We start from the raw sequence: 72,089 nt of genomic DNA, 5'->3' as shown, positions 1-72,089 counted from the left end.
TATAAAATGGAGTAACTGACAATGAATACTGAGCATATTGCCCAGGTGTGCAGAATGTCATTCTAGGTATGGTGCAAAAACTTTGCCACATAAAGATTTTATAGCAGTTTCTAAATGTAGCCAGGTTCTGCATTTGTCTAACCGCTGCAGGAAAGTCATTTCACAGCTGCTTCCCCTCCCACCCTTCAATGGGGAATGCTCTGTCCCCATTTACCGCATAATCTTGATTTTTTTCTTTCAGGCACTTGGCCATCCAGCCTACACCTGTGCTTACAGTGGCATCTCCAGGTCCATCATGAAGTGCATTAATGAAGAAGTCTGCCGTGATCTTTGCTAGGCCTGCCCTGTGGATAAATCAAACCTCACAGGCTAAGGAGTCTGCTTCATTCCCCCACAGGAAATTACCTAAATCAGACAACACAAATCACATTTTGTGAAATCTGCTAATTGAAAATGTCAGCTATTCATATCCCCTCTCTGTACCCTAACAAACCTTTCCTATCATTCACCAGTCCACTTTAATTGTTGGGATTTTGCCATTGCACTGGTGCTGCTTCCTAGCTCTGAACACTGATCAGTTTGCATTGGGCCACAGCTTTGCCCTGGAAGAAATAATCAGCAAAGATAAATGCAATTTATGTGGTGTGAAGCCAACAAACAGCTGCATGGTCAACATAATTTTGCTGTGTTGTTTTGGATGTAAAAGACTGAAACAGTCCTCACGTTATACACTGGATTTTCTTATTATGATTATTTCAGGACCATCAAAGAATGGGAAGTAAACTCCAGCAAGCAGCTATTCACAGACTTATGCTTTAATGACATCTGGTGGCCAGGTCAATACATCATTTTCTCTTGCAGTGAATCATCATTTTGCAGTATTTTCTTTTAAAATATAGGATGTGTTTTCTTTTTAAAACCTTTTATGGCTTCTTGGTGCTTTCTTTATCAATGTTCTCACTGAACTGAACACAAAAAATTGTTCATTTGATTTTCAGTGACAGCTTCATAAAGCAAATGATTCAGCATTTGGCTTCCCCCCCCATCACAGACATCTGTTGTGGAAACAGATGTCATCCCATAAACCTGCCAAGCCAATTCAGCTATTTCTCCAAAGGGACTGAGTGGGAATAGTTGCTGAGATGCTGCCCACTAGGATGACTGACTCACCCTACTGTACCCAGACAAAGCTTTAGAGAGCTATTATGTGGGTATGTACGGGGGGAGGGGTCCCAATAGTATCACCAAAAGTATCTAAAACTGACTGATGTTTAGATACCCTGATCTAGAATTTAGACCAACAAGCTAATTGTTACTGATCTTTTCCTGCAATTGAAAAAAGGACAATAAATCTACCGCTTTTTTGTTATTAATAAATTTAACCAATGAAAAAAATAAATCATGTATGTATGTGCTGGTATATGCACACATCCGATTCTGAAAACTGCAGCCCTGCCAAATGAATTGGTGCTGATAGCAGGAAGAGTAAACAAATAAAACAAACAACGGATACGCACAGATCGAAGCAACTAGGTATAAGGCATAGGATGAAATTGGGCTTGCTACTATAAAAGCAATATCAGTTACTAAAATTGAAGATATAATGGAGTCAAATGGGAAAGAAAAGTGAAATATACTAGCAAATACATAGCAATTTGTTGAGTCAAGCTGTGCATGAGAGAGAGGTATCTCCAAGGCAGCGAATGAAAATGGGGAAGGCTACAAAAGGGTTACAAGAGGACCTGGGACACCACTGCATTCAGAGCTCTCCTGAGGCATAACTGGGGATATTAATACCATGTAATTAATGGAGATTTGTAACAGACTGATGCAATGAGGAAATATGGAACCAGAAAAAGGAAAATGTAATACAACTCAGAGGAAATGCACAAGATCTCCAATGAAGAATAATGACTGCTACTGTCTTTACCAACTGTCCTTGTTCCTGAGGGGCAGGTCTTATTAGCAGCTTTAAATTTGTGCTGCAAGGTGTGGTTTACGTGACCTATGAAAAGGTTAAATGGCAAAGCCATCCGCTTTCCCCGGTTGCTAGGGAACCACATCCTACCCTCCACAACAATGAGTGTGCCTCCAATGATGTCATCTTCTACAATGGTTTGCATTTCATTGTTTGAATTCATTGTTTGAATTCATTCAGTATCCTGCCGAAAGAGTTGAATGTAGCTTTAAGAATAAACCATGACTTTCCTGCACCCTCTCGATTATGCAAGTAGTTTCAGTCCATCTTCAGCGGAATGAGTCACTTTTCCTCTGATTTGTCTCTGGACTCCTCAGTCCTTGGATCAATAGTCTGCGCCCTGAATTAACCCAGCACACACCTTTCCCCACCAAAGTAAGGCTTACAGGGGAACTAGGAGGTTTGTAAGAAAACTGGGGAACACCTACAGTTCTTAGCAATGCCTTCACTTTTCACTCTCATTCTCAGGCCTAAGCACTTTCCAAGGAGTCGTGGGGGCCTGATTTGCCTGCCTCAAACCTGAGGTTGAGCGTAGAATGCATGTAAATCCCCACTCTTCTGATTGACACATGTTCAACGTACCATCCAACTGTGCACACTGCTTTCACAATGCTTTTAACCACTGTAATTCCATTTACCACGGTGGAGTAGCTCTTGACTTACACTTTATAAGAGCAGGAGCAAGCTGTCAGGACCAGGCACCGGAAAATTAGGCCTAGAGGGTTCCTGTATTACGTGTTCTGCTTCATTCCTCCTTTTTCCTGCTTGCTAAATTCATTCCAGTTTTGAGAGGCCAAGAGGTCCCTGCAATGTTCTGTCTGACTAATTGACCACATAACTTGGTGTTCAGCTTCCTTAATTGTTTAGACACAGTCAGGAGTAGAGATTGATTCTTGTTAACTGGAACACAATGTCCAGAACAGCGAGGCTTCCAGCAGAGCTACTTTTAGAGCCACAAGCACCTGAGAACACTGCTCTACCAGTTTTCCAATAACAACATTGTTTATTGCTTTTTGATGTACCACACAAAGAAAACCTAGTTAATGCCCACGTGTCTTCCAAAGCGTCACCTTTTTTTTTTTTTTTTGGTGAAAACATTTAATTAATTTTATTAAACTGGAAGACAAAGCACCACACTCTGAGGGGTTGTGGCTCTTCTTTCAACTCTTCAGGTAGTGTTTTTCTTCAAGCCTCAGTTCCTAGCCATAGAATTTGGTGAGAATCTCAGCTTTCATTTTAAAAACAAAATAATCATCCAGCCTTTTTAACTCCAGAATGCCAACCTGTAAGTCTCAAAATGCAGAAGGCAAATGTATTTGCTTCCCATTTATTATCATTAAAATCACATTTTTTTTAGCCAGTCTCATGATCTTTGGCACTTGGGTTGTGATTTCTGAATGCTTAGCACGGGTAAAACTGCCTCTGCGTTTTCATGAAGGTGGCAGACATAATGATAGCTTCAGACAGCCTGAGAATAAACAGAGCAAATGTGTATTCAGAATGACCGGTGGCTCACTCTCTCTTCTCTTTCATATGACATCAGATATCAACTTCCAAATCTATGAGCCACTGTCTGGTATTATCATCGCTCAATGTGTGGATTCCATCTACGCTGTCTGGGCATTTGTAAAGATTGCAGCTTTTGATGAAGTGCTCTGCTGTTTGTTGGACACTGCATTCACAGTGGGGGCTGTCTGAGATGTTCATCTTATAAAAGTATTATTTTGAAGCATCTGTATCCAGATCTCAGTCTGTTCAGCTTGACCCATGCTTCTCTCTCAAGGTTGTGTCCAGTGGGGGACTCATTTGGGGTGCAGACTGAAGTGACAATTTATGCCTGATCTGGCCACAGAAAGCAGTTTATAGCTGTGACCAAACACAAGTGCATGGATGCAAACAACTTAAGTAATGGCCGATTGGGTGAAAATCTGACCCTTTATTGCAGGAAGTATCAGATAAAGATGTTTTAAAATGTAGTGTCATTTGTAACTTGTGTCTGTGGGGCTTCCAGCCTGTCACTTTTCAGAATGGAAGGGGGAAAGAAAGTGAAGGGAGTTCAGTCTGGGGAGTTTTCAGCATCTCCCCCACTGGAGGGTGGGGCAGGTGTATTGCAGCATCCCCAACCTCTTCCAGGAGCTTGTGGACTTCATGTACAAATGATTTGCGACTTCTGAGCCTCTTAAACTTCCATTTATTCAGGTCTTTGGTCAACAGTTGATAGAGCAAGTGATTTTTGAAATCTTTTGCTTCTATTGCCTGTAATGATGTTAGGGTCTGTCTTATTATGTCACTTGGTTTAATGCCCAAGGATACAGGGACATCTGTGTGTGTAAGTTGTGCAGGTTGTTGAGTCTCAGTGCACTGGTAAGTACACTGTTGAGCTTTTTAGCGTGACAACTTCTGGATCATACAGGAGCACAATATTCAGCTGGGGTCTATACCATCGCAACTGCAGTGGTTCTGAACACTGAATTTGGCACCCCATGTCATGTTGACTAAACAACTTAAGGAAGTTATCTGTGCAAATACTTTACTGATGACCTTCTGCATGTAATGTTTATAGGTGATGGAACAGTCTAATGTGACTCCTAAGTAGGTTGGGGTATGCTTATGGGAAAGGATGTGGTTGCCTACTCTGATTTCAGGGTGCTCTTGGCTCTATGATTGTCCAGGTGAAAGATTGATGATACTGATTTATTGTTGCTCAACTTTAAGCACCACTTGTGGAGATAGTCAGCAATGAGTTCCATGTCAGTACTCAGTGTCTTTTCCAGATCTGTCATGTCTATTCCTTGGACTACTATGGCGACATTGTCAACATACATGTATCACTTAGATACAAAGTAGTGAGATGAGTCAGTAGTGATTTGGATGAGTTTCAGCATAGCAATGATGTCAGCTTTTCTCCAGAATTTTGGAAGTCTGTTATTTTCCAGACATGTATACTTAGATTGACCATAAGGAAATCCCAGACATCCAGGACATCATTGGGGACATCTGGGACACTGCCCTCCAAACCTCCACTCCTCCCCCTGTGTGCTCGCAAGGTGAGCCATGCTACTCCACACTGCTCCGAATCCCCACCCCATGCCCCTGTGTTTCTGGGATGCCCATTATTCAAACATGAATTTCTGAAGCCATTTTTTCACTGTGGTTCCGAGCTTGGTAATGAATTCTGGAAATACCTTATTTGGTCCCAGCAGGCTTGCCAGTTTGTTTTAATAGCTGCGTCAAACTCATTGTCAGATATGGGGGTGGTTAATTTAAGGTTGGCCTAGGGTGATTTAAATTGGTTGTGAGTCAGGAGCCTAATTATTTCTGTGTGTTACTTGTTTGGCTTGCTGTACTTGCTGTTGTTGCACAGAATTTTTGTGTTGTTTGCTGATGCAGGGCAATGCTGTATTTTAATGCCTTTGCCTGTAAGGCAGTTAATGGTATGCCATGCTTGTCTGCTTGAGTGGGTCATATACACCTCTATGGTAGTTAGCCATTTCTCTTTTTTCACGTTGTTCAATGTGGTAGCCAGCTGTTCTGTAGTTCTTTCATGGTTGCAGGGTCATTGCATTGATTGATGAAGTTAAAAAGCTGTTTGCACTGCTCATCCCAAGCATGGCACATAATGGCTTCTATAGGCTCTTGGTACACAGAGTTTGGCTATTTAAATTAGGCAGTTTGTAAATATACTGTATGTTACCAGATTTGGTCATCACCTTGGGGTGTGCTCATTTATTAGGGGTATGTTTCTGAGGGTCTCTGTAATTCTGTCAATGAGCTGCTTGGGTTACTTGTGTTCCTATATGGAGCTGTATCTCTCCCTTCTGCAAGTCCTCACCCCCAATGGAGCTATGTTGCAGGACTCATTTTCAATGGGGCTGGGTTCCTCCAACCACCAAATCAGTCAAATGCGCGCGCACACATACACACGCACACACACACATTAATGTGACATGCCTGACCCAGCCGGGTTGATCAGCATAGACAGGCTGACACCTTCATATGCCAGGAATCAGTTCATTAAGGTAACTATAAAATGCAGTCAGACACAAGCACACAGGTGAACAGAATACCTCTGAATCCGGCTAGGTGTCCATATGACACCCTCATGGGCCAGCATTCAGTTCATTAGGACATGTCTGAGCCAAACTGGGTCAGTCAGCCTGTACAAGCTGATCCCTTTATGTGTCTCAAACTCAGCACGTCCCAATCTTTTGCCCTAAAGTCCTAGTAGTAACCCCTTTGATGAGCAGACCCCACTGTGGTTTTGGGCATTGCAGGGATCATTGGCATAGGTAAAAGAAGCGTTGCTGCAGAGCAAATGGGGAGGTCAAGGGGAAGAAAGAGTAGGTGAAGTTCATAGAAAAAGTATAGCAACCAGCTTGACCATAAAAGTTATTTATTGCCAGGTATATGAACTTATGATGATACCGGTAATAATAGCCATACAAGAGAGAGACAACTAAACAGTTACAATATTACATAGGTTCAGTTAGGGTTTGGGGGAAATTTAGCTTGAGTTTGATTAACGGAAGTCAGGTTTAGAAAGCTGTGCCTGGAGTAAGAGAATATAAGTCAGGTTCCTGGAGTCAGAGAGAGAGAGAGAGTTGGGTTCTTACCACTCAGCAAAGCTTGAACCAGTCGAGGTTCCCAGGTGCTGTTGGATCTGGCAGACAGGCAGAGTCCTCCGCACAGTCAGTGGAGAGATTCCAGGCAGAAAAGGAGTGAAACTGGTGCAGCTTTGGATCCAAGCACCGGGACAAAAACTTGAGCTTGGGTAGGTGTTTTTGTAATGAACTAGCAATGGCTCAAGGGAGAACACTAGGTTTGTTTAAGGGTAAACAGTGGTTCATATGCTGGATAATAGGAATTGATCACTGCTGGCTATAGGTGGCATTACTCTGAGGGAGCTCACAATACAGACAGGAATATTCGGTGTTTTGGATACCAATAGAGGGGTCATTACTAGAATTGGTCTGATAAATGCTGAGCTGGGTGTGGGTAGTTGTGGGTTGATTAGCATTTGGAGCAAGGATTCCCCATCATGCAGTGCTCCCCTGTTTTTCTGATCCCAGAATTCAGTGCAGTCCTTGCTTGGAATCTCTGTTCGCCATCCTGAATGCTAATGAAGATGCATGCCTGTCCCATATCCCATTTAAATGAGTTGTCATCTGGATCCATCTCGGATGCAAATGAGACCAGGGGAGTTGCTTCACTCTTATCACCCTTGTCTGGAGGGCTTTAGGTGTGTCTCCCACTTCATCTTTGTCTTCTGTAAGTCCTTCCTCTAATCAGTTCTTGTTCAGGCAGAGGTGGGGAGGGGGAGACTTCTTTGTGAGTCAGACAAGCTGTGTCCTGTGCCAGGGGTCCCCAAGAACAGAGTTGAGAGGTAAAAAGTAGCCTTGATCAATGTTGGTTTCTGATGGATCATTTAACTGATTTAGTCTCTTGTTGGTTGCCCTTTGATATTTCTGCCAATCCGCCTTCCAAAAGTTCCATCTTGGAACTGGCCTGGATGGTGTGGGCTGCAAAGTCATATTGTTAATGCTAATCAGCGAGGGTCTGTGCTGAGATAATGGAAATTTGTCAAGTACTTACTGATGTTTTACTCGAGTTGCCCTTTCACTGGGCAAGATCTAGGTTTAGTCTGAATGTGCTAACACCCAGAGTGGAAGGTACATGGCTCCCTCAGGTCATACATGAGGGTTATATCATTCAGGCTTACCCAGAGACAAAGATTGTCTCCATTTCTACTGTTAATGGGGTATCCCCAGTCTTGATGTTGGCAGCGAAAGTCACCTGTATATAAGGTCATCTGGTCAGAAATAGGCAGGGATGTGATTGACAACATGGCAGAGGGTGGCTTGTATATGTCGAGGATGATTATGTCATTGACCTGGACAGCCATGTCATTATATTATGTCAGTGACCTGGACCAGCTTCTAGAATGGTGCTACCAGTTTAGTCTATAGTAATAAGCGTTGCTGTTTACAAAAACCTGAATTCTGTTGTTGTTACTTGCATCCAACGCAAGGTAGTGAATTATAAAAAATGCTTTTATCATAAGAACTGAAGTCCATATCTTTTAAGTTTTCACCCATGTCAGGAGAAAATAAGCCTACTAGAAAATAGAAAACCTTCAGGTCTGAAACAAATTTAGGATCAGAAAACATGGGATTCCTTAGTAAACAAGTCCTGTTCCTTGACTGGCAAGTGTATCACACAATCTTGTTCATTAACTTATCAAGTTTATTCACTTAAAATTTTTAAGTTGTTTATCCCCCTCACTATTCCCAGTAGAAGGCTCTTCCAGGACCACACTCTTCTGATAATTAAAAGCCTTTCTCTAATTTCCAACCTCTGTTTACTCATGGCCAGTTTATGCCCATTTGATTTTGTGCCAGCATCGTCTCCTATGTTAAACAGATCTTTTCCCTGGATAGCATTTATCCCTTCATATATATATATATATACACACACACACAAAATTGTATTCCCTCAGTTGTGCTAAATAACGAACACATGAGAACAGGACAAGAAAGGAGCTCCTGGATCACTGAGTTCAATCCCCTGCTATTTCAGGCTCCATCCCTTTTGGAAACTTACTGAGTTTCATCTTAAAAGTAACTAGGCTTTTCCTCCTCCTATAGAGTTGTTCCAGGATCTCACTGCTCTAATGGTTAGAAACATTCTCATTTCCTCAGAACATTAATACAAAGGCAGGTTGTACCCATTTTTCTTGTGCCAGCATCACTGTTGATTTGAAATAGCCTTTTCTCTCTTCCCATTGTTTATACATTGAATTTATTTACAGAGCCAGATCATATTTCTTCTCAGCCCTCATTTTGCTAGATTAAACAAGCCAAGCCCTTCCTGTTTCTTCTCGTATGACAAGTTCTTCATTCTCCTGATCATTACAGTAGCCCTCAGCTGCCCCTGCTCTGTTTTAAATTCATCCTTCTTGAATATGGGTGACCAGAATTGCACACCATATTTGAGATGAGCTCTCAGTAGAGCATTGTACAGTGGCACTAATACTTTCCTGACTCTATGGGAAACATCTCTCTTTTAAACAACCTATAAATGCACTTGCTTTTTTCATGGTTGTATCATATTCATGGCTCATGGACACATCAAAACTGTAGACTCAAATCAGAACTGAGAAACATATTCCTTTCACTTGCTCCTGCACCATTTGCATCATCCTCAGAGATGAGACAGTAAAGCCACTTTGAGGGAACCCATCAATGCCAGAAACAGTGTTCTTGAGAGTGATAGTGCAGAACACCCCCAGGCTTGCTGCATTGCCTCCTTTCTCATTTTGGTGTGTGCAGACAGGAAGTGGGTGGGTGAAGCACACCTCTCAGTGGTGCTCTCAGGGGTATCATGGAGGCAGTGGGCATGTGAATAGTCAATGTGTGATTATACAGAACGCTGAGGTCCTTCTCCTTCTCAGTTGTTCCCAGTTTATGACATCCCAATGTACTGCTGCAATCTGTCATCAGGCCCGAGCTGCATGACCATGGGCACATCTACACATAAGCTTTAATGCTCATTAGCCTATTTTAATGCACATTGAAGAATCACAAAAAACTATGTGCTCTTAAGTTAATGCTTATTAAAATAGGCTAATGCACATTTGTCTAGTACCTCACAATGGAAGTACTAGATTTAATGGGCATTACCTAAAGTAGATTAATTGAATGGGTACATGTGCTTGTGTTTATACCATTGAATTTCATCCAATTTCTAATACTCCCAGTCTTCATCCTGTTCTTCCTGAAGGGTACCCAAATCTTCCTCCTCTCTAACGATACCTCCTAACACTGTTTCATCGACAGATTTAATCACCACTTTTCTACTTTTGTGCAAGTCATTAATAAAAACACCAAATAAAAAATCGGTCCTAAGAGTGATCCCTGAGGAGTACTCTAGGGGTGTGTGTAGATGAAATGGGGGCCCTAAATTGAAGTGGTGGGTTTTTAAAAATACCACTTCAATTTAGCACCCTTTAAATCGCTGTGTCGTGCACATACCCGAACTTACCTGCCTCTCCGGTAGCGGGGAGGGGAGGGCGAGCTGCTGGCAGGCAAAGCAGTGCCTGGGCTGCAGTGGGGGGGCTGGTGCTTCCCTCCACAGCAGCAGCGCCCCCCCCGCCCCGGTGGCACCCAGCTCGGGCAGTCCAGGCGGACACTGCAGTTACAGACAGAAGCACCGGGCCCCCGCACAGCTCAGGCAAGCAGGCAGGCTCCAGGGGAAGAAAAAAAAAATATATATATAACAGGCTTGCCACTTTTCGTGCTGCCAGGCTGCCTGCATGGCCTTCCTGCAGAGCTCCTGAGCTGCACAGAGCCCGGTGCTTTGTTCTGCAGCTATAGGGCAGCGCCCCAAGTCATTAAGGTGTGTTACACCATCAAATTTGCTACAGTGGCTGTAATTCCTGCGCAATACACCACTGACACATGCAAACACTGACACAATTAAAGTGGTGCAAAAGCATTTAACGCACTTTTAAGTGTCATGCACACATGCCCCTCTTTTTGTCTACACACAGCTTAAGTGACTTCCCTTCAGCCTTAGACTTCCCCTTTGAGCTTGACTCACTGCCATCTCCTCTTGAAACCATTCCTTTCCCACCTTTGAATTCCTTTACTAATCCACCATCCTCTCTAACTCAGTTCCGTTTTCCATATGGCTCTGTTGTTGGCTGTCCCCAGATGACAGAAAAGCCCCTTTGGGATTGTTTGATGGTCACCCTGAGAATGCAATGAGGATATGATGAATATCTTGGAAGGACTGGGAGATGTAGCTTCCTGAGTGACTTGTAAATTGACAGACAAGGAATGTGGAAAGTGAATTGAAATGGTAATGCACTAATGTGCAAGGAATAATACCTAGCTGTGTGCATCCGTGTGTTGAAAGAATAATATATGCATAAAGATACACATTCTCAGGAGAGCTTTGCATTTGTGTTCCTTGATATTTATCCATCAGTTGGACTGACCAGCCAACTGACAGTGAATAAAGGCTATTGTTTGTATTTGGTTTTTACTCACTGGTGAACTTACAGCAGTGGGACTATAAGAAGTACCCCTGGAAGGTAAAACAAGCATATAAAATGCTTTTTGGAAGTCCACGTAAGTGTGATCTACTACATTTCTTTTCTCTGGAGAATCAATTACCTTATCAGATTAGCCTGGCAAGATCTACTTTTGATAAGCCCACATTTCATTTCATCCTTTTTGCCACCTATCTTCATTTATTGGGAGCTATGGTAGCAGCATGGTTCAAGTATAGCTCCAAAGGACTAAGTTTAAGCATTCCTTCAGAACTGTGCCAAAGGCTGCTCCGATCACCCCAAGGATAGATAGGTACCTTCTTATTCAAGCTGGGGAGTCAAAAGGCAGCAGACTACCTCACTGTTGGAAGTGCCACTGGCTACACATAGTGGTGTCTCTTAATCACACTAGCCCATCAAGGCCCAAGCAAATGTTTCACATTTGGATCTGCCTTGTTGCCTTTCTTTGCTCTAATTCAAGATGAGTTTAAAGTGGAACAAATTTCAGAGGAGAACTCACCATGCCTCCCACAATGACATTAATATTTTTCTCTATGTACTCACCGAAGATTTTTGGTCCTTTAGGAGGAAAACAATAACACTGCATAACAGTTCGTTATGTTCTCCTTGGACATTTAAGATTAAAAGTAGGAAAACAAAGCTAGAGACATGAAGTTGTCTGCTTAAGATATCTAAGTATCCACCCACATGAAAGTCAGGATGATTTTTATATGTGACTTTGAGTACAGATCATGTAAAGTAGTACAGGCAGTCCTCAGACTTATGACACAATTGGTTCCTGAAAACTGGGTCTTAAGTCAAAATATTGTAACTTAGAACCAATTTTCTCATAAGAAACAATGTTATAAATGGGGGATTGGCTCCTGAACCAAGGCCCGATACCCTATATTCACCAAAAATACTCCAGAATTTTGTATTTGATCAATTATAGATGAGGAATATAGCTACATTAATATATTTATATTGTAAAAGCAATCATATTGATTTGGAAGGATTTCTTTGAGGGGACTGCTGGACTTTTTGAAGAGCTTTTGGTTGGACTTTTTGAAGGGTTCTTGGCTGGAGGCTTCTCAGGAGTCTTGGCTGCTTTCTTAAAGAAAGTGTCCAAGGAGGTTTGGACAGATGTTCCCCAGGGAGATGAGTGATGCAGCAAACTTGTTCGCTGGCATGGCATTGCATTGGTTCAAGCGTTGTAAGTTGAAACTGGCTTTGTAAAGTTGAAACGGCATCAATTTATAAACGTTGTAAGTGAGAAATGTTGTAATTCAAAAAATTGCAAGTAAAGGACTGCCTGTATTCTATTTTATATGGTACCTTTCAAACTCAGGGAGTCTTAAAGTGTTTTGTGGGGATGATGAGCTGCATTTAATGAATTATACCTCTATCCAGACAATAAATGTGCGGTGAGAGAGTAACTTGCACACAGACCACTATGATACATTAAGTACCTGAAGCCTACCAGGCTTATCTATTGTACATAACTTCTGTGAGAGTCAGCAAGTCATTTTCTTCCAGATCCACAATGCAATTCAGATGGAAATTAGGGAGCTAAGATCAAGAGCACCCTCTACAACACCCTTTCACCCACCTCTTTTTGTACTCCTGCACAAACACAACTCTGATTCCATGAATGTCCAGAACTACTTCAGTCTTCTCAGGGCCAAGCACCTTGATGCATACTTTCTGCCTCATCCTGATCAGGATCCTCAAATTAGGCAATTCCCCACCCATCTCACCAGAGGGTGCCTGAACCATCAGGCATGATAAGAGCAAGCCAAATGCACACCCACAGAAGTGGGGTACCTGCTGTTTTGCTCCCAAAACATGGTTCAAGGAAGAAGTACTGATGCTGCTGCTATATTTCCCCATCATACAACAGCCTAATCATTAGAGGACTTACCTAGAGTGTTAAGGTGTGGGAGAGACAGATTCAAGTCCCTCCACAGTCTGATGAAGGGTAAAACCCATGTCTTCCACTTCCCAGGAGAGTGCCTGTGACATAGGACCACCCTAATCCTGCCTGCACTCCCAGTTCTCCATATAACTCCCACCCCCACCTCTCCATTTATCTTGCCTACCGCACTTCAATGTTCCTTTGATATTAATTGGGAGGCCACCCCTGAGTCCTGGAGTGCTCTCACTGTCCTCTATCAATCTAACTGACCCCTCTGAGTCCTCAGCTTGCTACTTTTTTTCCTCTGTGGGTGTCTCTCTTCACCCCAGCAGCCTCTTCTGTTGAAATAACCATGACCGTCTTACCTCACAGGAAACTTGGCAAACCACTAAGATGCCACTCAGGTCGTTCAGCAATATAGCTTTGCCTCAAATGGCATTAATGGGAATTAGGCACATTCTTAGGCAGAGAACATGGTCTCATGTGTTTGCTGTCACCCCTCTTAATCAAAGTACTGATTCATCAGATATACTATACCTTACATGAATATACAGATATACTATACCTTACCTTGCATGATGTCCCAGTTTCCCTTTGGATATTTTATAGCTAATTAATATCAATGCATGACACACGTGTTCATGTTTCAAGCAGTTAGAGAAGCATTATACTGTATAATGCAAAACATGCTCTGGAGTTATGGATATATTTTGTTGTAGAGTAAGGAAATTATTTGTATTCCAGTTCCCAACTGCTTGCTTGACTGGGGTATTTGGGTCACAGGGAATTCAGTGGGTAAGTTTTTGCTCTTGTGTTTCAATTATTTTTTAAAACACCAAGGATTGACAGAAGTGAATGTGACTGCCGAGTCTCCAACACCCTCTCATGTGCAGCCTTAGACCGAGCGATGGGTGCCGTGCGTCTTCCCAGCTCCCGTGATAGGCAGAGTTGCTGGTCCCTCCAGGAGTTGTCTTCCCCTCTCTCACCTGCCATGACTTTAAGTGTTCCCAGTGGGGTGGTTGACTATCCTGGGGCCTTCTGCAGCCCCTGGATTGCCCGACGGTCTCTCACAGGGCTCCGTCTCCCCTACATCCCAGCCTCACACCACCTTGGTGAATCCTGCCATGTTCCCAGCCACGTCCTCTTGCTCCTATGATTACGGCACCTCTTGGGCTCCTTCCTATTGGCGTGGGATCCTTGGGGCCTGTTCGGTTTGCCCTTTTCACGGGTCCTCTTTAACCAGAGATTCAGCTTGTGGAGCCTGCCCTTGCTCCGAGCTCTCCAGCCCTCGGGTCCAAATGGTCCCCTGACGCCCTGTGGGCTATGCTCCCTAGCCATCTCACTCTCTCAAACCCTTCACCCCGGAGAAACGCCCCCCACCAAAACCTAACAGAAACCATAAGCCCCTGCCTCTGCCACTACCCTGAGTATCAGGAAAGCTCCCTTCCTTGTTTCCTCACAGCAGAGGCCACAGTAACTTTGTTCCCCTGTAATATCACTGGGGAACACTTTCTCCTTACTAGGCCAATCCTAGTTTATCTCTGTAAGGATTGTCAGCTTTGTCGTCCTTAGTTCCTTTCATGAGCCTTGTCCACCCCACTTCTCTTCCTCCTGAGGCATCCTCCCCTCCAATTGATCCGTTGTGCCCCACATAGGGTTGGTCACCCCTCTTATGGGTGATGTAGGTGCTCTGCTTGCCTAGAGCCCTCCCTGGGCTGTTGCTGAGGTCTCTCCACAGGGGTCACCTCCTCCTCCTCCCAACCGTGCCCAGCACTCCCACCTGCAGTTCTGTAGGTCCTGGCACGCCTTTCCCTGGGGCTCTTGTCGTCACTGGTGCTGCAGCCCGCAGGGGCTGTTTCCAGCCTGCTTTGCCCACTGGTGGCTTGTCCGCTGCCACTGCTGCCAAGCCTCAGCTCAGGATCTCCTCCTGGCTTCCTGTCACTCCTTTTCCCCTCCAAGAGGGTTCCTGGAGTGGGTCCAGAGTCTGTACTCTGCTCCGGTCTGTTCCCTCTCTCTCGCTTCTCCGGCCGACCGCCATTTTTATTTTTGCCGGCCGGCAATTGCAGGTGACATCACCAGCCAGCCCCAGCTGAATAAAGAAGGGGCTAATGAGTCACGCGGGCGTTTCTTCTTGTCCCCTCTGTGCTGTGGCTCCTGCTGTAGGTAAGTGATTTTTTCTTTCATTTTCCTGTTTGTCCCTTCTCTCTCCTGTTCTTTCCTGGGACAGTGAATATGGAATTCAGGAGTGTAATGAGGGGTAGGCAACTAGGGCACGAATCCCAGATATTTCATAGATTTCAGAGATTTCAGAGACATTTGGGGTGGGAGGGACCCCGGAGGATCATCAAGTCCAGCCCCCCGCCCCAGGGGGAGGAAGTCAGCAGGAATCATAGGATCCCAGCAACATAACCATCCAAATGTGTCTTGAAGGCGTTCAAAGTGGGTGCTTGAACCGCCTCTGGCGGCAGTCTGTTCCAAACCTTGGGGGCTCAGACAGTGAAGAACTTCTTTCTTATGTCCAGCCTGAACCAGTCACAGTGGAGGGATCTTGTCATCCCTTGTGGGGCTCTGGTGAACAGTCATTCCCCCAGATCCTCATAAGCACCCCTGATAAGCTTATAGGTGGCCACCAGATCACCCCGAGCCTGCGTTTTTCCAGGCTGAATAGCCCCATTGCTCTCAGCCTCTCATCATAAGATCTGTTTTCCTGACCTCTGATCATGTGTGTGGCTCACCTCTGTACCCTCTCAAGCTTCTCCACATCCTTGTTGAATTGCGGAGCCCAAAACTGGATGCAGTACTCCAGCTGCGGCCTCACCAAGGCCAAGTACAGTGGGAGAATGACGTCCCAGGATCTGCTTGGGAAGCATCTATCAATGCAAGCCAGCGTGTTGCTCACTTTACTAGCTGCAGCATCACACTGAAGGCTCATGTTAATCTTGTGGTCAACCATGACCCCCAAGTCCCTTTCATCTGTAGTGCTAACCAGTGTAGAACTACCGAGTCTATAAGCATGGTGCAGGTTTTTCCTCCCAAGGTGGAGAACCTTGCATTTTTCGGTGTTGAACACCATCAGGTTCTCGTCTACCCATTTCATGAGTCTGTCCAGATCCACCTGGATCACCCTCCTGTCCTCAGGTGTGGATGCTTTACCTCAGAGTTTGGTGTTGTTGGTGAACTTGACCAGTCCACTTCTGACACCAATGTCCACATCACTGATGAAGATGTTAAACAGTATAGGCCCTAGGACAGAGCTTTGTGGGACCCCACTGGTCACAGTGCACCAAGACGATTGGCTCCCATTGACCACCTCCCTCTGGGTCCTACTGCAGAGCCAGTTCCCCAGCCAGCGGATCATCATGACATCAAGGCCTCAGTTAGCCAGTTTAACCAAGAGGTGATTGTGGGATACCAGATTGAAGGCTTTTTTAAAGTTGAGGTATATGACATGGATCTCTTCCCCTTTGTCCAGGTGATAAGTCACCTGGTCATAAAAGGAAATGAGATTGGTCAAGCAAGACCTACCCACAACAAACCCATGCTGGGTATCCCTCAGGATATTACCTTCAACTAGTCTGTTAAGGATGGCCTCCTTGATAATCTTTTTCAAGACTTTCCCCAAGAGAGAGGTCAGGCTGATGGGCCTGTAGTTTGCCAGATCTACTTTCCTCCATTTCTTGAAGATGGGCATGACATTGGCCCTCTTCCAATCATCAGGCACTTTACCAGAGCACTGAGAACTCTCAAAGATCCGTGCCAGGGGCTGAGCTATGATGCTTACCAGCTTCCTGAATACCCCTGGGTATAACCCATGAGGGCTGGCTGACTTGAAGGTATCCAGCCTGTTGAGGTGTTTCTTCATGAGGTCAGCTTCAATGGAGGGCAAAGAATCTTCCTCGCGCAGGCCTCCCTGACCCATAGTGGGCAGGGCCATCCCATGGGGCTGATGGAAAACTGATGCAAAGTACCCATTTAACAAGTTTGCTTTTTCCTGTGCTTCAGTTGTCAGTTGCCCCATCTGGTTTAGCAGGGGTCCAATGTTGCCCTTGCTTTTCCTCCATCTCCCCACATATCTAAACAAGGACTTTTTATTTTCCTTGATATTTGTAGCTAGCTGGAGTTCCATCGCAGCTTTGGTTTTCCTGATTTGCTCTCTGCAAGTCCAGACTAAAGCAAAGTATTCCTCCTTGGTGGCAGTTCCAGTCCTCCATCCTTTATAGGTCTTCCTTTTAAGACACAGGAGGTCCGCCAGTTCCCTGGAGAGCCAAGGGGGCCACTTGAAGGACTGCTACTGGCCCTGGCACCATTGCCAGCCAGGGTGCAGACACTGGTAGTTATGTCTCTGTATGAATTATCACCTCTAGCACTGAAAACAACAAGGCAGAGATGCTGCCTAACAATATCTATTGCCCTGTCTTACTTTTTTCTTCCAATAAGGGAAATGGGGTCATGTTCTTCCCAAACATGCACCCAACACATCCACTTTATGGTTAATGAGGTTGGATGGAGGGCATGATTCTAGGCGAGATTACTTTCATTCTCATCTCAGAAAAATAGTTTCTTTGATGCCCTGCAAAAAAAAAACCCAAAACAAAAATATAATGCTATACAGGTAATTTCTGCCATGACCTTTGCAGCTAAATTTTCAATAGCTAAAACTACTGCCAAATCAAAGCAGCTGGGTACAGCCAATTTCTCACATGAATTTGCTGCATTGTAGTACAAGAGTGGGAAGTGCTATTTTATCTCCAAATGGAATAACACACTACCCACGTGTTTCCACAAGCCACCTTCTGAAGTTTCATGTGGATGATCATGCTATTTTTGCAGCTCCTAACATAACATCTGGCTTTCATTTTCTTTTGCCCTCTTCCAATGTGTATCTAAGATGTGTCTCTGGTAGGTAGCTATGTTTGTCATTTTAAATGCTTTCTGACAGTGAATAGTTTCACAGAAAATTCTTAAAGAAAGGGATAAGGTGATAAATGCCACAGTTTCTTTTGATAATTTGCTATGCCTGGTGTTTACTTACAGAGTCAGATGCTAAATGAGCAGGTATCCTGGTTCAAGATGACAAGTCAACCTAAGATGTTCTTTGTTATGTTCATTTTCTGTTAATCAAGCATTATACAAAGGTGTTCTGAAGAGATGGTTAAGAAAGCCCCTAAAATGAGGGCCAGACATAACACAGTTCAATATCTGGCTCAAAATAAAAAAAAGAAGATCTGCTTCTCCCAAAGAATAATAAATAGATGGAGTACATTATCAGCAAAGTTACTGAAGCAAGGAGTCTAACAAATACCTCAGATTTTCTTCTAATGGAAGGTGTTGGTGTTTGTAGAACAAAAATGCATCAGTACTGAGCAGAGAAAAAGCACAGGAAAAGTCAAAGGTGCCAAATGGCATTTTGTGTTCCTAAAATGCCATCATGTTAGACTTCCTGTGAATGCATCAAAGTGCATCTTGCTAGGAATAACCATCATTCCTATTCTTTGTAGTGGAAATGTAACATATAGAACAATTCTAAGTGTGAGTTTGAACCAAACCCTAGGTCACAAAATTACAGAGAAAGAGTTGGAAGGGACCAACCCCCTGCCAGAGGCAGGATCATCCCTATCCAAACCATCCTATACACATCCATAATTTAACCTCTTAGTAAAACTACCTTCAACTTCGACACAACACAAGACACAATACCCTAATGTGCCACAACTAAAGCAGGGTTACCTTGGCAGGCAATGTCCTGCCTCTGTGAAAGTTGTTAATATAAGCTCAAGAGATTCCAGATAGAGGCCATGCCCCCTGCTACAAACGAAGACAAAAAAACCCCACAGTCAGTATCAGTCTGATCATGGGGTAAAATTCCTTTCTGCCCCCAAATATGGTGATCGGTCTGACCCTGATCACAGAGCAGGAGCCTCTGGCTTTTAAGTGCCAGCTGGAGCTTTGGCACAGCCCAGTCAAAATCCCCAGTGTTAGCTGCAGCCAACACCCAGTGCCCCTGAGGAAGGCTTTATAAAATATAAGTCCTAATTCTACATCTGGATCTGAGGCCAGAATATGGCAAAGAGCTAGTTATTCAGATGCATTATTTAGAAATAGACTCAAGTTGTGAACTCAGCTCCAAAGTTTAGATCAAAATTTGGTGTCAAATCCTGCATTTGTGTAAAGTCCATTTCTAAAAAAATACTTATAATAAATATAAATTAAATCAATACTTTCAAGCTGGAACTAGAAAAAGAAGCACTGAACTCTGTATACCATTCTCTTCTATCACTTTGTGAGATTTCCTGTTGCAACTGTTAGTCCATAATATAACCGTGTAAACCTTTTCAAGCCTCTCCATGTCATATAAGTATCCCCAAAGTCTCAGCAACAGGACCTTCTGGAGCAGAACCGAGTCATCAGCAGAGCTGTGCAGAGGAAGCTGCTATTAAGCCTAGCACTTTGCTTAAAACAAATGCTGATATCCCATGAACATTAAAATCCACTGCATGTTAGGTAGTATCAAGGCCCATCCCATGTTTGATCTAACATGTTTAAATAAAGCACCAGTCCTTGGGGAATCTAAATGTGGCACAGAATTAGAGAGCCCAAGAACCCACAATAGGAAATGTTTTCTTATACTGAATAGTGATCTCTTTTCATAAACAGCTCCATTTATTTGAATGCTGGTGTAGGAAGTGTATTCACACTGTCCTACATCTTTATCCTTGGAACAGTGGGGCATATGTTTGTGCACGTGCAGATTTTTTTTTAAACACATGGGAAAAAGAAACTGAAAAAATGTAGGGTAGTAACAATGGATTAACTCTTGTGCTGAGGGACTGACTAGTTTACTTGTTCTCAAATCCGCAGCAAAATGCTGCATGCCTTAGTTTGAGTTTTGTTTGCTTCATCCCTCAGATATTTACAGGTTTCAAAGGTTTTAGTTGTTAGTGTCAATTTTACATCCATTTACCTACTGATTCTAATTCACCGAATCATCTCTGGAGCAGCATGTATTATCTGGAGATGACTTGCCAAGAGCCAACAATAATTACTCAGACTTACAAATTATATTATCTCCCTCAAGCAATGTTTCAAATATTAAATACTGCTGAGTTAAGACACCTCTAAGATCAGGTCTTGAAAGCAGCTACCTTCCTGTTGAACTCTCTCCCCTGCCCCTCCATCTTCCTCAGTAATGAGGGAATGAATGACAAGCGGGGTATGCTTCTCTTACATGCATGTTTTGGACTTTTTGGCACTCAACCTTTTCAATCAATCTTTCCAATCAACTTTTGTCAAAGGTTTATCAAGCTAACTTCAAAGACACCTTTTTAGTTTAAGGCTAGCACCTTTCAGTCTTAGGCATTAATGACTGGTACCTCCCATGACTGGGGGGCACCAGGGTGGCGAGTTGCAAGCGGGCACTGCCCATAACCAGTGTCAGCAGCAGCAAGTGGGAACTGCCAGCAAGTGGCAGTGGCTGCACTGGCAACAGGGAGAGGCAGCCACCTGCAGAAGCTGGCAACAGCTTCACTGGCAGTGAATCTCCGGGGCGGGGGGAAACATGTGCCCCCCCCATGTGTTGCCTATGGTCTTAGGCTTAGGGTATAGGACACCAATGCCTGTGCTGTAATTGCCCTACACCCCATCAATAAACACCAGGTATGGGAGGATCTGGGAATTTATGGGGCACAAGTTTGGTGGGACAGTAGTCCCCTCTGATAGTGACCCCACAGGTGAGTTAACGGTGACCCTGTCAGTGCTGCTCCTGCACCCCCTTTGCCAAATCCTGGATCTGGCCCTGGGGGCAGGGGCTCTTGTTTTGTTGGCACATTCTACAGAACCATGAATATGGACAGGGCTCAGCTTGTCTTAATAGTCACTGCAATATCTGGTGATTTTATAAGATGCAGAGACAGCTAAAAAGTAATCACATACAGAAGCTGTGGGGCCAAATTCAGCCCTAATTTACACCTTGCAGTGTTCAATTGGGCCTGAACTTAGTTCACTATGACTGTGCCAAAGAAACTAGCTTAGAGGGACTGAAAGTAATTCTTTGTATTTATAAAAAGAGGCAAAATCATTTGCACTCAGAATTCAATTAAGAAAACCCTTCCCATTAATTGTTTATTTTACAAATTGTATAGGCTTGTTGTGAGCTCAGTTCATGCATTTTTGTTCCTCAGGTAGATTTCTAGAAGTCTCTAATTAAAATGAGATGTGAAGGATTAATTAACTAGGGCTTTGGTAATCAGAGACAGAGGTCACTGGTTTGACTACTGTTTTCTGGTTGCTTCTATAAATCAATGTTCTTGCTTTGTGTAAATCCATTTCACTCACCGATTGCCTCTTCCTCACAGCAGAGGTCTTGCAGATAAAAGGCACCAAGGTTCTCTGCGGTGTAGTATAGATTAAACTTTCATCTTCTTGATTTTTTTCCCCCACCAGTCTGTTTAAGAAAAAATACTTGCAATCATTTAAAATGCTACCTTTGGAAGAAAATGTTTAAGATGAAACTTAATTAATTCTGTCTTTAATGCTAAATTATTAACACCAGTGCACATCCAGAGGGCCGGCATGGAAGAATGCTGGTTCAGTATTATTTCTATTACTTTTGACAGTTATACCTATTGGAATTTCTTTTTAAAAGTAGCCACAGACAAATTTGCCCCTGCTCTAGCTCAGTGGCTCTTGGGAATCAAACAAACCAAGAGATCTGCCTTGGACTATACAAAGAGGTCTATGAAGGTTAGTGAAAGTGCTTGAACTGGGAATTGGATGATACTCCCATGTTTAGCTTCACTCTCAGGCTCTTCCTCGTACCCATAAGAAGTGCTTAGAGGTTCTCTAGCTCCCTGCCTTGATGTTGCCCCATCACTATCATATGTGTTCTCAGTGCTGCTCCAACACTGTTAAAATGTCATGGGTATCTTTCAATGTAGCAGGCTACTCCATGTGCACCTTTCACATGCATATCAGAGGCCATTGCTCATTCAAGTCAGTGAGAACCTTGCCATTGAGTACAAGGGGGCTGGACCAGCTTCCCTGTGTGATGGCTTAGTAAGAAAAACAAAAATAGTAAGGGAGAGCCCGCACATCCAGTAATACAATGTAGTCTGAAAGTATCTGTGCCGAGTGAGTATTCCACTGGTGTCACTGACTGACTTGGGCACTAATGAAATACTGAGCTTTTCACTCCAAGTTTCTCCCAGCTGTCCTGCTGGTTGTCTCAAGAAACAGACCAAGGTTTGCTCTGGGATAACTTGTTATCCCCTCAAGCCTCAGCTCCACTGCCCTTAATCCCAACCGCACAGCTGCAGCAGAGGAATGTCTGCCAGCTCCAGGTAATTTTCTCTTTGGTTGTGAAAGAGTTGTAGCTTCCCTTTGATGTAGAATGGGCTACCCTGAAATATCAAATCATCCAAAGATCACACTTTACCATACACAATCAGTACAGAAACAAAACAACAACGTCATTTATCTGGACTTCAAGAAAGCCTTTGACCTAGTTCCTGATGATGTCCTCATGGTTAAGCTGAGGAACTGTGGCCTAGATCATCATACAGTCCGATGGCTAGACAACTAGCTACAAGGTTGGACCCAAAGAGTACTAGTTGAAGGGAGCAAATCAACATGGTGCAGGGTTACCAGTAGAGTCCCTCAGGGCTCAGTACTCAGGCCAATACTCTTTAACATTTTCAACGACGATCTAGATTTGGAAGTCAGATATGAACTAGCCAAGTTCACGAATGATACCAAATTATGGGGGAGGGCCGTCACACCGCAGAACAGGCTGGGGATACAGGCCGACTTGAAGACACACTGATGGTGGGACAAGAAAAACTGGATGGCCTTTAATACAGAGAAATGTAAGGTGCTGCACCTCAGTAGGAAGAACCCCCAGCACAATTACAGGCTCGGCAGTGCTACGCTTGGCAGCACCACAACTGAAAGAGACTTGAGGGTCTTAATTGACCACAAGATGACCAATGTGAAACTCTGGCATGCATCCACCAATGCATCTCAAGCAAAACCAGGGAAGTCATCCTCCCACTTTATTCGGCCCTGGTGAGACCGCAGCTGGAGTATTGCATCCAGTATTGGGCCCCCCCACTTCAGGAAGGATGTGAAGAAGCTTGCAAGTCTAGAGGACAGCCACTCATGTGATCCAAGGCCTAGACGGAAGGCCATATGAGGAGAGGCTGAGGGACTTGGGGCTATCATTCTGGAGAACAGAAGGCTCAGGGGGGCTTGGTGGCAGCCTACAACTTCATAAGAGGGGTACATCAGGACCTGGGAGAACATCTGTTTACCAGAGCTCCCCAAGGGATAACGAGGTCTAATGGCCATAAACTCCAGGAAGGCCATTTTAGACTGATGTTAGAAAAAGTTCTTTACGATGCGTGTGTCCAGGGTCTGGAACAAATTCCCCCCAGAGGTGGTGCAAGCACCTACTCTGGATTCCTTCAAAAAACAGCTGGATGTTTTTCTTGCTGGGATCACTTGATCCCAGCTGACTTCCCACCTATAGCGGGGAGGCTGGATCTGATGATCTCTTGAGGTCCCTTCCAGCCCCTAATGTCTACAAAATCTATGAAACAAATAGAAGCCCCTTCTAGCGAGACTCATGAGGTCCCTTCCAGTCCTACTTTCCTATGATCCCGCAGGAGAAAAGGATGCTACAAGAAAATTAACCATGTAGTTTGAAGACAGAACAAAAGACAAGTTAAGGTTCTTATCCTCTCATCTAGCTACAACATTGCCCCTCTGAGAGTCCTGCCAATGTTTGGGAGCCCTGACTCCTGGGGACTTGGACTCCTCAAAAGCCTGGAATAATCCAAAGGCCACAATAATCTCACAGGTAGTCCCTTAATGCTTCCAAGTCAGCCCCCACTTCTGATCAGCTACTGATAAATAACAATCCTCCAGAAAGTTATTTTCTTCCTGGGACATCTGGAATTCCTTTAGCTAATGGCCCATTTCTCTCAGATGACTTCACTACTGTGACATGAAAAAAATATACCTTGGGTGCCTGCCCATTCCAACAATAGCCCCTTCTACCTGTGTTTGGAAGTGGCAATCGTTCTTGCTCTAATAACACAAATAGCAAGGGATATTTAGCAGTTTTGCCTACTTCCTTTGCCTTAAGTATGTGTTCCTCAGTTCTTTTGACTAAACCATGTCCAAAATCATAAAGCTACATAAAGGGCACATCTGTGTGCATTAAATTTAGTACCTCCAATGTGAGGTACTAAAGAAATGAGCATTAGGCTGCCTTCATGCACAGTAATGAATGCACATGGTTTTTAGTGCTGCTTAATGAATGCACAGTAGCTGATTTTACTGTTCATTAGCATAATTGCATGGCTTTAAGTGACACTTTAATGTGCAGTAAAATAGGCTACTATGCATTGAAGTGCATGTGTAGATGTGCCCAGTGACAACATAATTTAATCTATAGTGATACAAGGAATGTAAATGAATACAACGTTGGCTTTTCAACATGACTACAACTGCCATATCAGAAAAACAAACTCGATAAAACATGCATGTCATCCCACAAACACCTCAGAATGTGGGGTTTCTGACAGATGGTTTATATGAAATGAGTTGTGGGGCTCTGGTTCTAACTGAAAAGATGTATAGTTATCTTAAATTACTTTCCGTATTGATTAACCTACCACTACTGTTGGCAGCCTCAGCAGTGACCAGGAAGAGAAGGAGCAGGGCAGATGAGTTACCATCTAACTCCACGAGGAGAGTTTCAGAACAAGCAAGGAAGACAATACAGAGTTTCACAATTCTTAGGAGTGTACTGGGACTGTCTATTATGAGATTTATTCGGATTTAGAATGATGCAAGAATGTTTCCCAATCTTACAAAACAGACAGGAAATACAGGACTGCTTTAGAGGAATGTGCTGTAAATCACTCTGACTCCCATGACTGTTTTGGGAAGGCCTATCATCACTAATAAAACTGCAAATCATAGGAAGCCTTTTGAAAGGTAATTGAACAGGACTAGATTCTGAGTAGCCCTTGTACATTGTGTACCCGTGAGTGGGAGAATACAGGGCTTCTCCCATACTGAGAAACACAGACAAGGCCTGCAGTGTTGCAGTCCTTATGGTCAAGTATCTTGCACCTCATAGTAACTGACATCTGTGCAAGGTGGGTATGAAATTTTCATCAGCATTTTCCCCAACAATAAAAAACCTCTTGGCTAAAGACGGACATTACACAAACTGGTATAAGTGGCTGGAAACTGGTTCAAACCTCTAACAGAGCAGAAGTTTAGTGCATATGGATTGGTTTCAAAATGGCCAAAACCAGTGTAGGACAGAGTTGGATGGATATAGTATCAGACTTAACTGATTTAGGTTACACTGCACCCCAGATCCCCACCCAACTCAAGTTAAGTCTCAGCGCCCAAGCACTCTGCTGCTCCTGACAATTGTTTGGCTCAGCCACCTAAGTGTAAAATTGTAGGGCATCTATACATGTGTGTGGAGGCTGCTCTGATGCACTAGAATTTCATCACGTTGGAGTAGACTCAGTTAATCAAGTCTACTGAAGCATGGCAATTACCACATTTGAGCAGCCTCCTATGCCTCGTGTATCAACATCCCTTAAAAATGGCTGCTCTTGGAGCCACCCTAATTAAAGCACAGACACAGGAGGACCACTAGTTCCTTGTTGTGCCAAGGGGGCTGTTGTGCCCTCTTGCTGCCTTTCCTCTGAGATGGAATAGCCTTAGCTTGTCCATCTAGGATCACTCCCTTGAGGAGCAACCACTCTTCCTGGACTCCCCTCCCTTTGGGGTCTGGAATGGCCTGCCGCCAGAGGTGGTTCAAGTACCTACTCTGAATGCCTTCAAGAGAAAACTTTTCTTGCTGGGATCCTATGACCCCTGCTGACTTCCTGCCTGGGGCAGGGGGCTGGACTCGATGATCTTCCAAGGTCCCTTCCAGCCTTAATGTCTATGAAATCTATGATCCCGGATAGGGCTCCTCAGCCATCTTCAGGCACACAGATAAGGCAGTCATAGAAGACTATCATCCTCGACTGCAAGGGTTTGCCAAAGAAGACAACTTTCCCAGGCAGCTTGTCCATTGTATTATTCTTACAGTTAAGTTTTTTTTCTTTGATTGAATCTGAATCTCCTTTGCTACAGTTTGAACTCATTGATTCATATCCGGCCTTCTGTAACAAGGCACAAGGCAAAGCAGACTGGCACCTTAGCAGAGTTGAAACTGGATGCATGAGTACCCTGGGCAGCAGCAGTGCATGGGACAGTGTCAGAAACTGCTCTGCCACTGGCATAGAGGCAGCCAGGCCAGCATCATAGCTGTTGTTATTTTTGCACCCCCTGCCAGGGTCAGTGCCTGGGGCTTGGTGCCTGAGCTCATCCCCTTTTTGTTAGGCTACTGTATTTTGGAGACTAACACATTCAGAAAGCATGAACTTTTGTAGGTGAGACCCTACTTTGTCAAATACTTTGCTAGGACTGGACTTGCAGAGTGTGGAAGTACTAAATAGACAGGAATAAAGTAATTTAAATACAAAGAAGAGCTCCCTGCCCTGTCTTCTGCCTGATTGCAGACTAACACAGCTCAGTACCTTTCTCTGTAGCAAAAGAGAATGGTTCTTCTGCCTTTTTGTTTTGGAAGCATTTCAGGTATTTGAAAAATGCCATCACAACCCCTCTTAGTCTCCTTTTTTATAATCTAAACATACCCAGCTCCTTCAGCTTTTCCTTATCTGGCCTGCATTCCAGCCCCTTAATCATCTGCCACTCATTTATCATTTCTTTCTGGTTTCTCCATATCCTTCTTAAAATGTGGAGCCCAGAACTGCATACGCTACTCCAGCTGAGACCTAACAACATTAAGTATAGTGGCACCACCATCTCCCATGTCTTACATACCCTGCTCCTATTAATGCAGTTCAAAATTGGATTTGCTCTTTCAGCAACTGCATCATATTACTGACTCGTGTTGAGTCTCTGATCCACCACATTGCCTAGCCACCTGGGCAAAGTGGGTGTAAAGTACAACTCAAATACTACTCACTGTGCCCAGGTGTACGTGACCACGCAAGGTACAAGATGGTATAGAATTGGAACTGCTAGCTCGTGACAGACATGCAATAACAGAAACATCAGGGAAGGGACACTGTCATAGTCACCTGCATACTTTTGATGCGGGTTCATATGAACTATTAATATGGCATTGAACAACTTTCCTGAACTCCTAAGATCTGACTGTTGTTCAGAAGTCTGTTGGTCACAAATGGGATCCGCTGCTTCTTTTCAGTAAGCAAAATTCATATCACACTAGCGAGGTGTTTTTGTTAGCAGTGCTAAGTCCTACTGATCTCATGTCATGCTGGATGCATCCAGGTGTGAAACTAGCTTTAATAAGTAACTGTGAAGCATGTACAAGAGCAGAGTGGCAAATGTGGGCAGGTGCTGCAACCAGGCAGCAATTTTTTAGATGGCAAAATGTTGATGGGCTGAAACATGTGACACCTAATGCATATAAAGAAGTGAATACAATGCACTTACACAAGAGAAACAGAATTTCTGCTGCTGTGAGAGCTACCAGCTGAAAGTAATGACTGACAAAACAAGCTGGAAATATGGTAACCCTAGATTAACTTTTCAGGAACAGAGCCCAGCCATGGCTAGCTTCCTTCTCCACTCCCTTCACCCTGATCCTGGGGCTAAGGGCACTTGTGTAAGAGGGTGGTCACCACCATATGCTGCAATCTGGCAACTCTCAGTCACTGCTCATCCCCTTCGGGGCCTTTACCACCTAAATATAGTTTAGAGAAACCCTTGGGCTACCCACACTACGTGCATGGCCCAACCCATCCCCAGATGGATCCTGGAACTGGGAGCTACAATGACTTCTCATCTCTCCCACGTCTGCAGCCAATGGGTACTGGGAACAGTCAAGGATCAAAGCAAATAAAACATAAATGGTTCTGTGGCCTGAAATGGAGGGGCCTCTGGCAGGTCTTTTACTTCTGTTTGGTTTGTTCAACTAATAGGCTAAAAGAAACAGGGACTCCAATAAAGTGTGTGTAGATGGTGAGGGCAAGGGGGGACACCTTAAAAAATAAAATTAAACAGAGGATTTGTTGTGTTTTAAGGGAAGCTTGGGCTCAGTTACAGTCATCTCAGGGGACAGACATTCTTGGCTGTGGGATGGAGACATTAATTAAACTGCTCTCTTCCCTCTCTAGTTGCTATCTTCCCATCCTGTGAGAGATTTTAGTTAGGAGTTTGCAGACTCCCTGTGGGAGAGCAGCAGCCAAGGAGTTTTGCTCAGATCTTGAGACTCACTTAATCTTAGCTAGACTGACAGAAAGAATAAAAGAGGTGTCAGAATTGATATACAACAGGCCTACTGGAGACATTCACCGCTCGGTACCAAATGAAGAGCCCCTCAACCTTATCAGATTTCACTGGTGAGGATTCTGTACATTCCTTAAGAGAGACTCATTACCAGGCAATTGGATAATCCAGACCTCTGGACAGGGAAATGGAATAGCTCTGTGTCACAGATCAATCAAAAATGCAGAGCCTAAGAGTGCTGTCTCAATAGGGGAAGAGGTGGTGAGTTTGGAGTTGGGCCATTGCAAAGAATATGAGTTTCTGATAAGACAATCTGCCTGCCTGCACCTTTAAAATGAAGTGCCAGGCTACAAATTATTTTTAAAAGTCTTCCTTTGCTTTATTATGAATAACAAGGCAAACTATGAAAGAGAAATGGATTTTAAACTTTTAATTTGCTCTACACCGCTGCTGGGTGTGCTGTGTTTAGCTCTTACATGAGCCTGTGTAGGGAGAAGTTCAGTTTTGTTTTGAACCAGCATTGCTTTTGTGACCTTATGCACTGGCTCAATGTGGCACCAGTTATCACAACAAACCCTACAGAAGAAGTTGCGTGTTGAACAGCTGCATCCGCTGAAATCAGGCTGACACTGTTTATGAGCCAAGTGTTATAGGCCTTCATATGAAAAGCCAAGAGTTCACTGTCTCGAAAGAGTCCATCTAGTTAGAAAAGTCTCATTCTCAAAGCAGGTTGTAAAACTTCCTGACTACCAGGAAGGAGGCAGGGGCAGAATATTTTTATTCTGCACTGGCCAGTATCAAAAAGTTTTAAAACCAAGCTGCACAAACAAGATTTTCCTCAAAAGCAGGGGTTTGTTTTGATTTGTTGGCAAATGAAATTCCACCTGCTTTTGGCTTGATTTGATAGGAAGCAACACTATGCCATCTAGTGGCTTCACTGGCTTGGAGAGTGATTCTTCACCGTGCATCCCCAGTGAATATACTCACTATGAAGCATAGCCACCCACTTATGTTTCACTCAAAGCATGCAGGGAAGTCACTGGGTTTGTATTCATTAAGTGACTTCTGCACTTTATTATAAAGGACAACACTAATGCAAGCTGATAAAAGTCTTCTGAGTGAAATTATTGTTGCTTCATAGGCTAAACTGGTGAATGAGTAACAGTTTCATATGGAGTTTTCAGTATCTAAGAAAGTAAAGTTCACTGGCTGACACTTAAGTGATTAACAGCTCTTCCCACTGCAAACGCAGTGAGAAGCGATCTTTTCCAGCACCCAAATCCTATTTTCCGCTTCCAGAGCACTATCTTCAAGCTGTTGCTTGAATTGACACTGTCTTGTATAAATCAACATGGAAAGGAATCTTAAGAATGTTCTTGTCATTTCGTTTGGATTTTTACTTTTATTTACGGCTTACGGCGGGCTCCAGAGTCTGCAGGTAAGTGGCACTCCCTTCTATAGTTACGGGGAGCTGATACTCTCTGTAGGAGCATCAAACCAGTCAATAGGTGTGAAACACAGGTCTTCTCTTATCCTTTGAAGATGATGTGATTTCTCTGATGTGTGTCCAGCTTGACAAATGCTGATATGTTATTTCCAAGTTTTGTAGCTTCTATTAAGTATTTTATCCCAAGGATACACCTCGAGGTCTAAGACGCTGAGCTTGTCAGAAAATTCATCTTGAAACTTTTTTTCCTCAGACACTGAAATTGATCATGAAAGAGTGCTGGTCTCAGTGGAAATTCCCATAGAAAAATATTTGAAAATGAAAAGCATGATATTTTAGGATGCCTGGTTTCTGAACACTTCTGAATTTCTTTACAGATGTTATTCTACTATTTTTATTGCTATGTTAATTTTACATCATTTAAGCAATGCTGCTGACCTAACATAAAATGATAGTCAGCATATTCTTGTATTTTTATTTTTTAAATCCTGGAGGGCAACTGACACACCTAGGGATTGGAAGATTGTATCTTGTTTTCTAAAACAAAGGATCCATTGGTCTTAATGAAGTGATCTGACATTTTGTCTAACTATGGACCAGCTCAAATCCGAGCAGCACAGCACTTGCAGAAAGTGTCCTAAAAATACCGTCACTTGTAAAAAAAAGCTTAACAAGTAGTACAAGAGAAGGAGAAATGCTCTGCTGTCTGTAGATCTCTGAAATGCTAGAAGCAGAAGGTAGCCAATCCATACGGTCTCAAGCTGTGACCTCAGCAGAACTCACTTTGGAATAAAATCCTGCTAGATTAACCCAGGATACTGTAGGAAGATATATTCCCACCTCCAAGTTGGGTCTCTTCTGCAGCCCACACTGTTCAATAGCTTCATCAGCGACTTGAACGAAGGGGTGAAAAGCACCTTGTTCAAATTCACAGATGACACTGAGATGTGGGGAGAAGTGGGCATGCTAGAAGAAAGGGACAGGCTATAACTAGTTCTGGACGGGTTACAGGGGTGGATGAGAATAGGATGGGTTTTCATACTGACAAATGCAAGGTGCTGCACCTGGGGAGGAAGAACCGGCACCATACCTACTGGGGAACTCCCTTCTCAACAGTGCAGAGGCAGAAAAGGATCTTGGAGTCACTATTGATGGAATGCAATCAGGAAGGCCAACCACACCTTGTGATGCATCCACAGATGCATCACACGCAGGTCCAAAGAGGTGATCCTCCCTCTCTATGTGGCACTGGTTAGGCCGCAGCTGGAGTACTGTGTCCAGTTCTGGGCGCTGCACTTCAGGAGGGATGTGGACAACATGGAGAGGGTCCAGAGGAGGGCCACCTGCATGATCAGGGGACAGCGGGGCAGGTCCTACGAGGACAGGCTACGGGACCTGAACCTGTTCAGCCTTCACAAGAGAAGTCTGAGAGGGAATCTGGTGGCCGTCTATAAACTTACCAGGGGGGACCAGCAGGGAACGAGAGAGTCCCTGTTCTCTCGAGCACTACCAGGAGTAACTAGGAATTACGGCCGTAAGTTGACTGAGAGTAGGTTCAGTCTAGACATCAGGAGACACTACTTCACAGTCAGGGCAGCTAGGGTCTGAAACCAACTTCCAAGGGAAGTGGTGCTCGCTCCTACCCTGGGGGTCTTCAAAAGGAGGCTAGATATACACCTGGCTGGGGTCGTTTGACTCCAGTACTCTTTCCTGCTCATGGCTGGGGTTTGGACTCGATGAGCTGCTTAGGTCCCTTCCTACCCTACCAACTATGAAACTATGAAACTGTCCGAGCCTCCAAGGCCTGGAATAGACTTGCCCCAGAGGTGGTGCAAGCAGCTACTCTGGACTCTTTTAAGAAATGTTTGGATGCTTATCTTCCTAGGATCCTATGACCCCAGCTGACTTCCTGTCCCTGAAGCAAGGGACTGGACTCAATGATCTCCCAAGGTCCCTTCCAGCCCTAATGTCTATGAAATCTATGAAATTTCAAAGTTTTGGCTTTTCCAAGTTAAAAGGAAAATGTTTCAAAATGTTTGGAATTTCCTCACGGAATTACAAGTCTTATTTCTTTCCAGTTCCAACCCTAAATCTTCTGCTTATAGAAGTAGCGCATATCATCTGGCTCCTAGTTATTTTTTATTTGTATTACTGTAGTAACTAGGAACATGGTCAAGGATTGGGTGAGGCAGAGGTAGCATAATGGCAGGCAGCAGGGCGGGGGGGGAAGGGCAGACAGGCAGCAAGGGACAGGAGTCAGGCTGCTTGACACCCCTGCTTTCTGCCCCTCGCTGCCTGCCCCACCACTTGCCTTGCTGCCACTTCAGAGGTGTGGAGGAAGAATTGAAGACAACCCTCCAATAATTAGATTCTATATATGGAAAATTATAACTTATTTTTTCCATGTATAGACTCTAATTATTTGGGAGGGCTCATCCTAAATCCAGAGTCATCGCGGATTTGTATAAATATGGGCATGTGTGTGTGTGTGACTAAGAATTGCTATTTTCAACCACTGAAAAGCATGAGTCTCTGGACTGGAGAGAATTAGATACCTGGAAAATTGCTTGAATTCTTGAATCTTTGATTCCAGAGTCTAAGGGCTAAATCCTATTTCAACTTGACATGCCAAAGTGGCACTTATGTAGATGCATCAGTGCAATTTCTGGCATTTACACATAGTTCAATTTCTATCTGCTTTGCTACAGAAGCTCCACTCCAGCTGCCTAGGCCCCCTGATAGAACAGACTTTCCCAGACACACAAGTGACACCATGAGATCTCCAAAATGTTAGGGTGGTGTCACACATTCAACTTAACACTTACTAATAACAGTTAAAAAGTGAGCAAATGCACATTCCAGCAGTTCAGCATGTGTTAAGTGCCATCTCATGGTGTTGCAAAGCTCTTCCCTTTCAGGTGCAGGTTATCTTCTAACAGGCACTAACTTTGTAGGTCACTACATTCCAATAATTTGAAAGCTCATGAGTAGGAGTTGTGATGGAAGAGGAAGGCCCTCCTAGCTCTGAACCAACATCTCTCACTTCCTAGCAAAGTGCTCAGACCAGCAGGCCACATGCTAGGCATTAGCCAGTGTTCTCCACCAATTCTTTGAAGCAGACCTTGTAAGCCCCCAGGAGGGGAAACTATGCTGAGCTCAGAGAAGCATAAGTTAGAGGGAATGTGGCTAAATAGGATGATCACTGCCCTGGAAGGGTGAGTCCTGGATTCTACTTCCCAATGAGGTAAATACTATTCCACCACTGATTCTCCAGTGAACATTAAATACAGGACATAGAGCAGGGGCATGGGCCAGAAAGCTGGGCATTTATACACATACATTTGTGTGCTCCAACACGCTGGAGATCTGAAGCATTGGAGCAGGCTTGATTAATCGAGCTGATGTGCTCGACACTGTGTCACATGCTTTTGTATAAATGGCGAAATGTGTGTCAGTGCTGAGAATATGGCGGCCATGTGATTTTGAACGAAAACACCTTCAGTGTGTTTTAGTTCAAAAGCATGCCATCACCATTTTCACAGTGCTGATGTGCATTTTGCCATTTATGCAAATGAATGTGGCACAAACGTGTACAAATGCCCCCCAGAGTGCCTCACTTCCAGGGCAGTAACCATCTCACTTTGCTGTGAAGTGGAGGATACAGCTTCAAAGCTCCTCTGTAGGAAAGGGGGCTGAAACTTTAGTTTCCAGTTCCCTTAGGCAAGTACCCTAACCGCTAAACTATAGGCCAAAAAGGGTGTATGGGGCCTCCTCCATGTTACTTCCAGCAGCTATATGCATACTGGAGCAATCCTGTTCCAATATGGGTGGGAACAGAGTCTTCAAGTTGCATATGTGCCAAAAATTGTATTTATACAATTATCACTCCAGCCCATAAAGGTAAAATAGGATTTAACCCTAAGCTTTCACCATGATGTTTATTGTAGCAAAGTATTTCCTGTAGTGGAAAGTCACTTAAGATTCAAGAAGGTTCCTGGGCCAAACCAAAAAGAAAGACATAGAGTGGATAGAATTTGCTTAAATCATATAACTCTGGAAATAAAAATCAAATCACTTTAATTAGGGCTATCCAACTGGTGGCCTGTGGGCCACATGCAGGTTTATTTCAAGAGGTTAATTTGCAGACCCTGAGTTCCTGTCCAGTCACTGTTGCATCCATCACTCCTATTGCAGCAGCAGCTGGGAGTCTCTGGGCTCCTTCTTCCTCATCCAGGTTCTACTTCCTGCTACCACCCAGTGCTCCCATGCATTATACAGCCCTGGGGGTCAGTGGCTCCCACTGGTGCAGCTCACACAGCAAGCAGCCCCTGCTTAGAAGCTGTACAGCCCTGACTTAAAAACATAAGCAGTAGCAGCTGGTCTCAGAATTAAAACCCTGGATCTGAGCCCCATTCTGCCTTCTCAACTTTAAGATTCTTTATAATCCAAACCTAAATCTTGATCAGAACTATGCAAAGGGTCCCTATACTTAAACCAGAACCTGGCAATGAGGTTGCTAGGGGTCTGAAGGGCCGGCATTGTTTAAATCCCAATCTAGTTTCTACAGCTTTTTCCCTATTTCTGCGTGATGGCTTTCATGTTCCCAGTCTCTGCCATCCTTCCCTCTGTGGTTTTGCAAACACTGATGTCTCAGCTCCCCTCTCACCGTATTTTACATGACATAAACTAAATTCCATGTTATCTGTTGTTTTTGCCTACATAGAGCAGCCTCAACTCAGAAGAAGGCCTGGGGGTTGCCTCATTGAGTGTTCTCTATGCTGCTCTTATCATCTCTTCGATGTTTCTACCTCCATTCCTAATTGAGAAGCTGGGCTGCAAATGGACCATAGCAAGCTCCATGTGCTGTTACATCGCATTCTTCTTGGGCAACTTCTATTCCAGCTGGTACTGATGATCTATTATACTATTCCAAAGGAGTTTAATTCATTGTTGGTATTCTTATTTAGACTTATATCCCCTACTCCCCATGCAAAAATGCTCAAAGTAGCTTATAATTTGCTACATTTGGATTAAATATCTACAGGGCAAATTGTCCATTTTCCCAGAGTTACCAGCATTTAGAAATGTCCTGCCTACAGTAGCATTAATAGGGTTGGAGCATTGTTGCAGTCATGATGGTCCAGAGAATATGTAGAAGGCAAAGGGTTTTTTGGTAATATCTTCTGTTGAACCAACTGTATCACTGGGCTTAAGTGAAGATGTTTGAGGAGGGTCAGGGAGAAGTAAGGTTGGGTAAAAAATGATCACCCCACCTAACTTAGTTCACCCAGGTGTGGACCTTACACTTAGACCTGGACTCAGCGATTGGAAATCAATCTAAACCCATAGCAGTACAGAAGTCATCTAGCCCCTCCCATCCCAATTTACCTTTGATCGGTTGGCTATTTTAAACACAATCTAACATCCCCCTAATCTCCCCAGATGTCTGTACTTGGCCTGGGAGAGACATTAGATAAGTTTTGAGGTTTAAAGTGCCCTTTCCCAAGTCTGGGTAGGAAGCTAAATACCAGGAAAAGCAATGCTTTTTGTTTAATTCTAAATAGTCACTTCAAGGAGGAAAAGAAGACTGTACATTATACATCATTTTAGTTATTTTTAAATGTTATATAACCATGTTACCTGTTTCAGCTGCCCTTTACTTGGTTTGTGCTACTTTTGATACTTTCTCTTTGCTCCACAGCTTTGCTGTCCTCTCCCACTTTTCCAAGTGACTATTTTCATCAGAGGCATAGCAATGTGGCTGGGTGCCTCGGGCTAAGGGGGCAGTGGTGACTTCACCCCGTAGTTGGCAACAAAGCCAGTTGCCCTGGCTGCCCCACCCTAGTTATGCCACTGACATAATGCAGTGTTTGGCAACCTTTTTGTAGTGGTGGGCCAGAATGGCCCGGGTTGGATCCAAGGTAGGCCAGCACTAGGACCTGGCCCCTGCCACCTATTATCCCTGTCCCCAGCTGCACAGCTACATCCCAGGTGAAACTTCTTGCCCTCCAGGTGCGGCATAATGCAGGCAAAATCCCTGCCACCAGAATGCCCCTGACGCCACCCACTACTAGAACATTACTGAAGCCCCCAGAGCCTCAGGACAGATCCAATGGCTCTATGGGCTGGATGTGCCCTGCAGGCCATAGGTCACAGACCCCTGAAATAAAAACTGTTATATTATTTGTTCTTTGGCTTAGGCTGTATCTACTTCTTTTCCAGATCAGAGGAAGGGCACTTTGTATTTGCAAGTTTATCAAACATCTCTCCAATTACTGCTATACAGTGGTATTGACAGAAAGAACTTTTAGATTCTACAATGGACAATTACTTGGGAGACGATGGTATCTTGAGTCATAAACAGAATCAGAAGCTTTTGTAAGAAGAGATTCTTGTTCATATGCAGAGGGATAGACTGGGGGTTGAGAGAGACTTTCTCCTCAGATCCTAATGGCAGGTTAGTGAGGTCAAGGGAGGCTTACCTCATTCTGAAGCACTATGCAGGAGTCAGGCTACAATGGTAGGTATGTGGTTCACAATGAATGTCCTTTCACAGAAGGCATGGGAGTGGCAAGGACTTGATGAACACTCGTCTAACCGGTCAGTGTTGCATTTATAGGTGGTATTTGGCTTCAGGTCAGGTTTCTGTGGGTTTAGGTTTTACTCATTCGAGAGAGACAAGAAGTCACAAAGTTCAAATCCAGCTCCAAATTAAGCTTCCCCAGATCTGCTTCCAGGTTATAAGCTCACAGCTATTTTTCAGTCAGTAGCTTCTTCTAAGAACAAAGCAGCTTAGCTCTTCAGCTTTTTGCAGTGCAACAGAGGAAAAAGGATAGAGCTGAGTAAAATAACAGCGTATGAAATGAGTTAAGCTGTGCTTGTACAGGTTTCCCTCACCAGCCACGGTTTTGAGAATCCACGCTTAATATTCTATATACCATTTTGGCTATCACGGTATACAGTTTTGAGTAGCCACTGTTTTCTGTGGCTGCGCATCAGCCCGCCACCTGCCATTTTCCCCCTAAGACTTTTGTTTTGCCAACCACGGTTTTACCAACCACAGGAACTTTCAGGAACCTAACTCCAGTGGCTGGTGAATGAGACCTGTATATATAAACTGCTCTTGTAGTCTAGGTGATCATAAGGCCCTCTTCATGCAGTAAATATTGCTCATTGCCGACTAAAATCAAACCAATGCGAGAAAATGAAGTGCCAAAGGATAGTAGTCTGGATAGACTTTTAATACAAAATTTGGGCCCAAAGTGTTTCATGAAGACCCTCCAGGTTTGATTAAACTTTCTGCATATTGCATGCAGGTTTTCCAGGGAAACTTGCCTGGTTTTCAGGGTTGATGGTCCTAGCACAGCTCTATTGTGTCAGAGTCTAAGTTAGGCTTAGCTCACAATTCTGGAATAGGGAGCTCGAAAGCTTTGATAATCCTGGCATAAGTTAGGGCTCTTAGAGGCTCCAGTTCCCTGCCAAACAGCTGAGTCTGTCTGTCCTGGAAGCCCTGGGAAACACTGTTTTGGTATCAATTTCCTTAGGGAGCCCAAGAACCTTGAAAATCCAAGACTGACACAGGGTTCACTGGTCTTCAACTGCCCCTAATGCAAAGCCAGGACCTAGAAACTCTGTAACAGACTTTCCAGAGCCTGTGACTTCAAGGCAACCCTGCCAAAAGGACTTACTGGGTCAGATACTCTCAGGGTTCCCACCTCTTAGACCAGCTGGCTCCCTGAACAGGAACAAAAACTAAATGTCAAAATACTGAATTTTCCCATGACACTGTACTTTCATCTTCAGCAGTTCATTTATTGTCTGCCTAAACCAACATTAGGTTCCTTATGAATGGATACAACTTAATTTGATGATTTTCTCTTGCACCTCATTTATAGATTAGAAAGCCCAACATGAACCTGAAAACAACTGAGTTCATGTTTTTCCTAGTTGGAGTGACCGTATGTCTCGGTTTGGCTAGGATACTCCTGGATTCTGTAGGTCGGTCCTGGTCAGTTGGTCAAAAGCCCTGGCCAGAGTCCAGCGGGGAGGAAGAGTGGCGTGGTATGCCAAGCAGGTGGGAGGGCAGGCATGGCTGCTGCTGTGTGGGAGCAAGGTGGGCAGAGTGGAGCAAGCACCAACCCACCCACATGTAGCACGTCCCTGCTCCCACACAGTAGCACTGGTGCCTGCCTGCCTCGCTGTCTGGTGCACCATGTCACTCTGGATCTCCACTGGACTCTGGCCAGGACTTTTGACCAACTGACTAGGACCAGCCTAGGGAATTCAGGAGTGTCCCGTGCAAACTGGGACGTATGGTCACCCTATTCCTAAAGCACACTGCTGAAGTGTTAAAAGTGAGAAGTGGAGCAAGGATAGGAAAGGTTTTAAAACAATTAAAGTAAAACGGGGATGTCAAATATTTGGCCCAACAAGTACTCCATCCAGCTCACCCAGCTACCAGTAAGCCAGGGAATTTGGGGATGTGACCACCAATGGACATGGCCATCAGTGGGCATGGGCTGCCAAAGAACCTAGAACCCTGATGAACATGACCCGATTGATGGGTGCAACACAACCTCCAGCTGCCCCATAGCCACCTGGCCTGCCACTGCTTGTGCACCTCTGCCACAGCAAGTGGCTGCCTTGCCCACAGCTACCTGCCCTACTGCTACGGTAATGGTCAACACCATGGTGACTGTTGTCACTGCACTGCCACCACCCCGTGCCCCATGCCAGATCTGGCTGGGAGAAGTCCTATGGTCCAGATCTGGCCCAAGGCCCTGTGTGAGTTTGACACCCCTGGAATAAGAACAAGGAGCAGAGAATATAACATTCTAACTTTAAAAAGCAAAACTCAATGTATACCACACATCTTAAGCAGTTTATGTACCCCAGATATATAACACCACCTTCCCTTTAGCTACAGAAATTTCATAGACATTAGGGCTGGAAGGGACCTCGGGAGATCATCGAGTCCAGCCCCCTGCCCAAAGGGCAAGAAGTCAGCTGGGGTCATAGGATCCCAGCAAGATAAGCATCCAATTTACTCTTGAAGGTGTTCAATGTAGGTGCTTGAACCACCTCCGCTGGCAGACTGTCCCAGACCTTGGGGGCTCGGACAGTAAAGAAATTCTTCCTTATGTTCCATTTTAAATTGACTTTCCCCTTAATATTTTAAAAATGTTTAGGAAAAGGCTGTATCTTTACTGCCTCTAGGAGTATTGAGGCATTTTTGGATCTGTATGGCTTTCAGTGCAGCTCCTTTTCAGACTGTAATGTTCCATACAACAACCCACATCTACCCTTCACTGAGTAGAGGAAATAAGGCTATAGGGAAAGGTAGTTGTATTTGCTTCGCTTAACTTGCTTTTGCACCCCTACTTAGTAGGTACAAGCCAGCCCTTAATTGAAGGGCGGGTGGGGCTGGGCAACAAGGCTCATGAATTCAAACTAGTAATATGACACTTATATCCCACCAGATAATGTTAGTTCCACCCATTCCTAGTGTCAATGCATTGGGGCATATTTGTATAAAGGAAGAATCTATTCCTTCCTGCTGTGGCATCAATAAATCCAAGTCTCTGGGAATGATATGGTTCCTTCCTTTGATTGATAGAAAGCAATTTTCAGAGGGCTGTCTGGGAGGGTAGGCTGCTTGGCAAACAGATTCAAATTTATGCTAAACATAGTATTCTTTGGCAGGTACACACTGATCCCTACTTCTGTGATCCTGGGCCTAGGGGGAGCCCCACTCTGGTCTGCCAAATGCACTTACCTGACAATTGCTGGCAATTCATATGCCCAGAAAGCAGGGAAAATTGGAAGAGATATCATCAACCAGTATTTCGGGGTCTTCTTTCTCGTGTTTCAGTCCTCTGGAGTCTGGGGAAATCTTATTTCCTCTCTGGTATTGGGGCAGTCTCCCCAACAAGGTAATACATGCACACATATATATTAAAATATGTAGTTAAAGGTCTGAAATATATCATCAGTGTCTTCCAACTTACCCTGTTTCTTCAAAAAAGGTACACTGCTGACATGGGGGGAGTCTTTTAGATTTTACCTGTTATAACTGAGTTAAGATAGCAGGCAGACTAATGGACTAGTAATTTCATAATAAAATGCAAAGTCTCATTTTAAATTTTAAAAGTTGTAAATCAAAGTTTAATCAATAAAACCTAGTGGAACTGATTTTGAAATACTGAAACAAATCACCAAGGAAGAGGCAGAATTACCTGCTGATTAAAGCATCAGACTAGAAACTGGGACTCTAGGACACCTATACATGTAATGGATCTCTGCTCTGACACGGAGTAGACTCAATTAATCGAGTCTGCTGAAGCATGCTAATTAGCACTCTCCAGCAGCCTCCACGTTGTATGTATTCAGCATCCTCATGTCTCAAAATGGCGGAGGGGTGACTTTAACTAAAGCTCGTTGAATAAGCTTCTGTTAAAGCACCCCCGGTGCCATTTTGACAAGCAGGACACTGAATACACATGATGCTGCAGGCACTTTAATTAGAGCATCTCTAATTAAATCACCACCTCCCCTCCACTCTAGAGCACCTTGTGTCCTAAATCATACTGTACCAGGGAACTGTGTGGCTTGAACAAATTATTTCATTTCTCTGCCTCAGTTTCCTAATTTTAAAAGTGGCATAACAAATCTTAATGAAGTTGAATTAGTTAACGTTTAAGACATTACCTAATAGTGTCATAAGGTATTATGAACTCGTATGTCTTGAATGCACATTCTGGCCTAGTGCTTCACCCAAAGGTCAGGTTATGATGGAAATTAGAGGTTGAGCTTGCTACATCTGTTCTGGTTATTGCATGCCAAGAAACCACCAGGTCATATAGGCAAAAATTACTTTTGTCTCAGAGTTTAAAATGCACATCCATAAATGTTCAGGGAATTGACAACATATTTTATCAGTATAAATTATTGGTGCAAAATCTATGGCACAGAGCAGAAAGTCACACCTGCTGGGGCTGAATTTCCACTTCTTTGTTCTTAAATGAACAAATGAATGTAAAGCAATACCAGATCCAAGTGATGAGCAATTATACCAAGTGCAAGGCACTAGGGAATCTAGACCCCTCTCCCTGTGATGGAGCTGTACTGTAGCCAGAAGTAGGACAGCAGTGCACGTGTGGTTTATAACTGTGTCTTGGAGGAGTTTCCCATAAGATTCTAAAGCCATCTCCAAAGGTCTCTATATTTATGGGTGCATGTAGATGAAATAAGGGCCCTAAACTGAAGTGGTGGGTTTTTAAGAACACCGCTTCAGTTTAGGGCCCTTTAAACCCCCATGTTGTACACACACCCCGCTGACTTACCTGCCTCTCTGGCAGCGGGGAGGGAGGGTGAGCTGCCAACCCCTCTGGGCTGGTGGGTGGGAGATGGGCTGGTGTTTTCCTCTGCAGCAGCAGCCCGCCCCCCCCCCCCCGTGGCACCCACCCACAGACACCCGGCTTGGGTTCCAGGGAGCACCACAGCTGCAGAGGGAAGCAGTGGGCCCTCATGCAGCTCAGGCAGCCAAGCAGGCTCCAGGGGAGAAAATAAATAAAAAAGATTATGCTCCCCACTTTTCTTGGATGGACCCTGCCTTCCCAGGCTGCTGCCAGGCTGACTGCAGGGCTTCCTGCACAGCCTCTGAGCTGCATGGAGACTGGTGCTTCACTCCACAGCTGTAGAGGAAACTCGGAGTTTTAGTTTGCTGGGCCCCAAGTCATTTAAGGTGCATTACACCATTGGATTTGCTACAGTGGCTGGAATTAATGTGCAATACACCACCAATGCATGCAAACACTGACACTATTAAAGTGGTGCAAAAGCATTTAGCCTGTATTAAAATGTCATGCATACATGCCCGCCATTTTGTCTACACACAGCCTGGCTTGTTAGAGTGCTCAAGAAAAGTGTTGAATTAGCAACTCTCAAATCAGAAGTCCAGATTTATCCACAATGCAATTATAGCCTGGAGAGTGGCCTCAACAGCTGGCCTCAACTGTGTATGTCTTTGTGGGTGAGACAGAAGTGCAGTCTCCTGGCCATTCAATTCTTAGCCCCTCTGAAGTTATGAGAAGGGGTAACCTCATGTGTTTTCCAACATAAGCAATTAGTTTTCTTGTAATACCTTTAAAAAGGTAAAATATGCTCATTTGGAATAAACCTTTAAAATGCAGATCTCCCCCAATTATTTGTACTTACAAACCAGGCAAAACCCCATCACAAGAGCCCACCATCCCAGTGCAGGCAGGACATTTCTGATTTTAATGGGAATCCTTGTGACACAGGGAAATATTGTACAAGGAAATACAAGGAAAGGTACTAAGGTTTGCTTAGTGTGGGTGGAAACCTGATCTAGATTTACTTCTTTGTTCCCAAGCTTCAGAAATGCTCTAACTTCTGATTTTCTTCTCCAGGGGCCTTTGGAACTGCTAAAAATAGTCAGAGTACAGTGTCTGGGAACTGATGAGGCAGATCAAATGCAGAGTTATTTCCTAATGGCCATTTACTTACACTTTTCATAAACTTCGAAAGTGGCCTAAAAGTCAGAGTGAGAATGACCCTCATCAATTTAACACTTCCTGAATACTGAATACTGGATTTCTGAAGGTCCATTTATCCAGAGCTATGTAACTGTGGCCAGTGACAACAGCAAACTTTTCTTTTTATCCACAGTTTTAAATGTTATAGTAGGGTAAACACAGAGCTGTTTATGTGGTTAATAAACAGTTCATGTAACTCTTTGTTTGTTTGCAAGTGGTGATGAAAGCAAACCAAATTAAATGAATACATTATTATATAGTTATACAATAGGGCTAATTAAAGAATGACCCTAGATAAGCTTTATTGCCATTTCTTGTTCTTGAACAAACTCTGCAATGAAGGCTGTTGAAACAATGTTGTACCTTCCTTTCCCTCACTAGTCCCTCCCCTTCCTGGCATTCATGACCTATTGAGGAACATTTGTGATAACTACTTTGCATTTATATAATGTGCACATGAGGAAATTGTCTGTGATCAGGACACAGAGTTGTGTGTGTGTGTGTGTGTGGGTGTGGGTGTGGGGGTGGGGGTGTGGGTGGGTGGGTGGGTGTGGCTTGTCATGTTCAGCCCAGTATTTAAAGGATTAAGCCAAACAAGGTTCTTGATCCAAACCTACTGGAGTTGCTTTAGTTTGCAGTATATTATCCAACAACAATAAAACCAATAAAACCAGGGGTGAATTATGGCCAAATGTCACACAGATCAATCAGAATAAGGGTCTCAAGGATGCCTTCCCAAACAGCATGCTGCTGGCACACATAATTTAATACAGGAGAAGAGAAAAAAGAGTAACCCTTAGAAAGATTTGGAGAGGGTTGTGTTCCTTCTTCTGTTCCGTCAGGAGCCTCCAAATGATTAGATCATCCTGCCTTACTGATAGGATAGTTCCCTAGTGCAAAAGTGCTTTAAATACTAATCTCATTTATTAATATATACTTTGCTCTTGTTAGAGTGTTTTGTTTCGCCCATTGTACTTGGTAAGGAATGGCAACCTTAACATCATTTTACAGACGGGAAAACCAAGATGCAGAGAAGTGAGATGACTGTTCTGGGGCAATACACTAAGGGGTGGCTCAATATCAGAGTAAAGTTCTCCTAGTTCTGAGTTTGGTACCCTGTCTAACTGGACTCTTCTGTTCCCCTTTACCACTGGTACTCTTCCCCACTCCAGCTGACCCCACCATGTAACAAATATGTAGGAAACCTAACTGGGGGTGGCAGCGAACCCCAGCTGATCTAGATGTTCCAAATGAGGAGTTCTGGTTTGAGGATTGTTACACAAAATGAAGTCGTTTGCAAAATCTGGGATCCAGATACAGACCTGAACTGTGAATTTCCAGCAATGGAGCTCCTGTTCAGAGCTGTAGCTATTGATTTAATTCCAGCTGTGTGTATAATTCCTTATTCCAGGGGTTCATAGCAAGTGACCCATTGGCCACATGCAGCCTGCAAGAACAATCCCAGAGCAATACAATAATTCGTTAGTTAATGACTTTATTAAAATCAAAATGGCAAGACTTGGGTCCTTGCTGCATAGCAATGCATTAATTTACATATGTGCTATCATATGTGATCCAGTTTCCTGCTCTGAGGGCTTACATTCTCTCAGAGCACATCCTAGTATTGGTGTCCCTCCACTGGAAAGTGTAAAGAGCAAGTGGCCTTGGTAAATATTGAGTTGCAAATGCCTGACTTACTCTGTGTTCTAGACCCTCTGCTAAGCCAAACTTTAATTTGTGAAATTAGACTTTGGGTGGAAGTCTAAATGAGTGATTTACCACTGTTAAGTGCGACCATTTCTTCTTTTTCCTTGAATATAGTCTGCACTTACCTGCATATGTTCTGCTTTTGCTTTGATTGTTACTAAACTAGTGGAAATCTCAGAAGAAGACCTGAAATGTTGTGGAGCATATGACTGCATAACAGCTGCAGCTAACACCACTGCATTTAAGAGGCCAGAAACAACCTTAGTCTACACCATGTTGGGTATCTACACTGGTATGTGTCTTGATTAAACATCATTTATTGGGAATTAGATGCAAGTGGAATCAGGGGATGACTTTGCAGAATAAATTCCAACTTCATACTATGAGGAGAGATGCTTCCACCTTTCTTCTGCTCAGATTAATCGGTCTATAGCTCCCTCTTGATAACCCTGAATGCCTCATGCAAACTCTGTATGTCTTCGGTCCTTAAAGCAGGCCTGTCCAATCAGCAGCATGCAGGCTACAGTCAGGTCCGAGGGGTAAGCCTTCAACCTGCCATACCACATACCACATGAGCCCTTCCCCATGGCCTGTACAGCATACAGCCCAGAGATGTGTAGCCTATACAGTATGTGCCTGGGGGCTTGCGGCTCCCAGTTATGTTGCACAGCCCTGCCTAAAAGCCTTGAAGCCTTTATATTTACTTTTTGACTTAGAAAAAAATCACAGTTAAACTGTTTAAACTCCACCCAGTGTTTTACTTTGGCAAAGTCTACAGCAGGGGTGGCCAGCATGCAGTATGGGTGCCACAAGTGGCATGGACAGCCTCTGTATGTAGCACATGGCAGACTGGGGAGGAGACAGGCAGCCTGGCTGTAGTTCAGGCACAGCTTCCAATCAGACGGGAGCTGTGTCGCTGCAGGGCATCCATGCTGCCACCCCTTCTCCCAATTACCCTTCCCTCCTGGCCTTCCAGTTGTGGTATGGGTGCAGTCTGTGGGGAGCTGTACCAGAACTGGGTAGCTTCCACCTGTGTCCACACTGCAGCTGAGGGGCAGGGGGTGGGAGGAGTGGTGAGAAGTGGGAGCAGAGCAGACACAGTTTGCAGCTGTCAGCCATGGCATAGCTCCCCACTGGCTGGAAGCTGCATGTGCACCACAGCTGGGGAATGGGGGCCTGCCTGGAACAAGTTGTAGCGGCAAGGCAGGATTGCAACTGCCTGTAAATTTACAGACAGCCTGTAAAGAAAAGAAAGCTAAAAACACTTGTTCATAAAGTCCATAAAAATGCAACCACCCCTAAAAAGCAAGCGGGAATTTGATTGAAACTCCATGGTCTGAATGAGCCTGGATGTAATGCTGAAAGATAAAAAGAGCAGAGCAGCTTCACCTGGTGACTGCAGGAGCACAGCACCCTGCAGGAAACATTCAGGGCTTTGTAGGCCAAAGGAGCCTTCCTCCTTCAGCTGTGAGCTGTTGCACTATCCCATGCCTGCCTGTAATGCTGCTGGGTCACAGGTAGGCAGACAGTAAGGGCTCCTATACACATACAGTGAGCCTGGTCTGATGCATGTAATTGGAAATGAATGCACTCCAGCAGCCTCCAGCATCACATGTATCAGTATCCCCATGCTGAAAAATGGAAGTGGGGCACTTTAAACTAAAACTTATTTGATGGGTTTTAGTTCAAAGTGCCCTGCCACCATTTTTCAGTGCAGTGACACTGATACATGTGACATTCCGGGCACTTTTGCTAATGAAAGCGTTAGTGTTACTGGGCTTGGGGGCTTTTTGCTGTGAACCCACTACTGTACTTTAAAATAAAAAGCACAAGCCACTAACTCTGGGTTCAGAGATGTGCAAATGCACATAGAAATGCAGTGGCAAGCTGAGCATGTGTAGAGGGTCTGATTCTTCTCTTGCTCTGTAATGGCATTTGCTTCAATGGTTTTATTTGCACTTACTATGAGCATGAGCAAAGCCAGAGGTAGACCCTGCATTTTTAATCAAGAAAACAATTGCAACTATTGTATTGACACTATAAAGGGGGAGGAAAATGGGACCTTATATGTATAAGACCACTTCTGTTTGTTATTATGCAACATATTCAGTTGTTGGCAATTTATGCTTCTGGGTGAACAGGTGCAAGGTAGTATAATTCATCTATCAAGTTCCACAGAATTGATGTCCTTCATAAATTATGGCTGGTTTAGGCAAATCAGGAAGGAGCAATCTAGAGCCGTCTCCAGCATACTAATACATTCTAGTTCCAGCAAGTTATTTTCCTTTTCACACATTCAAACGTAAATGGTCCTCTGTTGATCTAGAGATTGTTGACAGAAGAAGAGGAAGCTTTTTAATGCTAGCCTCCCTGTGACCTCTGACTTGACCTAAAGGGATGAGAGATCTCTCATGAATTAGTGCAGCTGGCCTTGTGGCTGTCATAACATGTGCACCACAACGAAGCAAAGGGAATTTGTGTGGTATACAACTGAACATAGAGGATTTTTATGTACATGGTAATGACCTTTACACTGGATTTAAATCAGGTTCTCCCCTCTGACAAAACATCTGACCCAGAACTTCGCACTAAATCAGAATTTTTTTTAAAATCGTCTGCTCGCCATTCCCCTGGCTACTTCACATTTTCTCATTTGTCTTGGTTTTTCAGGTAGTGGTGTCCTGGCTGTGTTGCTGATTGTTATATTTCTGGATCAGATTAAAGCCAATGAAGTGGAAAGTGAAAAGGAAACAATGAAGAAAAAGTCCCCTTTGTCCTTGGTCCTAGCAACTTTCAGGCTTCTTAAAGATAAGAGACAATGTCTCCTTATCCCATTAACAATGTGGAGTGGGTTTGAACAGGGATTTCTTGCTGGTGATTATACAAAGGTGAGAGTAAAAATTAAAGTCTATTGTTCCTGGTCTTTCTATAATCCTCCTTTTCTTAATACTATTTCATCAGTAAAAAAAATGCATATTCAATAGCAGGGATAACTTTTGGGGGGTAAAGCTAAATTACAGTCTCTTCCTACTTGAAATGACTCTGAGTGACATCATCAAATAGGAGAGGGTGGCAATGAGTGTGCCTCCTGGGACATCATTAAGAAAAAAAATACCTTAAATTAGCTTAACTCATACATCATTGGAAGCTACATCCAAGGAAATACAGAGTTAAGCTCTTTGTTTGTTTAAAAAAAACAAGGCAGGAGTAAAGCCAGAAGTCTGGAACCCTTCAGAGGCTAAGCTTTGTCATATCTTCCTTCCAGTTTCTCAAGAGCTTGTTCAACTGAAAGTTAGAAGACAAGCACAGAGTTCTGTTTTGGAAAACTTTATGCTGTGTGGCAGACCAAAAAAGTGGCCGGCAGTAAAACACTAGTTACTTGCATGGCCTATTCAAACCAGGCATCCTGAAGTGATCAGGAAGAGTCAGAACCAGCCTTCCTCACATGGGTTTTGAAACATTATAACATCCCACCCAAAAGGCTTATTCCCTAACTGTGCACTCAGGCTTCAAAGAATCAATAGCAGGGAGAGATATGAGCATAGTGGGCTGCTCATATGAAACTGCAGCTTTCAAGCTCTGTGAATATCCAGTGAAGGAAAGAGCTTCCTTGAAAGACTCAGAACTAGCTATCCGTGGCCATTTAAATGATTTAAATGGTACTTATATGTAAGATCTGCACACTTACTTGGTGTGAACCTGGAGGGATGTGGGTAGTGGAGTCCCCCAGGGCTTGGTCCTGGGGTCTGTACTGTTCAACATCTTTATCAGAGATCTGGATGTGGGTGTGGAAAGCATGCTGTCCAGATTCACCGACAACACCAAGTTGTGGGGCGAGGTGGGCACGCTGGAGGGGAGGGACAGAAGCCGGCTAGATCTAGACAGGTTACAGCGGTGGTCGGATGAGCATAGGATGGAATTCAACACAGACAAGTGCAGGGTGCTGCATCTAGGGAGAAGGAACCAGCAACACACCTATAGGCTGGGAAACACCCTTCTTGTCAACACGGTGGCAGAAATGGATCTTGGAGTCACTGTTGACTCCAGGATGAACATGAGCCACCAATGCAAGGAAGTGGTCAATAGGGCTGACCACACCTTGTCATGCATCTACAGATGCATCACAAGCAGGTCCAGGGAGGTGATCGTTCCCCTCTATGCAGCATTGGTCAGGCCACAGTTGGAGTACTGCATCCAGTTCTGGGTGCCACACTTCAAGAGGGATGTGGCTAGCATTGAGAGGGTCCAGAGGAGGCCACTCGCATGGTCAAGGGGCAGCGGGGCAGGCCCTACAAAGATAGGCTAAAGGGCCTGAACCTATTCAGCATCCACAAGAGAAGGCTGAGAGGGGATCTGGTGGCCGTTTACAAACTCACCAGGGGGGACCACCGGGAACTGGGGGAGCCTCTGTTTCCCCAGGCACCACCCAGGGTTACTAGGAATAACAGCCACAAATTGTTAGAGAGAAGGTTCAGGCTGGACATCAGGAGACACTACTTTATGGTTAGGGCTGCCAGGCTCTGGAATGGGCTGCCAAGTGAGGTGGTGCTCTCTCCTACTTTGGGGGTCTTCCAGAGGAGGCTGGACAGATATTTGACTGGGGTGTTATGACCCCGGCACCTGTTCTTGTCCGGGGCAGGGGGTCAGACCTGATAGTCTGTTTAGGTCCCTTCCAACCCTAAGTACTGTGATACTATGAATGATGCTGTTTTATGGAGACTAGAGTCCTGATCCTAGACTTTCATCTCTTAGGCTAGACAGAGAAAGGCAGAGAATTCTTTGTGCCATTAGTATCAAGGTTTATGTTGGATGAGAAGCAGCACTCCAGATGCAATGCCTGTTTCTTCACCAAATGCTATTGTCTTGGCACTAATCCAACTGGGAACTAGACAGAATTGTTGCTGCCGAAGGCTGAATAAGGCAGCACCCAGGAGACCTGACAGCAAAATGCATAACTGTTTTATTAACAGTACCTGCCCCATTGGAATAGTCACCTCTCAGAATTGGGCATACACAACCCTCAGCCTCAGAAATGCATGGAAGTCAGCGTGAATAATAATGCCCCCTGTGTCTCTTCCTTTTAGTCCTATGTGACCTGTTCCCTGGGAATACATTTTGTCGGTTATGTGATGATCTGTTTTGCGGCTACAAATTCGCTCTCTTCTATGTTCTTTGGGAAAATTTCCCAGTTCACTGGAAGAAAAGTCTTGTTTGCATTCGGTAGGTAAAGACTGATCTGAGGACTGCTTGTCTCACTGGGTATGTCAAATCCTGTGGCTCCCTTCTACTACATGTTGGATGCTGGACATCATGCTATATCCTACCCATTAGATTAACATCAAACTAGAAAAGTACCCTTTGTACACTGGAGGAAAGGTTGCTAGGTTAACTTGCATATTTAAGGGTATAGACGCAGGTACATTTGGAGCCATTGCAAAAGGGGAACATTTCAAAAGGGCAGCAGCTGGCATATTCTAATTGTTATGTGTGGCCAAGCTAGGAATATAGCAAACCTGATCCAAATTTAATACTGTATGAAGCAGTGAACTAGCATCTTTGAATTGCTGAGGGACTCAGTTCACCCCACCTTTGATGGCATGATATACACCCAAAGACTGGGCTGTTAGTTTCTTAGATCTAATATGACTGACGACAAATGATCTTTCATGATTGGGCCAAAACCTGATCTTGTTGAAGTCAACTGGTGTTTCGCTGTTTACATCGAAGAGAACAGTAGCTCCCTCAAGACATTCTCCTTGCTTTTTTGATCAAAAACCTTGAAAACCTTAGGAGATATATTGTTATGTTGCTGTTCCCAGGAAAAGTAAACCTGAGGCTGCAGCAGCCAGTCTGATAATTGCAGGACAAGTTTTGAACATTGGTCCTGGGTCTTAATTTCCAATTGTTTTGTACAGGGGAAGAAAGGTAAAATAAGAGTGAGTGAGAATGGGCTATACCACTGCCTCATTTTAGATAAGGAAGGGGCTGCACAAGGCCAAGAAACCTGTAGGATGCTGTGAGGACAAGCTATTTTTACTAAGCTATTTTTAAGGCACTTTCTTACCACAGAACAATGTAAAAACCAGGTAGTCCCAATAAATAATTTACCAGGACAGAAGGCTGTTAAGGATATTTCTTCCCTTCCATCTCCATTTCCATTTGAAGAAATAATATTACAATAAAAGCCCTTAACTCTGATGCTTAGAACTTTGCAGGTTCTATGTGCTCAATTTTCCTGTGTCTTTGCCTTTTGCACATTTCTCTACTCCAGGTGACTCATTTCACAAATAAAGAAAATACAGAATCTTATTCTCATCCAAAAGCTTGTCCAAAACCCCTGAGTCTTTCTACTGGTTTTAAGGGACTTTGAATCAAACCCACATGAAGTGATAGAAAAAAATCAGTAATGCATTTGCATTCTGCATCTAAACTGAAAAAACAAAATTATATCTGTCCTTTCAACAGACAGCCAAGGTGATCTCATTCATTGCTTCTTGCCTTTGGAAAGAAATCTATTATTTAATGATGGTTTGTGATAGAGACATATATCCCTTCAGTTACCTCTTTACATCCTTTATTGTTAATTCTTTATAGCAAGTTTACACAGTTTAAATTATACCTGAACAAAGTACTGTATTATCTTATATTTTATATAATTATAACCTGAGGAGTATAAATGTTAGTGAACCAGTGGGGCTCTAACCTTGTTTTGTGCTGTAGCTAGCTGAAGACTCTGAACCTGTCTCTCCCATAATAGCTCCGTTCATAATCACATCTGATTATTTTTCCTCTGCCTCCTTCCTGTACATGCAGGTACACTTATAAACCTTTCCTGTATAATAGCCCTATTGCTGTGGAAACCTCGCCCTTCACAGTTTGCTGTATTCTTCATTTTTCCTGCTCTTTGGGGCATGGCTGATGCCATCTGGCAGACGCAAACTAATGGTAAGTATCTGTGACAAGTAACTGACTCTCTCTGAGATATAATATTCCGTATATTCTTCTTTGTATAGTCTTATACCAGGCAGTTTCTCTTTTTAGAAGGAACAGGTAGAGAAAGGCACATTCTTGTCAAAAGTAATGGGCAATCAGGATAAGTCTTTGAAATGTTTCTAAAAATCCAGAAGAAAAAAAATATATATATATATACTCCCACAATACCACCTTTCCTTTAGAATATATTGTAAAGGAGAGGTGGTATTGTGGGAGTATTTTGCCAACTTAGATAAGGAGCTGATGCAAATATAATAAAATTAAGAAGTTAATAAATTCACTCTGCTAAGAGTTAAGAAACTTCTTTTATATAAAAATGGGCAGATGTGCAACCTAAATAAAAAAAGGTTGCAACAGGCAAAGGCAAGAAAGAATCATTGGCTTTAGTCACTTAAGAAAGTACTTTCTTGTCTGGTCTAACTGCTAACAGGCATAGCAGTCCTGCTGAAGGGGGCTTATACACTTTCTATGGAGAGAGAACAAAAGTAGGCCTGCCTTACCTAGAGGCACACATGAACTTACAAGAAGGATGAGAAAAGGATGCAATTGCCAACCATATAGGGGGAGGAAGACAGGAAGCAGAGAACCAGTTGTACCTCATACTGGTCAAGAGTGAGTGAGTGTGGTTACTGAGCCCTGTGGCATTCTGACCTAGTTAACCACTGATATAATACTATCATAGGTGCCACCTTCTTTCCTAAGCACCTGGAAGATAAATCATAGATTACATTGTTTGGCCAGGAAATACAAAACCTGCATTTCTTTCTCCTATGCATCTGTAGCTATTCTGTAGCTCCAAGTAGAAGCAAAATAACTCAAGGTGTGCATCTTCACAGTGTGGCATGTCACTACTGAGTGATGAGATTAGACCTTCATGGAGGAATGTGAGATTGTTGCTCAGGAATGCTGCATCATGCCAGCCATACGTGTGGCATGGGACTGATCCTCCTCTCACCTACATTCCTCTCACAAAGGGGTTACACCCCTGACTATACTGGAATTATTGTAGATTTAGAGCTGTGTGACTTGAGATTCAGGCCTTTACATTAGTAGTTGAAATCCTGTAGCCCTTGCTCTGACAGATTCTTATTAATGTCCATCAGATTCACAGCAGATCAAAAACTGAATAAAAACTAGGTAAAGCTATCAGGTTGCAGTATTAAGTCTAATGGAATAGTCAAAAGATTTAGTCTGAGTTAAGTATATTTTCTACTGATCAAGAGTTCCCCCTTGAGGATGTTAATTAGAATTGGACAAACCCTTTCACTCTTATCCGTTTCCCCAATGTGTGTATTCCTAGGTGTACGTGTGTGTGTTCTTTGTTATTTTCAGTGAACTCTGTTCCATTTTAGAACGTGCCATTACCCTCTCTTATCAAAACTGAACACTGCTCCGTAAGTCTTTCCTGGTAATAATTATGATTCCTAATAACAATTGCATGGCACAGGACAACCAGGTACAGGGCAACAACATAAAATTCTTTCCAGCCTGACGTGCTGCATTAGAAAGGATATGAATCAGTTTGGTAACTTTGTGGAACTGGAATTCAAGTTATTTACAGCAGTTCCACTTTGTACCCATTCCTCCTTGCAGTGCAGGGCAGGATGAGGATGGTTCTGAAGTGAAAAGGTAAAAAGAAAAAAGATGGAGGTGGGAATTGTGGATTTCACTTACAAAATGTAGGACTTTGTGCTGCCACCAGTATTCATCATGGAAGCACAGTGCACACTTCTCAGTGCACACTTCTGGTGTATCCCAAAGCCAGGGTGTATCAGTCTTGTGACAAACGCTTGTCAGTGATCCAAATGGAACACCAAAATTTTTTTCCTGTGTGACTCGTTCATCTCAAGCATAATAGTTTATACTGCTAATGCAGCCAATCCACTGACTTCAGCTGTGAGATCCTCTTGAATTTCCCACTACCCTGGGAAGGCCATTCCCCACCAAAGAAACAAAGGGGAAAAAAACCTCCTAAAATCCAACCCCTTTATCTAAGGGGTTATGAATGTTATCAAATCCTCTATTAATGCTCACTTCATTAATCCAGAAGCCTGATCTTTTTCACCCAGGCAGAAATATTAACTATGGGCATAATGACCTAGTTTCTTGCTACTAAGATGCCATTCCTGTTATAAAATGTACTATGGAACATTTGCTTGCATATTATGATGGATTAGCACATAATTGACCTTACACTATATTCATTCAATGACCTAAGTAGATCTTGTGAGACACTATTAGCCTAGATCTTTCATCATGGTTGTTTACTGAGTCACTAATTTGGAAAATTCAATAAATGCCCCTTTATAATTAGTAGGAATTAGTGATATTCTACATACAGATGGTACTGTTCCCCTTAGTGAAGCTGAAAGTCATACACAGTTCACTTGACTCTCAGGAAATTTGTTCTTCTGCAACTGTTCTGAATGACTGTGTACATTACTGTGTTGTTTAATATAGGAGCAGGACCACAGTTCATGCATGCTTTCCATTTCCAGCTGGCTGCATGGATATGCCTACTTAACTGTAATGACTGATGCTTGCTCCATCATCTAAAAAACAGCTCCCCACTTTGTCTGTTTTAAGTTCCCTGCCAGCGTGACCTCAGGAGTTGAGAATTCCAGTCTGTCACCTAGTGGAGCTGCTAGCCACCCACCATGAAAATGAAATTGGGCCCATTGTGATCACTTCAGCTCTGAGCATGTGAGCAAGTAGGCTATTTTGTTGAGCATCTAATTCAACTAATACCTAGGCATATTGTGTGCATTAAGGATAATAATTGCTATGCTTTTCTTGTGGCCCAATAGGGTAGATTTTTACCAACACACTCAAAGTACTGATTATTGTAGAGAAACACATCCCCTTTGTGATTTAATCTGAACTTTGTTGTGGCCACGTAAGTTGCAGCTGAATTTTTGCTCTTCCCTGATTCAAGGCATTGCTGATCTGTTTGTTTGTTTTTTAAACTATCATGGAAAGCTTGAATTGCTACCCCTGGGACAACCATGGCTGTGAAGCCTGCCCTGCATTTCCAAAGGACCAGGGCAGGTCCTCAGAAGCTAAGCTAATTTGTATTTCATGTAAATAGTATAATGCCAACAAAAAGCTGCTTGTGTTTCCTTGATTATCTTTCTCAGGCCTGACATGGGTTACAGTAGGTTGGCTGTTTTTCAACCTTGCCCTGCCACAGACTTCTTATTTGCCTCAGTTTCTCAGGTGTAAATGCATCTCCTGGATATTATGCTGCTGGGGAGAGCCAGAGCTTGCGCCTTAACAATGGAAAGGGATGATTTCAGCAGAACTGTGTGTCCAAGTCTACATGGAAAGCTGCTCTGCTTGTTCTTTGAAGGTCCATATGGACTTGGGTCAGCATCCCTCAGTCATCTTACATTGAGGTATTAGGGGATGAGAGCCAGATAAACATCTGCTGAGAATTTTGCACATTCTAGTCCTCATTCTGTCCCACTGATTCACTTAACTCTGACCTTCTCTCCTTTCTTTCATATATTCTCACAGCTCATTATGATAATCTTCTCCTCTGAAGCTCCTAGAGTCTAAAATAAACCCTTGCTATAGAAGTGTAAGGTGCTGCACCTCAGTAGAAAGAACTCCCAGCACAATTACAGGCTCAGCAGTGCTACACTCGCTAGCACCATGACCAAAAGAGACTTGGGGGTCCTGATTGACCACAAGATGAATATGAGTCACCAATGCGATGCTGTGGCTGGCAAAACAAACTAAACTCTGGTGTGCATTTACTGATGCATCTCAAGCAAAACCAGGGATGTCATCCTCCTGCTTTACTCAGCCTTACTGAGGCCACAGCTGGAGTACTGCATCCAGTTTTGGGCCCCCCACTTCAGGAGGGATATGGAAAAGCTTGAGAGAGTCCAGAGGAGAGCCATTCATATGATCCAAGACCTGGAGGGCAGGCTGCACAAGGAGAGGCTGAGGGATTTGGGACTCTTCAGCCTAGAAAAGAGAAGGCTCAGGGGGTACTTGGTAGCAGCCTACAATTCTATAAGGGGGTACATCAGGACCTGGGAGAACATCTGTTCACCAGATCTCCCCAAGGGATAGCAAGGTCTAATGGCCATAAACTCCAGGAAAGCCAATATAGATTAGACACAAGAAAAAATGTTCTTTACGGTGAATGTGTCCAGGGTCTGGAACAGACTCCTCCCAGAGGTGGTGCAAGCACTGACTCTGGACTCTTTCAAAAAACATCTGGATATTTTTCTCGCTAGGATCACTTGATCCCAACTGACTTCCTGCCTATGGGGGGGTGGGGCTGGACTCAGTGATCTCATGAGGTCCCTTCCAGCCCCTAATGTCTATGAAATCTACAAAGCATATGTATTATTTACCACTTTCACTGTATATTTAGTCTCGTATAAATTTGTATGACCCAAATACACATTTGTAAGTCTCCTGTGATTGACTGTTTACAGGAAGAGAGCTGAGTTCCTGTTGTAGTGAACACAGAATATGCCATCATTTCAAACTTGCCATCACAAACGTTGTTTCTCTTTCCTTGCAGCTCTCTATGGAGTTTTATTTGAGAAGAACAAGGAAGCTGCTTTTGCTAACTATCGTCTCTGGGAGTCACTGGGATTTGTCATAGCTTTTGGATACAGCACATTCTTACAGGTCTACATTAAACTGTATGTCATATTGTCTGTCCTGGTGGTGTCCATGGTGACGTATGGAATAGTTGAGTATATGGAATCAAAGGAGTCTCCTAGACCACCCACCCCAGTATCGAAAGAAGTAACAGGAGCCCCAGACCAAGAAACACCCCTGTAACCCAAAGGATCAGGGTAGTAAAGACAAAGCATACCAGTCACCTCACTGCAACAGGTTTTTAAAAGGAGATTCCAAGGTGCTCAATCAAATTTTAGGAAGAATTTAGAAGAACTGATTTTTTTCACGGTCACTGCAGTATAAATAAATAAGAACACAAGTTTATTCAATACATCTGTTTTTTTAAGGGTTATCCGACTTTACCATTACATGTAAAAGTTTACTAATAACCATTAAAAAAAAGTGTTGGATTTTTTTACCAAAAAAAATTAATAAATATGAAAAAGACTGTTGTACTCTGTGTTATATTTTATGTACCTTTGAATCAAACATGGTACAAAAAGTTTACGTCCAATAGTTCAAAGTATACCCTTCAGTTCCCACAAAAGTCAGTAGGAGTAAAGGGTCCTTGACTCTTCACAAGGGACTGGATCCTTATTAACAGCTATCCTGTAGCAACATAAATGTACAGCTTAATTAGCACTGGCTCACTTTCATGCAAGACTTCACTTGTTTGTTCTCTATGCACATGTAACTATGTGGTTACTCACTGGCCAAGTATCTCTGACAATATTGGTCTTATCCTACCTTTTAAAAACACTTGCTACAATATAAATGCAGTTAGTAGTAGCAATTGTAACAACAGCAGAACTGTAATCATCCTCTTTATGAGGTGGACAAATTGCCAAGAGAAATTGAAGATTTGCCAATCTCTACCATTAGTGTCTGTCTGAAAATAAACTACACTACAGCATTAGTTATATTGTGTTATGCCACAAAACTATTATACGAGATTACAGTGCCGTAGCAAGGAAGTTTGACACCTGGGGAAAGTCCACAGAGGCAGCCCGCCCTTGCCCCATGCACAGATCCAGGGGACACCCGCCCATGCTTGCCTGGGGATACATGCAGCAGTGAGAGCCACCTTCCCCTCATCCCAGGGCCCCCCAAGATGAGTGGCTTGCAGCTCTGTCCCGTGCCCCACCCTGGTTGGGCAGCGCCTATTGGCGCCACTCTGCTTTGGCACCCAGGGCAGTTGCCCTGCTCACCCCCCTTGCTACGGCACTGTGAGACTAAGAGGTCCAGTTATTAACCATGCCAAGAGAGCAAGGCATTGAGGAAGCAGAATAACTTGTAGATGTAACAATATCCTCAATAATCAAAGTCATAAGGAAGAAGTGTTTCTTCTGTACCGCTGCCATCCTCATATGAAACCTTTTTGCATCACAATTCCTATTCAGATTTCACCTGTGTTTCTGTACAGCCTTTTCTATTACAAGTCACTTTCCCACATAGTGAATGAAGGTCCCTGGGTTATAAGAAAAGATAGCCCCTGCCCAAAGAGCTTACAGCTTAACACCATGGGCAGAAGCCTTCAGTGTACCCACCATCATCAAGCAGCAATTAGGCAGCAATACTTGAGCCCTCACTCCTCAGCCAGTCATGAGACACTTGTGACCACTGCCCCTCACCACACCTTTGGCCATCCCAGTGCTAGTCATATAGGGCAAATGGAAAGGATCCTTTTTTTCCCCTCTTCTGGACAGCAAAGCTCATTTTTAAGTTTTCTTTTTCTTCTCCTCAGGTTGACTTCCCTTTCCCTCCCTTCTCACTTTATAAATTCTGCCCATTCATTTTCCTTATTCACCAAGGCTGCAAACCAGCATGAGTTTCCTGCATTCACTGTTCAAAAAATGGCGCCTGATGTAGGACACAAAATGTTGTGCATACAACACCCAGCATAGACTTTTCAAGCACTTAGGTGAAACACATACAAACCTCATTTTGCTGTGTTGTACCTGCATGCAACTTCAATATCTTTCAACGCAATTTTTATTGGCACATGAACACATTCATATCTGTTGATACAGCAATTTTTTGCCCTACAGTATCCAGCACCATGGATTCTAAACACTTTCTAGGTAATTAAATCCCTCTTTTTTCTTGACAAATCATTGTGGATACAGCTGGAGCAAAATTAAGTAATGAAATTAGAATGGGATATTAATGACAACATAAATCCCAGCTAAGATTTCAAGGGCCTGACCAAAGCAGTATGCAACTGGCATCAGGGGGATTTCAGCACCAATGAGACAGTCAGAATTGGAAGGATAGCATTCTGGCTGTAGCACTGGATTGGAGATTTGGTAACTGGCTCTACCCTAGATTGGAGCAAATTGCTTGATCTTACAGTGCCTCCGTTTCCCATATTTAAATGAAGACAACATCTTTGTTCCTGCAGAGGTATTGTGTAGCCAGGTTCAGCCAGGTCATGGGAGCCATATAGCCACCTGGATAGACAGTGTGTTTGAGAATTCTTAGGACAAAATGAGGTGAAATGTATGACTTCCTCAGGGTTAAGCTACAGTAAGAAGCTGTTAGAGGAAGCTACCAAACCTGTATAAGGAAACCTGAAGTTTTTGGTTAGAAATAAATGTAGAGATTCAAGAAGTGATCTGACACTGCAGTAGTTTAATATAAAATAGCAAACTGAGATTGTGTTGCATTCTCAGAGCATCAGAACAGAAGGTGAAGAGCTAAGGCAGAGAAATCCCTGTTTTACACCAAGAGAAAAAAAGTTCTGGTTGATGCTCCTGTAGTCAAGGCTTCTTTATTGGACGAACATCCTTTGATCCTTGGCTTGGCTGACTGCATCTGCACATCCCAATTACCAAACACTTGACTAACCACCCAGCTATTACCCGGTGGGTAGCAGCAACCATTTGCACTCCACTGCAGTATTAGTCTCACTATGCTCATGTGACTCTAATGAAAAACCATTCTGGTGGTATGCTGTGCACTCCCACTGGGTACATGGCTCAGGGACTTAAGTTACTAGAAAGAGAACCTCAGAGGGAGGGGAGAGGGAAAGGGACAAAGTATGTAGAAACACATATTCAATGTAGCAACAACTAAATTTTAAGACATAGTTGATACTGAGTGGAATCCTCCACCCCAAGGTGGGAGCCTATACCAAGCACAAAGAGAGTTAAGCACCTAAAATGGGATTCATAGAAGCCAGCAAGACGATAGCAAATAGGAAAGGTGTTAGGGTCCACCCTTAATGGGACTTACAAACCTAACTCACCCACAGGTGAGATGGCTGGGGGATTCCTCCAGCATACTGCCATGTTCCCTCTGATCCCAGGCCACTCTCAGGCTGTAGGCCAGACGAGGACTACTTAGGGAGTGAGGTTGCAGAACTGAACTGGCAAGGGAGGGGAACAAAGAAGAGAAGATTTGGGGCAGTGAGGAGGGGGGTTGGGGCAGGAATTTTTGTCTGAGCAAGGACTGTTGGATTTGGTTCATGCAGAAAGAGGAACCTAGAATCTAGTGATGTGAAATTGAAATAATGCAAGAAAGTACTTCTCTGTGTGTGTTGTCACTCTTTGCCTTTGTATACAGGATCCATGTTTTGTATTGCTAGGCAACCAGGCTTTAACCCTCTTGGCCCACACTTTGAAACATGCAGTCAAGGAAAACAATCAGGCAGACAGAGCTGCTGAGCAAGTCAACCGGCAAATTCCTCTTTGGAATTTATGAGCATGCAGGAGGCGTTTCCTTATGTCCATATTTGAAAATTCAAGCGCATGGTGAAGCTGGAGCGTGCCAGCAGCTTGCATTGTGTATGGAGGCAATTACCATTCAAAGAATGCATCAGTCTGGGAATGTAAAAGCTCCAGAGGAAGAGGTATGTGCTCACTTTGAAGGGGTATGGAAACAAATAGGGCCCTGTGTTAAGCACTTGCTTGTAAAAACAGGGAATTCATATAGAAAGAAATCCTCTTGAAAAGGATTCCTTTCCCAGGGGAACACAGAACTAATAATGTGACTTTTGGGAACAAAGTATAACAGAATTGTTCTTTGTTTCACACTATACTCACAGAGACGAGACGATCTGCAATAGGCTGAAGTCAATAGCATTTCCATTGCAAGAGAAAGGGGTGGAGGGTGTAGCAGGGGGCTCTCAGTCCTCAGTGTTAGCATTTTAAATGACAACATGAGATTTCATATTAATGTTTAGCATGCAATTTGTTCACTGTACCATGGGTTATATATTAATTATAGTGTAATCTAACTAGTGTTAGATTTGATACCACAAAAGCAAAACCATTATCACTAAATTGGACCAAATGTTATTCTGGGAGGGATGCTTTAGTTGAACATAATGTATTGGGCTCAACCCTGCGGTAACTGGCTGAAATTCCATGCTCTCCGATTAAAAAAAAAAAAGTTAAATTAGATGATGTAAGGATCCCTTCTGACCATAAAACACACAAACTCTCACCACACATAAATCATGGCATAGGTTTTTTTTGTTTTTCTTTTAAGTAATAGGTATAAATACAATGAGTCTATTTAAAATTAAATCTCAAAGTAGACAACTTTATTAAATCATGACAAGAGGGGATATGTAGTAGCATACTGCAAGATAATGCAAACCTCTAAGGTGGGTTTAATCATTATAGAAAGGCTTTCAGTTAATTAGGAAAACAAACTTAAATTTTAACTGCTAAGAACTGTCTGTTCAAAACTGTGCCTGGCTCAGGTAGGTGTGAAAAAGCACATGAGTACATGAGCACGTGCATTTGCCACAAAGAACTGGATTTATACATCTCCTATACTTGTCATTACAACGAAAGAATTAATGTACAGTTGCCTGAAATGGAAATACTTACTGGAGCACAGTTATTTTCTATTCAATGTACTTGAAAATACAGCAGCATATACCACTTCATAGGAACTTTGGGCAGTGTTAACTTCTGATTGGCATGACTAAAGTGCAATTTTCTCTGCATTGTGAAACAACAGTAAGTACCTACCTCAGGCAAGTTTGTGGGACTTTAAATTATATGGGCAACTCAGGCAAATTCACCTGAATGAAAAGATATTTGTACATTTAGTCACATGTATAGAGGCAATAAAGGGGGCAACATTTGTATTCGCTCAATTAGACGGATGCCTAGCCCTGATAATAGTTTTCCTCCAATTGTACTTTGAAGGGCTTCTTTTTACATATGAGACCAATTTGTTTAAAAGCAGGGAAATGTTCTTTATTAGTAACACTCTTCACAACAAGAGAATCAACTTGTTCCATTGATTCCATTTGGGTTTTTTTATCTTCCGGCAAGATAAGAACAGATTTGTTTAATCATTTTTTTACCTTTGCACACTGTATACAGTACTTACTGAAAGAGCGGGATGTTGCTATTTGTAATATCTAGGCTTGCCAAGCACTTTCCAGCAAACTTCCCCATGAGTGTCAACGTCACAGGTTTTCAAAAAGCAAACTGCCATTAAAAGCTGTATTGTTTAGGTACAGTCATTACTAAGTAATTTGCGTTCCTTCAGTTAAGATGTTGTAGTGGTGGAGTTTACCATGCTCTGTATTTGTGCAATATAGTGTTTTTCAAAGATGTGTTGCTAGTAGCGCTATTGATTAGTGCATAATATACAAACCTAACTGCAATCTTTAAACCATGACTCAGCAAAACATGGCCACTACAGTTAATTTTTTTTTTTTATTTAACCTTCCTTGTCGACAAGCTGGAATCAGGCTTGACAAAACTAGCAGCACAACCTTTTTTAATTCACTTGCATGTTTTTATGCTTAATAAACATATCAGGAAAAAGGGACATATAGGAGTAGTAGAACTATAGAGAAAAACAGAAGTAAAGGAAGTAACTGATCATCATGAAATTATGATACTGAACACTGCACCAGAAATGGAGGTACCATTTCAGCAACATCCCCTACCCTTCTGAGAACTTGAAAGAACAGGAAGACATCACTGCCTGGAAGATATTCACAAAGCTACTTTGTAATACTCAAGTAAATCCATTTCCATCACCACGGTACTTAAGTATCCACTCATTGTCCCTCTAACCATTCCCTCATAGGAGTGCTAAATCTACTAGGGGCTCTGCTGTGGGTGTAAGGGATGTGAGGAGATGCATACATGGGCCACATGAAGGGACACACTGGGGTGTGGGAAGAACTGCCTCAGTTCAAGCCTGAGTTTAGCTCCTTTCCTTTTCTGGTTCAGCTGCCAAGGAACAGAGGAATGGATCAGTCTACTGATTCATATTTTTAACTATACATTTTTAATAAATTTCAACCCAGTCCTAAGGCTCCAATTGTTCCTGCCACCTCAGGACAGTGGTTTTCCTGGTCTCCTTTCAGAAGGGGCCATGTCATTCCTCATGCTCCCTGGACTATAACTGGTCTCTAACCTGTTTTACTAGTACCTCTTTCCCTTTGCTCTCCAGGCCCTTGAGTCCCTGCCCTGAAGTCCTACCATGAAGCAATTGTGTGACTTAGGGTACAGAAACATGATGCATTTACTCCAGATCAGTTTATTCTGGATTTTGCTCTACTGTAAATTTACTCTGCACTAAGGAGTAGACACTCAATCAGCTCTCCAAAGCTAGCTGCACAGAGATATTAGGCAGCCAGAAAACTGGTTTGCATTTAGAAAACAGCTTCTTTGGAGTGACATTTCACTTATTCATAAGTAACTTTACACTGGAAAACAGCATCCCTGTGGAGTAAATGTTGTTCATCATGCATTTGCTAGACTTTTCCTCCTGAGTACACGTGGTGTGTGTCCACACCCACAGAACATTCATATACATACTCTTTTTCTTGTGATGTGCCGGAGATTCGCCACTTCAGAGCAGACTCAGTTAATCAAGTCTGCTCTGCACACAAGCTGAGGCGAACTGTGCTGCGCTCCATGCAATTGTATAAGGGGCAAAATGCACGTCAGTGCATAGAAAACGGTGGCAGTGCACTTTTGAACTAAAGCACCTCTGAGGTGGTTCAGTTCAAAAGTACGCCACCACCATTTTCTCAGCACTGATGCACATTTTGCTGCTTATACAACTGTAAGCGTTGCCGCGCCAGGCACTTTTCCAAGCTCCTGGTGCTGCAGAACTTACATGTGTAATAATGCCCTCAGATTCTACCAGCCCTAATTTATTGCTTCCATCAAGCCACTTCCTAGGCTGCCCATTATCAGGTTATTCCCTATGCCTTCATCTCATGACTCCTCTCCTAAATCCTGTGTGTTTTCTCCCCGTTCCTTTTCCACTGAGATCCAGGTTGGTATTTGGTGACTGGATAGCATTGCTGCTATTACTATTCCCAAGATCTCTCACACTGCTGATTCTGTCAGCTTTCTCTCCTCACTGAACCTTTTAAATGGGTTCCCCCTTCCCAGCAGGCCTAGCTCCATTCTGATGGTCTGGGGGAAAAAAAATCCAGGCTTCTGTGAGACCTGGATCTGAGCTTTTATTAAGAAAGACTGTTTTGCATTCAAAAGCTGGTCTAACTTTATTCCAACTGCATATTGGTCCAATAAAAGATATCACCTTAAGAAATCCTTGGTTAGGGACAGAAGTTACACGTAAACTGGTTTAAGTGATCAAAACTGTAACAGAAGATAAGTTCAGTGCACATAAACCAGTTTCAAAATGGCTAAAACTGGTTTGAAATAAATTTGGTTGAATGTAGTATCAGATGTAACTGATTGAGGTCTGTCCCAGGAGGACAGCCACCGGGAGATGAGGGACCCCCTCCCCCCCGTGGCAGAACAGGGAACGGGACAACCCACCATTACACAAAAAGCCCTGAAACCAAGGCAAACTTACCTCTTACAGGAGGAGAGGAGGCGGATGTGCTGTGCCAGCACCAAACGGGCATGCAGTTTGTGAGCACCTTGAGCCAGCACGTCATCCCTGGATGCTTCCCAGCCAGGATAAAAGCTGGCACTGAGAGGCATGCTGGGGAGGCACTGCAGGAGGCGCACGCGAGGCTGCTTCCCACATCAGGCATTGCCAATGCTGGCATGAAGCGTGGGACCTGGACCCAGAGCTGGAGCACCAGAGGGGGTCCCCAGCGGGGAAGAGGACCTTGGATGACATCGAGAGATGATGAAGACCATAAAACACAGAGTCAGTGAGTGGGAAGGGGATGGGTCAGGACTACCCCGAATTATTGTTGAAATCCATTTTTTGTGTGTAGTTATTTCTGTGTTTCTCCATTTTCTAATGGGGATCAGCCCCAAAAGGCCCTGAGGCAAGGGCAGGGCCAGAGTCAGCACTCCAAAAGTAGGAGTGGCTGAAGGACCATGGCCAATAAGCAGACTTAGCCTGAGGTCCATCTGGAGGCCAGGAACAACTCAAGACATCCAGGAACACAGAAGCTGAGAAAACCATTGTCTCCTTCCCCACGAGAGGGAGGAGAAGAGATAACATCGGAGGGTGAGACTTATGAACACTGAGGGCCATCCTAGAGGCTGGCACATGGATGGGGTGTAGGGGAGGCAGAGCCCCATGGATACCTGCCAAAGGTTGCAGCCAATCTGAGCGAGCCCACAGAAGGGGAGCCCACCACTGAAGAAATCATCAAAGTCATGGCAGAAGAGTCTCTCGGCTTTCCCCAGGGTGATCATGGGCTCATTCAGAGGTTGCTGAGATCCACACAGCGGCCAGCACCTGGCGCACATGCCAGGGCATCTTGCAAGCATATTCTTGAGACCAGGCAGGCACAAGATCAAACTGGTTTATGGAACTTGTGTCCTAAACCCTTTCCTGGTTGAAGTTAAATCAGTCCCCTAGCATCCCAGCATGCTCTGCAGCCCTGTTCCAGCCTAGCAGGGTTGGTCCTACCTCTCTCCTCCCTAGCTGGAGCACTATCACTGCTCTGACTGGCTAAGAAAGGGGTGGGGGTGGGAAACCCTGCTCTGGAGTGCAGCCAAGTCTGCCTGATAGCAGGGCAGCAGCCCTTGCAGGCATCCCCAGCCCCCTACCCCCTGACTGCTCCAGCAGCAGGAGGGGAAGCAGGGGTTTAATCCTCCTATTGCAGGGGGTGGCACAGGCATTGATAGGCTCCACTCGTGCACCCAGGGATGTGCACCCAGCACCTCGGAAGCCAGACCACAGTAACCTGAGGGAAAGTGGGGGTTTAATCCCCTCACTGCAGGCAGCAATGGCAGGGGCACCAACAGGGTGCCCTGGGCCATCCCTCTGAGGAATGCCCAGATGGCTATGGGGAAGGGACAAGGAGCAGGGAAGTGACCTGGTTGGGTGGGGAAGGAAAGGAGCTGAGGCTAGTTACGGAGCCCGACTCAACCCTGTCTCCCACTGTGGCAGCACAGCCCAGGCTGGGGCAGCCCCAGATGGCAGCAGTCAGTGCCCACTGCCTCCCACCTCTAGCCCCACATAGGAGGACATGGTTTGCAGGCAGATTGCTGCTACAGTGAGGTTCCCCACCCTCGTGCCTCTCCCAGTGCTGACGGCAGAGCAAATTATTGTGGCAGGTGGAAGTGAAGCACCCATCACTCACCGCCTGCTCACAGCGGTGTCAGGCACTCAGGGTGGGCTGCTGCAGGCCAGGGGCATAGGCCTCGGCTGAGGGAGGCAATAGATCACTGCAGCCTAATATGGCCCATCCCCACAACCCAAAGGCATAGGCAGCAACTGGTATGTGCCCTGCATTTTTGGAGTCAAACATGAATGTCTACTTACTTGCAAATTGGTTCAATCTAGACTTAGATTGAATCTTAGATTAATTTAGCAAAGATTGAATCAATTCAGGCTTTTTGAATGTCTGTCCCTAGCCCTTGTGTCTAGCATACCTTCTGTATCATCATGGCTACAATATCACCTGTACACTAGAGATTATGATAGCAAGATAGGAAATACATTTTAAAAATCACATCCAAAGAAGGATAAATATTTGAAATATTGAAAAATGCAGTGAACGGAAACATTTTTTTAAAATTGGATCTAGTCAAGTGAAACTTTTAACTTGGATCATTTAGAAAAAATTCATTTCAATCATTGACTTTTCTATTTTTTCCTTTTTAAAGTACATTTTAGCTTATGTTTCAAAACCAATGTCTTTTGAACTGAAAAATTGAGTTTTGCATTCTACAAATATATAAAAAGAGAAATATACATAATTTCAGAATTTTAAAATATGTAACAAAGCAGGAAATTAATCAATACTGCCAGTTTTCGACAAAATACTGTAGCTGTATGATGATACAGTGAAAAGATATTTTGCCAAAATTTCAAGACATCTCTAACTTCCATCATTCCAGAAAGGAAGGAAGGAAGGTATGAAGAAAGGGAACCCTAGGACCTGCAACATGCATCCTGGGTTTCTATGGTGATTTAGAATACATGGAATATACATTCTGGGCTTTTCTTCTATCACTGAGAATTTATAGCCCCAAAGGAAGGATTCTTAATCTGATGAGCAATATCAAGACTTTTCTCTGAAAACAGTACGAGTAGGAAGTTGACCACTGTATAGAGATATTTACCCTTGGATCATGTCAGACCCTTGCCACAAGTAAGAGTATGATTAGGAAAAATACATTTTTATTTTTATTTTCAGTATTTCCAGGGTTCAAACTTAACATTTTTCTTTAGGACATTGCAGAGTGTAGGGCAGTAAAAGAAAGTTAATCCTGATGTGGGTAGAGTAGATAAATTAATCCTGACATGGCATTGCTTCAGATTTGCTCTTTGCCTCGATGAAGTGTCTAATCATCAGGGATCCTGGTTTTCTCTGATTTAAAAAAAATCCCCAATTTTTGGTTAAAAAAAAAATTAACCGCAAATCCACATTTTTTCCGTGATTAAAATGAAACACCACATATATATGTGTGTGCGCATGTGTGGTGTTTCATTTTAATCACAGAAAAATGTGGATTTGGGGTTACTTTTTTTTAACTGAAAATTGGGGATTTTTTAAGATCAGAGAAAACCAGGTTCCCTGCTAATCATCATGAGGGGTGTTAGCAGAAGAAAGAACACTGCCATAGAAATAGCAATATCCCTAAGACAGAGAGTTTCGTTGGGATTTCTATACCAAGTTCTTTACATAAGTGTGCCAGCTACTTTTCAGGAAAAAAAAACATTGAGAAAAATGTACATAACACCCCACAAAGTGGGGAAAACTTTACTGATGAAGGAAAAGTATGAGGCAAACTACTCAGCAGATACCACAACTCTAGACCACAAGTCAATAAGTGCCTTTCTGTTGACTTAAATGAGTTTTGGATGAGGTCCTAAAATTTCATCTGCACTGGGGTTATTGTCAGAGTAGGATTAGCCAGCATAGTGGCAAAAAGTCTCGCTGCAGCTGTGGGGAATTATGGGTTCAAAATACGTAGCAGAATGAAGGCCTTATGGTAGAAACTATGACCACTGAACTGAATTACAAAACCTTCAGACTGTTGGGCAAGCCAAACATTATTAAAGTAGGCCCTCTTTGAAAAACAGAAGCAAATACAAACAAATGGACATTGAATTGGATAGAGATGGCAATACTTGGCAGGGGGTCGGACTTGATGATCTGCTCAGGCCCCTTCTGACCCTACCAACTATGAAACTATGAAATCAAGACTCTTGTATACGTGGGGCCCACACGGTTGCTCTTCCAACAATAAATTCAGTTTTTCACTCTAGATTGTATTTGCAATTTGCAAATTAATGGCACAAAGAAGCAGTGATAATTAAGGAGCAGTGAGATGTATGTAATGGCTTCCAGCACAATGTATTTTTATCTGATTGTTAATCCTCCTGATGATTTCTTTTCAGAAAGTAAGGGCTGTACAATGGCAGAGGACCACAATGCAAAAGACACCTTGAAACCCCTGGTGTTCCGTCTCCACGAGAGTGTTCCTAAAGTGGTCCGTGAAGTCTTGATGGAACGTGGCTGGAGTGAATTTGATGAACAAGAGCAGGACAAATCAGACTGGAATCTGTACTGGCGGAACACCCCTTTCCATGTGACAGACCACCATAACATTAAACCCTGGCAGAGGCTCAATCACTATCCAGAAACAGTCAAGATCACAAGGAAAGACTATCTGGCAAGAAACCTTAAACGTATGAAAGGAATTTATGGATCAGCGCTATATAAATTTAGTCCAGTGGCATTCATTATGCCAAACGACTATGTCAAGTTTATAGCAGAATATAGCAAGGAGAGACAATCCCAAGGCAGAAAGTCAAGCTACTGGATTTGCAAACCTGTGAATCTGTCTCGAGGAAGGGGGATACTCATTTTCCAGGACATTAAGGATCTTATATATGATTGTGTGGTCATTGTGCAGAAGTATATTAGTAACCCTTTGCTTATTTCTGGGTACAAATGGGATCTCCGCTTGTATGTTTGTGTCACTAGTTTTTGCCCCCTCACCATTTACACTTATGAAGAAGGACTGGTGAGGTTTGCCACAGAAAAGTTTGACCTCAGTTCTCTAGACAATGTATACGCACATCTGACAAACACCAGCATCAATAAATTTGGGCCCTCGTATAAAAAAGATAAAGTAGGGATTGGCCGTGGTTGCAAGTGGACATTCAGCAAATGCCGTTCTTACTTATGCAGCCGTGGCGTAGACGACCTACTTTTGTGGCAAAGAATCAACAACATTGTGACACTGACCCTTCTTGCTATCACCCCTTCTGTACCATTGACTCACAATTGCTTCGAGCTCTTTGGGTTTGATATTCTGATAGATGACAAATTCAAACCATGGCTTTTAGAAGTGAACTGCAGCCCAGCCTTACGTTTAGACTGCTCCATTGATGCAACAGTGAAAAAAGGACTTCTCCATGATGTCATTGAATTACTAAACTACAAACAAATTGACACCCTGAGACAAAATAAAATGGCCAGGACTAAATCATCCTGTGCTAGTAAGTCACAGGTCTCCATGAGTATTCACAGTAAAAGTGTGACTGATTCTGCCCCACATTTCCTTGCTTCTAGGCAACAACAGACTGAATGCACTGCCGCTTCTCCTGTACAATCTCTCTTGGAAGTTGCAGGAAGATCATTTAGCAAAGAGGCCATAGTGACTAGGAAAGCAGCCAGAGCACATCCAAGGAAAACACTGACCTCACAGCTCCGGGAGAGGATGAACATGCCAAAACCATGTTTCCCCTCCAGAGCTGCATCCAATAGCAAACCAATACTAGGAACTTTACATCATGTCCCTGTGCCTGGCCAAGCCACCCAATGGCTGCCCATTGAGTTATGTAAAAACAAATTAAGCATCCCTCCTTATTTTCTCACAGATCAAGACAAGAGGCCCTTTCCTCGAATAGGTGATTTTGTCCTTATCTTCCCTTTCAATGATGCTGCGCTTCAAGCTTCCAGAAATGGAATAGATGTAAAAGGCATCATACAAGAAATACACAAATTAATGAATGAACAGTTGTCTCAGGGAATACAAAAAGTAAAGGAGAAAAAAGATTATTTAACTATTCAAAAATGTCTATAAGCTACAACACGATGAAAGAGTCAGATTATAAACAGTACCAAGGGGTGCTGAGATACTAACCTGGTTGTTTAGCTTTAAAAGGACAGGTATGCTCTATACTTATCTCAGAAATATGGATATCACAAGACTTTAAACTGTAACTAGTACTATTGCTTATTTAACAATACCCCTATGAAATTATTTTTAAATAAAGGAATTACTAAATACTTTTAAAAGGTATTCTTCTGACATGAAAATAACACAAAGAGGAAAATATAAAGTTGCATTAATTTTCTTTTAAACATCAATCCTTGTCTCTGTTTAATATTTGTTTATGACTTTCTCCCCTGCAATTCAGGGTCCTTTGTTTATGCTGTTTTTCTCCCCTGGAAGGCTTTATAACTTTAAAAAGCTCATCAGTTTACATGCTGAAGCATACGGCGTTTAATGTCCATGCCTCTTAATTTACAAAGCTGCCAGTATTATAAGGATGCTTGCTTTTTTTGTTTGCTTGTTGTTGGGTTTTTTTACTAATCCAGGTCTGGCTCCGCTCAATTGAGCTTTCATAGAAACATAGAAAAGTAGGGCTGAAAGGGGCCTCCAGAGATCAGAACCTAACTCCCTGCTATACAAACCACCCTGGAGAACGCCTTGTCTAACCTTTTACTAAAACTACACAACCACAAGCCATAGCATCCTAACCTGCCACAGGTAAAGCCAGAAGACAACAGTGGTCAGTACCGTGCTGCTACCAGGGATGTTAAAATACTCTCAAGAGATCTGCAGATGCTTCCTCAGCCTGACAAAGGGTGCTTGTGCCCGAAAGCTTGCTAAGAAGAATTTTTCCAAGTATTTGAGTTGCTCTAATAAAAGATACCGGATTTACCCAAAGAACCTTGTTTGCCCTCAAGAAATCTGGCATGCAGTACATGCTGTGTCAAAGAAATATAATTCCAGTATAACTATTTTCATTTCCTTGAAACAGATATCTTCAAAAATTCTTATGAAATCTAATTACAAAAAAATCCTCTATGCCAGTGGTTCTCAACCTTTTTAGATTCAAGGCACTCCTTGCTACACTCAAGGCACAGAAAATATCAGCTCCTAGCTTTCTCGTGTTTCTTGTCTATGGAAAAATGACACAGCAATACTTCTGTTGCAAAGAACTCAGAAAGATCACAACAGGTCAAAACGCTTTTGCCGCTATGGACTCCTATTTGGGATCTCTGGGTTTATCTTTTGAATCAAGTTTGCAAAACCAAGTGCTAATATTGTGCAGCACCTTATAGACTCTTTAAAAGGATCTCATGGCACCCAAGGGTGCCACATACCTGGTTGAGAATCACTACTTTATGCTGTTCCAGAATGCTTTTCAGACTTTACAAACTCTAAACAAAAGAATCCCCGCAACAGGCTTTGTGAAAAAAATATTTCCATTAGGTTTCTCAAAGCAACAGAGGACTTCGATACTGAAGCTGAGCTGTAAGCTGCCAACACCCTACTCAGACCACTAGATCAAACCTCTTCTTGCACACAGTTCACTGAATGCCTTCTGGAAATGTATTGTTGTTAAACGGTCACTCCGTAGTGTTATGCCATCAATGCACTCGCTTACACCTGACTGACGGTATAAAACTTTCTCAGTAAAACCAAGTGGAAAAAATGCTACCACTAAATCAAAACTCTCCACTAATTCAAAACAGAATCATCCCACAGTGCATCTCTACTGCCACCAACTGGCTGTATGACAGTAACGGCACCTGCTATTAACCCACCGTACAGCCTCACATTTGTCCCAAAAGGGAAGATTAATTCTGGCTGCTTTGTGGATAATTTAACGATAATCTGATAATCTGCGGATAGCAGAGTCATGAGGTTGTCTAACTGTATTTTAATTTCCTTGCAAAATTCTCAAAGTGGTCATCCTGAGTACCTGTCATGATTGGAATCACAGAGGGATGTTTTGGGGACAGCACTGTCCATGTGTTAGACTGTTTCAACAAAAGGGTACAACATAGTCAGAATCGTGACCATTATTCATTCTAAGTGCCAAGATAATCTGTGACTGGGAGGGGCCATTGCCACTCAGAGTAGAAGAGCATGCTCCCCTGCTTTTGCAGTACAAAGCCTGAAAAGAGACAGAAACATGAGGAGCAGTGTGCTTTTCTATACAAAGAATGATTAAATCAATACTAATATTTTACTGTAGTTTCATTTCCCTTGGAAGGGAACTGGCCATTGTAAGTCAAAGTAGCTCCTCTTAATTTTTGTCAGCATCTGCCCCCTTCTGTTTGAGAGCAAGCTGGACATCAGTTATATATTTTGATGGTTCCTTTGCTTTTGCACTTCTAAATATTGCCTGATAATAGTAAATTACTATGTAAATAATGGTAGTTGTACAGGATAACACAATGACTATTAAAAACTTATAATTAATCTCTCCCCAAATGGTATTGGTATTCTTTGAGTTATAGTGCGGGGCAACTGCAAAGGGTTCTGTCACTGCACCTGGTCAGTGTGATGTTAGGATCCTGGGGGAAAGTAAGGTAGATTGGGCTGTAGCAGAAAGAGAGAGAATGAGTATGAGTGTGTGTGTTTGTGTGTGCACATGCACATGTGCAACAGCAAGGTATGGTGGCAGAGCAGTTAAAGGGCCTTGCTGCATCTCCAGAGGTCTGAATTTGAGGCCTGCTCTAGTTTTTTGCTGAAGGTTGCTCCTAGTCAACCCAGTTCTAAATAGGTATCTGTATATGCTACCAGCCACTTTGTTCCTTCATGCGCTCTCAGCTGCAGAAACCAGTGTGTGCCCCCACAGCCAGGCTATTCAAGAACAGATGCCTTGCTCTCTGACTCTCAGCAGACATCCCACCCTGGACCTGAGAAACCTCCCTTGAAATTTTTGCCCAAACTGGAACATTCCCATAAAAAGACAAGACTCATATATTTTAGTTTGGATCGGAAGCTTACCACAGAAATCCATGACACTGGGTATGTCTA

The 72,089-nt window shown here is 43.4% G+C and overlaps 2 protein-coding genes across 2 annotated transcripts; both read left to right on the top strand.

Annotated features, from left to right (window-relative positions):
- Positions 1-29,422: 29,422 nt before the first annotated feature.
- Positions 29,423-55,997, top strand: UNC93A (unc-93 homolog A). The gene is made up of 8 exons (XM_090031486.1): positions 29,423-29,734; positions 34,467-34,648; positions 39,446-39,675; positions 44,174-44,299; positions 46,678-46,895; positions 49,092-49,227; positions 50,821-50,952; positions 55,541-55,997. Exons 1-8 carry the CDS (start codon positions 29,648-29,650, stop codon positions 55,804-55,806), a joined length of 1,377 nt encoding a protein of 458 aa, XP_089887612.1. The 5' UTR covers positions 29,423-29,647; the 3' UTR covers positions 55,807-55,997.
- A 3,306-nt stretch (positions 55,998-59,303) lies between these two features.
- TTLL2 (tubulin tyrosine ligase like 2) lies at positions 59,304-71,508 on the top strand. The gene is made up of 3 exons (XM_090031484.1): positions 59,304-59,494; positions 63,466-63,759; positions 67,420-71,508. The coding sequence occupies exons 2-3, from the start codon at positions 63,507-63,509 to the stop codon at positions 69,111-69,113; spliced, it is 1,947 nt and encodes a 648-aa protein (XP_089887610.1). The 5' UTR covers positions 59,304-59,494; positions 63,466-63,506; the 3' UTR covers positions 69,114-71,508.
- Positions 71,509-72,089: the final 581 nt, after the last annotated feature.

Source organism: Crocodylus siamensis, chromosome 1 (assembly GCF_052110815.1).
Source record: "Crocodylus siamensis isolate JL-2025a chromosome 1, ASM5211081v1, whole genome shotgun sequence".
Classification (NCBI taxonomy): Eukaryota; Metazoa; Chordata; order Crocodylia; family Crocodylidae; genus Crocodylus; species Crocodylus siamensis.
The sequence above is the reverse complement of the archived record's forward strand: the minus strand, read 5'-3'. Positions and strand labels throughout refer to the sequence as shown.

What these genes read in the sequence shown, in the direction of transcription:
- UNC93A (XM_090031486.1), top strand. Translation starts at nt 29,648, where the DNA reads ATGGAAAGGAATCTTAAGAATGTTCTTGTCATTTCGTTTGGATTTTTA. An exon ending in GCGGGCTCCAGAGTCTGCAG is followed by an intron (nt 29,735 to 34,466) that starts GTAAGTGGCACT and finishes TTGCCTACATAG; the next exon opens with AGCAGCCTCAACTCAGAAGA. An exon ending in GGCAACTTCTATTCCAGCTG is followed by an intron (nt 34,649 to 39,445) that starts GTACTGATGATC and finishes ATTCTTTGGCAG; the next exon opens with GTACACACTGATCCCTACTT.
- TTLL2 (XM_090031484.1), top strand. Translation starts at nt 63,507, where the DNA reads ATGCAGTTTGTGAGCACCTTGAGCCAGCACGTCATCCCTGGATGCTTC. An exon ending in TGAAGACCATAAAACACAGA is followed by an intron (nt 63,760 to 67,419) that starts GTCAGTGAGTGG and finishes ATTTCTTTTCAG; the next exon opens with AAAGTAAGGGCTGTACAATG.